The 72,089-nt window shown below is 42.1% G+C and overlaps 1 protein-coding gene across 2 annotated transcripts; it reads left to right on the plus strand.

The window, feature by feature from the left end:
• The first annotated feature begins 1,522 nt into the window (after positions 1-1,522).
• INO80C (INO80 complex subunit C) lies at positions 1,523-35,435 on the plus strand. Of its 2 annotated transcripts, none has more exons than XM_060173727.1 (5): positions 1,523-1,773; positions 15,041-15,151; positions 16,364-16,475; positions 17,442-17,509; positions 35,313-35,435. In XM_060173727.1, the coding sequence occupies exons 1-5, from the start codon at positions 1,618-1,620 to the stop codon at positions 35,388-35,390; spliced, it is 525 nt and encodes a 174-aa protein (XP_060029710.1). In that variant the 5' UTR covers positions 1,523-1,617; the 3' UTR covers positions 35,391-35,435. The 2 variants fall into 2 exon arrangements, with proteins under 2 accessions (XP_060029710.1, XP_007535612.1); XM_007535550.3 differs by lacking the exon at positions 35,313-35,435 and adding an exon at positions 30,851-31,214 and having other exon boundaries at positions 1,527-1,773.
• The last annotated feature ends 36,654 nt before the right edge of the window (positions 35,436-72,089 follow it).

The following is a 72,089-nucleotide window of genomic DNA, read 5'->3' on the forward strand; positions in this document are numbered from 1 at the left end:
GCTGGGAGTATGGATCCATGTTTATGCCCAATGTTCAGCAGAGAAGCAATGCCCATGTTCAGCAGAGAAGCAATTACAGAAGCCATACCTTCCCCCTTCTACACCCCATAATGATCTTGAGTCCATACTCCCAGAGGAATAAAAGATAGGAAAGCTTCCAATGGAGAGGATGGGGTATGAAACTCTGGTGTTGGGAATTGTACCCCTCTTATCCTAGGCCTTGTCTATCATTATTAAATGAATAATATTAATTTTAAAAAGAACACAGTAGTTTCAGCTTGTAGCTGCAGGGGCTTGAGGGTTCATTAGTTATTTCAACATTTTAAATGATTGTAATATACTGTAGTGTGTTAAATGACATATATGATGACTTGCAAGTCCCTGTGACCTGGAGGGATAAGTGAATGTAACAATATCACCCTTATTCACATTAACCAACCAATTATAAACCATGCAGCTTATGTCATGGAGACTGTGAAGAAATAGAGCATAGTAGAAGTTTTCAGAAATGATGAAATTGTCTCCTTTTCCATACCTTTATGGAACTTGAAGTGAGGCAAACAAGAAGGAGAAGGATAAATACAGGACAGTCTCATTTATAGGTAGTACTTAAGAAGCAAGGCAGAAAAAAAAAAAAAAAAAAAAAGCAAGGCAGGGCAGAGGTAGATAGCATAATGGTTATGCAAAGAGACTCTCATGCCTGAGGCTCGAAAGTCCCAGATTCAATCCCCTGCACCACCATAAGCCAGAGCTGAGCAGTGCTCTGGTTAAAGAAAAAAAAAAGGAAGAAGCAGCAGCAAGGCAAAAACAGGGAAACATACGGTGAAGCTTGAACTGGGAGGGATGTATACATACGGTGAAGCTTGAACTGGGAGGGATGTATTTTAACAAAGCAAAGGATTCTAGTCTGGGGGCAGGGAGTGATATTGTGAACCATCTCAATGCACAGCTCATCTGTATTTGGCGGTGGGAGTGACACTTATAAACTCTCAAAGGTGCGACCCGGGAGGTAGCACCAAGAGTAAAGCACTGCACGCTGCTGCAGCATGAGGTCCTGAACTCCATGTATAGGAGTGACACCCGGTTCTCTCGTGAATAAATAAATAAATAAATTTTAAGTATTTAAGAAAATAAAGAGCTCAAAAGGACCTGTGCACCCGTCTACAGACCACTATGGTGAACACTATAATAGACAAACTTCTTCCATGAAGGAGAAACTAGTAGCTTGACAATCTTGCCTTGATGGGTCAGCAGGAATAATCGCACCTTTACTATCACAGACCTTAAAGGTGATCGGTTTTCTGACTTAACATGAGCCAAAGCAGTTTAACAATCCTACTACTACTACTAAAAAAAAAATCGCAAAACACCAGTCATTTTCAGGCAGGTGCCCAAGTTCCCGGTCCCTGAGTAGCAAGACCCCACCCCATCTACACCTCCCGCCCCAGGAAGACAGATACTCCGAGCTCCGCCTTTTCCATTTGGCTGAGATGCGGCGAATGCTCGGAGTCCAGGCCGGATTTTCAAGCGAGAAGACGGAAGTGAGAGCGAGCCGGAAGTTCCAGACCAGCGTCGGAAAAAAGTGAGGGGGTGGGGGGAGAAGGGCACTGGGTCGGCATGGCGGCTCAGATTCCCATAGTGGCTGCCCCTTCCACTCCGGCCATAGCCCGGAATAGCAAGAAGAGGCCAGGCAGTCCTTCCCACAATGGCAACAGCTCCGGGAGCTACACCGCGAGTAAGAAGAAAAAAGTGTCCGGCTCCAGTTTTGCACAGGTATGTCGTCACTCGGCTAATCTGCGCGTGCGCGGGGCAAAGGGGGCGGAGCTAAGGCGAATGTGTGGCCGTGGGGACGGGGCTAGGGCTTTGCGTGTGCCACTTCCCTTCTCGCCGGCAGAAGGCTCCAGGCTGTGTGTAGAGGGAGGCTGAGGACTTTTCTTTTTGTGTGTCAGTCAAGCATAAATTAGCTTGTCTTATTTTTGTCCCGTCTACATACTTATTTTCCCCCAGTGTCTGAGATTGCCAAGCGTCCTAAAACCACCGAGGGATGCAAAGATGCATTAATATGATTTCCCATAGCTTCAGAAAAGTGGCTTTTCGACCTTCAGTTTCCCTGTCCCAAAATGGGTTTGGCGTTAATTTATGGGGTGGTTTTCTTAATTCAGTGAGATCGTGGTCGTAAATCCTTGAACACAGCGCTGGACGCAGACATAACGAGGGTGATCAAGGCCCTGGGATTCCAGCAAGTAATTTTCAACAAAGGAACAGCTTATATTTTCTTTGCCTTCTGGATCTTGTTCAAACCAGTAGGAGGGCAAACATGGGATTGTTACTAAGTACTCTGGCATGGTGTGGCATCCTCCACACAGAACTTTGTTCTAGAGACAGTTGCTTCTTCCTGAAGTTGTTGGTAGTGCTTTTTGTTTTTCCCTCCCTTTCCAAATAACTCTCAGGAGAGATTGACATACACGTATTGCATGAGTTTTCTATGGCTGTCATCACAAATGTAGTGACATAAGTAACACCTATTTATTAGTTCATGGTCCAGCAAGTTGAAAATTTTGGTACTACATTACTGGGTTTAGTACTTTGCCCAGGGCATCATAAAACTGAAATCAGAGTGCTAACTGAGCTGGAGTTTTTGTCTGGAGGTTTTGGGGAAAAATCTCTTTTCAACTTCATTCAATGTTCTTGGCAGAATTCAGTTAATTGCACTGCTAAAACTGAGTTCCTGTTATTACTACCAGTCACTGCTCACATTTCTTGCCACAAGATTTTGTACTTTGGAACCAGCTATAGGGATTGTCTTGCATGCAGTCCATCTCATACTTCAGATATCCCTGAATTCTTTAGTTACTGAAGGCTGAACTCAATTTTAAAAGACTTATGTGGTAAAGGCAAGCCCACCTACATAACCCCTTCTGTCTAAAGTCGACTGGTTTGAGACCTTAATTAATTACATCTGTAAAGCCCCTTCACAGCAGTACCTAGCTTAGTGCTTGTTTGGTTAACTTGAGAAGGTAGAAGATGTCTGTACACCAGAAGCTGGAAATCTAATGGGCAGCATTGGAATTCTACTTGTGTTATATATGAGGCAATTAACAAAATACAGTACTTTGTAGCCATGCGGCCTAAAATATTGATTGAATATTTAGTTCAGCAGAAATTACTATAAAGTGTTTACACATGTTAAATTTATGCAAACTTCATTTGTTCTGTGTATGGATTTACATTTTCAGTTTTCATAACATAGGTAATGTCAAAATTTGGAAACTACTGTCTCATACTGGTTATAATGCTTGAAAATGATTTTTTAAAAGATTTTTAATAATTTTAAAAATTATCTTTATTTATTTGGTAGAAACATCCAGAAATTGAGAGAAAAGGGGAGGTATGGGGGAGAGAGAGACAGAAAGACACCCACAACCCCTGCTTCACCACTTGCATAGCTTTCTCCCTACCGGTGGGGACTGGGGGCTTGAACCAGGGTCCTTGCGCATTGTAACATGTGTGCTCAACCAGGTGTGCCACCACCTGGCCCCTTAAAATATCTTTTACATTCATGACAGTGAGACAAGAATGGGAGGGGGAAGACTGAGACCCAAGTGCTGCTCACCTCTGGCATTTGGTGATGCCTAGGATTAAATTTGGAAACTTGGACCTCAGGCATACAGTTTTGGTGCACTACTGTTTTGTTTCTCCCCAATCCTGAAAATGATCAGTGTTAATTTGAGTTGTAGAACAGATACACCGTTAAAGGAACATAAATTGTGATTAATAATATTTACTGAACCAGTCACCATTCTAAGCACTTTCTAAGTACCTTAGAGCAATGCTCCTTAGGGCCAGGGAGATAGCATAATGGTTATACAGAAAGACTCATGCCTAAGGCTTCAAAGTCCAAGATTCAGTCCCCCCACACCACCATCAGCCAGAGCTGAGCAGTGCTCTGGTTAAAAAAGTAAGGAAAATAATTTTTTTTGAGGGAAAAAAAAAATTTCATGCCTGAGGCACCAAAAGGTTGCAACTCACATGTTTGATGTTCCAAGTGACTCTAGTAACTGCAGTTTTAGACCAGGGTTGACTATTTGATAGTTAGATGGAGCTGGACATTGGATTTTTCAGAGAGAAAACAAAGGGATTTCCCCCCTCTTTTTCTGCTGAGGGAGTCACTCCTTACTTGAGGCATTACTTCTCTCTCTTAAGATTTCATGTTTCCTGGCAGTACCATTTCACCTCAGTCATTAGAGTATGAACAGTGGATCAGTAATCTGGAAACCCTACTTCTTGTTTTCTTTTATTTGAGTGCATCCCAGCCTCACAGACTTAATCCTCCCTTTGACCGAGGGACTCTCCCCTTCATCCTATCACTAGTAGTCACAGACATCTCCGCTTGGCTAAAGCTCAGAGGGAGGGAAAATGAAGGTGCACTGCTGTGAATAGAGGAATAAAGAGGAAGGAAAAGCAGAAACCCCAGTTACAGTCCCAGGGTGGGGTCTTCTTTTGGACTGTGGTCAGACAGGGAAAAGAGCTCAGTGTTTGCAGCCCTGGAATGACATAGGTCAGTTTATGGGACGATGACTTTCCTTTTTTCCTCCTTCCCCCCCCCCACCCCCACCCCACCCCCACTTTTCACTTTTCTTTTTTTGTTTTATTGCACCAGGAGCTATTGCTAGGGCTCAGTGCTTTCATGGCAAACTCACTGCTTTGGTGGCCTTTTGATTTTTTTTTTTTTTTCCTTTTGTTGATAGAAACAGAGGAATTGAAAGGGAAGGGGGGATGAGAGAGAGAGAGAGAAAGAGAGAAAGAGAGAGAGACAGACAGACCTGTAGCACTGCTTCACAAATAATGGTGGGCACTGAGGGCTTGAACCCAGGCCCTTGTGCGTGGTAACAATTGCACTCTGCCAGGTATACCACAGTCCAGCAGCCCCTTCACTTTGACTTTTTTTTTTTAATTACTGATTTAATTATGATCAACAATTCCATTGGATAAGAGGGGTACAAGTCCACACAATTCCCACCACCAGAGTTTCACATTCCATCCCCTCCATTGCAAGCTTTCCTATTCACTATCCCTCTGGAAGCATGGACCCAGGATCATTATGGGGTGCAGAAGGGGGAAGGTCTGGCTTCTGTAATTGCTTCTTTGCTGATACGGTGTTGGCAGGTCAATCTATACACCAGCCTGTTTCTATCTTTCCCTACGGGGGTATCTGAAGAGGTGGGGTCCCAGGGCACATAGTTGAGGTCATCTGCCCAGGTAAGTTAGGTTGGCTTCATGGTAGCATCTGCAACTTGATGGTTGAAAAGCATAAAGATGTAAAGCAGAACCAATAGTTTAATAATGAGGAACCTAAAGGGAAGAATAGAGCAGATGAGATTGGAGTCTCCATTTTGGAAAAAGCTAGTAGGTCTATTTTAGGTCTGTTCCCAAGGGGCCCATGACTTTACTAGTTTTTGCCTGAGCCTGACAGCTAACATGCAGGTGGACCCAAGATATTGTCTGGGGAGATGGTGTCATAGTTGGAAAAAGGACTAGAAAGCTGGGTCAGGGAAGAGAGTATATAAACTCTCTTCTCTCTCAGGGAAAGTATAACACCATCAGTTGTAAACCCCATCAATCTGATCTGGGGCCCAAATTCAGCACAGGAGCCTATGTAACCTCTGCATCCCTGTAGGTGTGAGCTCACATTCCATGGTCATAGCTAGGAATTCTAGGCTGCACTCACTGCAGGACCAGTTTTCCTCAAGTGGCAGAGTACGTTGACCCAGCCTCCCTTTGGAGGGTGAGGCAGTTTCTACCGTTGTGGACCCACATTGAGGGAAACGTCCTGTAGAGGCCCACAAGCGGGTCTACCATGCTGTTCCTGTTGGAGATGTCCAGCGATGGTGGAGAGAGGGATAGAGGTGTACGCCCCATCACTTCTTTGATTTCTTAATGGGTGTCTGGCTCTGCTGAAAAGGGGAAGAGGATGGAGAGATCAAACCAGCAGGAGAGGTCGGTGCTCAAGTGCATTTTGATACCCTCTTAACTCCTTAGTGTGTTCCCCTGAACAGTGACACCCTCCTTGTCCACCCTTCCCTTTCCGCTTAGCAGATGCACCTGTCTGAGGCTGCATCCTCCTCCCTGGCAGAACTCCCAGACCTCCCAGCACACATGGACTTGCTGAGGGACCTATTTTTTCTTAGTGCTCCCAGGGGCAGCACCACCTGCTCCAACCTGGGGGAGTCTTTCTGCCTGCCAGTGTTCTCCTGGGGGACCTGGGGAGAATGGGAGAGGGAGACAGGTAGACCTAGAAACAAACAGCCTCCATCAAAAGGTCACTCCATTTCCCTCCTTGGAATTTCACTGTACAGACAGTGCTTTTGAGCTTCCCCACCAGGCATTAGGAAGGGGCATGGAGAGAAAGGGAGCAAGCGATGCAGTATCTTTGCAGTCCCTGAGTGAAAAAATAACTCAACTCCCCCACGGAGGGTGGTGGTGTAATCTCCACTGGAGGCCCAGAGCCTCTTTTCTCACTTCCCTTCCGTGTCTGCGCCTCTTTGCTTCTTTAATAGCACTTCTGCTTGTTTATTTCCCCCCAGATGGAAACATTATGTAAGTAGTCATTTTCCTTATAAGAAAAAAACCTCTTAACAACAAGATGGAAACTTGAAATGCCTCTGGCCCCAGGAAACCTCTTCTGCCTCCCTCCTGCTTATCCCCCTGAACTCTCCTCTCCCTGGCCTGCCTGGGTTTTTCTGCTATGATGTACTCTTCATGCATAGCTCCTAGGGTTGCTTTTCTGAATCTCCCTTCACTTAGGCCAACCTGTAAGCCCACACCCGTTGGCCTGTTCCTCACTGATGAGTCAGTCCTCTGGGGACAGCCTGGTGAACTGTGGATTCAGTGGTTCTGTCCTTTCTTACACACACATGCGCATCTCAAGGTACTTCCAGCTAGTGAGCCTGGGCTGCCTCTTTCACCCCCAGGTACCACCTATTGAAAGAGGTGGTGACTGTCATAATTCTCTCCATCTCTCTCTCTGTCTCATCTCTGTCTCTTTAATTATTAGTGATTTAATAATGATTAACAAGATTGTAAGATAACAGGGGTACAGTTCTACACAGTTCCCATCACCAGAGTTCTGTGTCTCATCCTCTCCATTGGAAGCTTCCCTATTCTTTTTTTTTTTTTTCCCTGAAAGTCTGCAGGGCTCTCAGGTGGCTGCAGGCATCCTTCACTCTTTACTCCTTGACTTCTGTGGTTTTTAAAAACTTTTTTTGCATTATCTTTATTTATTTATTGGATAGAAACAGCCAGAAATCAAGAGGGAAGTGAGTGATAGGGAGAGAGATAGCGAGATACCTGCAGCACTGCTTTACCACTTGCAAAGCTTTCCCTCTGCAGGTAGGGACCGGGGGCATGAACCTGGGTCCTTGAGCACTGCAACATGTGTGCTCAACCAGGTGTGTCACCACCCAGCCCCAGCTTCTCTATTCTTTATCCCTTTTTGGGAATATGGACCAAAATTCTTTATGAGGTTCAGAAGATGGAAGGTCTGGCTTCCGTAATTGCTGGACATGGACGTTGGCAGGTTGATCCATACTCCCAGCCTATTTCTTTCTTTCCCTAGTGGGGTAGGGCTCTGGGGAGGTGAGGTTCCTGGACACATTGAAGAGGTCCTCTGTCAGGGGAGGTCAGGATGACATCATAGTAGCATCTGCAACTTGATGGCTGAAAGGCAGTAAGATAATAAAGCAAATTGTTCAATAACCAGGAATCCAAAGGTAGGAATAGAGCAAATGAAACTGTGAGTCTTTGTGTGGAAGTCCATTTTAGGTATGTTCCATGGGGCCTGTGGACTTTTTTTTTTTTTTTTTTTTACCAGAGCACTACCCAACTCTGGCTTTTGGTGGTGCAGGGGATTGAACCTGGGACTTTGGAGCTACAGGCACAAGACTGTCATTATTCTTTACCTGTGTGCCAGCTACTGTGTCTGGCCTCAGGTTCTGGGGTCCCTGGCATATCTAGCCGGTTATGTCTTGATGAAGAGATTTTTTACCAGAACAACCTATTTTTTTTTAATCCTCTAAATATTTCAGCGTGTATTTCCTGAAACCAAAAGTATTCTCTTATATAACAACCGTAGAATCATCACACTCAGGGAATTAACTCTGAAGCTGCACTGATAGCTAATATACAAATCTAATTCTTGTCCTAAAAATTTCCAGAATGTAGCCTATACTCTGCCCTAGCATTTAGTTGTCTTATCTCCTTTAATTGGGAACAGGCTCTGTGACTTTGACACATTTGCAGGGTCCTGGTCACTGTTCCATTGAATGTTCTTCAATGTAGAGCTTGTCTGATATTTCCTCACTATTTGATTTAAGGAACCGATTTTTGACAAGAATAGAAGAGTGATATACTTCCTGTGTCAGTGTGTCCTGTCATGGCACACACTTGCGGTGGCCTTTTACCAGTGACACTAACTTTGTTAACTAACGCAGGTGGTGTCTGCCACTAAAGTTGTCTTCCTATTTATTTTGAAACACCCTGTGGGAAGATGCTTTGAGCTCTTGTAAATATGCTAGTTCTCATCCTGCTTTTGACAGCTACTTTTAGTGTCCAATCATAGTACTTGCCTGAAGTAATTATTATTATTATTATTATGATGGTTGCCAAATATTTTAGTGACTTAAATCAAATGGTTCCAATCAAATTGAAAATATTTGTATTCCTTTATTCGTTCTATGCCTGTTAGTTAGAATTCTTCTGTAGGTAAGAATTCTACTGTAGGTAAAAGCTTCCCTTTCATCCACTTACTTAAATTTTTAAATCAATGTTTAGTGGCTCAGGAGATGATACAGTGGTTAAAGCATTGGACTCTGAGGCACGAGGTTCCTAGTTCAATCTCTGGTATTGCATGCATCTGCCAGAAGGATGGATGTCTGGTTCTCCCTCTCACGCTCTCGTAAATACATCTTTTATTTCTTTAAAGATTAGAGCTTATAGGGTTCCAGGTGGTGTGCACCTGGTTAAATTCACATAGTATTATTCACTAGGACCCGAGTTGGAGTCACCCGCTCCCCACCTGCAGCAGGGACACTTCACAAGTGATGAAGCAGGGCTGCAGGTGTCTGTCTTTCTCCCTCTCCTCTCTCAATTTCTCTCTGTCCTAATGAATAAAACTATGGAAACAATTAAATTAAAAAGGAAAAAAAAAAAAAGGCTGCCAGGAGCAGTGGATTCATAGACACTGAGCTCCAGCAACTGGAGGCAAGAAAGAGGGGGCAGGGAGGGAAAGGTCAGAGTTTATAGAGCCGGAGATAGAATTTAGTGGTTAGGTCCTGTGCCTTGCCATCCATATAATCCCAGTTTGAGCCCTGGAACCATCACACAGGAGGTGCTATGGCAACAGAGGAAGCTCTATTGCTGTGGCTTCCTCCCTCTCACTGTCTGTCTGTCTAGAGGTGAAAGTGGCCTGGAGCAGTGAAAACATTGCTTCATTCTATTGGCTAATACTTTTACACATTTATTTGTAACAACTTTATTGAGATATAATTCACATACCATAAAATTGATCTCTTTTTTAATTAATTTATTATTGGATAGAGACCAAGAGAAATTGAGAAGGAAAGAGACAGAGACACCTGCAGCCCTGCTTCACCATTTGTGAAGCTTTCCGCTGCAGGTGGAGAAAATTAATCCCTTTAAAGTAGTTTATATGCCTCTCCAGATCCCTGCTCCACTAGGAAAAGAGAGAGACAGCCTGGGAGTATGGATCGACCTGCCAATGCCCATGTTCAGTGAGGAAGCAATTATAGGAGCCAGACCATCCACCTTCTGCACCCCATAATGATTCTGGGTCCATGCTCCCAGGTGAATAAAGAATAGAAAAGCTTTCAAGCGAGGAAATGGGATACAGAGCTCTGGTGGTAGGAATTGTGTGGAACTGTACCCCTTTTCTCCTATAGTATTGTCAATATTTCCATTTTATAAATAAAAATTTTAAAAAAGAAAGAACAGTATGAATCAATTTCAATACAAATTATATTTAACAAGAAGTCAAATCAATTTTTAATGAGAATTGTTTCAGCAGATTATGGTTTATTATATTGATTGCCATTGTATTTTGGAGAAAAGAATCTTATCATATTTAAAGAGTTTCCTTTAGTTCTAAATTACTTAGAATTTTTATCAGGAAATACTGTTGAATTTTATGATGCTTTTTGGACATCTATTGATATACCCATTGATTTTTGTTTAAAAAAAATAAATAAAGTAGTTTATAGTAGATTGAATAAATTGTCTAACCTTTACCACAACTTAATTTTAGCTTTCATTCTTCCCTCTCCATTCCTGCCAGCCCCTAAGAGCCACTCACTCACTTTCTGTCTCTAAATTTGACTAGTTACCTCATGGAAATAGAAATACACAGCATGTGGCTTTTTATACTTGGCTTCTTTCATTTGGTATATTTTAAGGGTCTGTCCATGCTGTAACATGTATCAATAATTTTTTTCCTTCTTATGATTGAAAAAAATAATCTATATTGTATGGATATGCCACATTTTATTACACATTTATCAGTTGGTAGTTAAATAGTTGCATTTGGGACTATTATTAATTTTCCTATAAATGTGTGCAAGCTTTTGTTTAGATGTGTGTTTTTACTTTTCTGCTATTTCTCTTTTTTTTTAATATTTATTAATAAGAAAGATATAAGAAGAGAAAAAAAAAAACAGATATCACTCTGGTACATGTGCTGCCGGGTATTGAACTCGGAACTTCATGCTTGAGAGTCCAGTACTTTATTCCCTGCACTGCCTCCTGGGCCACCTTATCCATTGGAAGGTTCCCCATTCTTTACCATTCTGGGAGTATGGACCAAAATGGGGTGCAGAAGGTGGGAGTTCTGGTTTCTCCACTGGATTTGGACATTGGCAGGTCGATCTACACCTCCAGCCTATCTTTCCCTAGTAGGGCAGGGCTCTGGGGAAGTGAGGTGAGGTTCCAGGACACATTGGTGAGGTCATCTGCCCCGCAAAGTCAGGATGGAATCATGGTAGCATCTGCAACTTGGTGTCTGGAAGGTGGCAAGACAAAGTGCCAGCTACTATTTTGTAATGAACTGAGTTGTTAAATACAAATGATCAACTATATATTCATTTTAAAGTAGATGTTACTCTCACCAATAGTCAGCATGAAATAACACTGACAGTTGAGTCAAACTTCACGGTGACACTGAATGTTGATCAAATGTGACAGGAGACTCAGAGCTTCCTCATCAAGTGGGGTCTCAGGACACAAATACCTGGCAGAGATGTGGTGACCCTGAAGCAGACACCACAAGGACAGTGCCAACTAGCTATGTATAAAATGTGACGTCTCACCTTTATTGTAAAATTAAAACCGGCATGGACTGGTCCTGATGACAGTAATTTCAGTTAAGCATAAATGAAAGTGGAAAAGTTGGAAGCTACGTAGAAAAAAGACTCTGTGGATTTCATGCCAGAAAATATAAACTGCAAGAAGGAGGAGGAACAACAATTGAGGCAGAGAGGAGGCCAGGATCTGTTCCTAATCCCCAAGGCCGTGGGAACCACTGAGCAGCTGTAACTAGGGAGCGGCATCAAGCCTACCTTCTGCAGAAAGTGGTGCGGACAAGGTGTGCACTGCTGAGTGTCACCGCTGGGTGGGAGCACGGTGAGTGGAGGAAGGAAGGAAGGGGTTCACTTGAGGCTACAGGTGTTTCCAAAGGGAAGAGGAATTTACAGTTGACATGATCTGAGTCTTGGAGGCTAGAAATGTTAGCAAAAGGAGGGTGGGTGGTGGCACACCTGGTAGAGCGTATGTGTTACCATACACAAGGACCCGGGTTCAAGCCCCAGATCCCCACCTGGAGGGGGAAAGCTTCACAAGTGATGAGGCAGTGCTGCAGGAGTCACTTTCTCCCTCTCTTCTCAGTTTCAGTTTCTCCCTGTCTCTACTCAAAAACTAAGGGGAAAAGATGATAGCAGATACCATGAATGGGGAGGATGAGGTGAAGGGCAATCAAGTAGAAGAGGTGGGATGAACAGAGGACAAGGAACTCAAAATCTGGACTCCTTGTTGGAACCCAGGCCTGTGTGGAGAATCTGCAAAGGTGTCTGAGAAGAGACTGTTGAGAGAACTATTGCAGCAAGTCCAGTCCACCCCTCATTCCTCCACCCCCACCCCCACCCCACCACGAATGCCATTTGAAGGAGGAGGTGTAGAATCTACAAATATACACAACCTGAACTTTTACACACTGCTATTCAGAGTGCAAATGATTGCTGCAGGTTCTTACATGGTTAAACACATGCATAGCCTCTAACCCAACCACTCCATTCCAAAGAGAAGTGAAAACTTGTGTCCACACAGAAGCTTGTTCAGAATGTTTACAACAGCTTAAAAAATTTTTTTGGGGGGAGTTGGACGGTAGCGCAACGGGTTAAGCGCAAGGATCCGCATAAGGATCCAGGTTCGAGCCCCTGGCTTCACACCTGCAGGCGAGTCGCTTCGCAGGTGGTAAAGCAGGTCTGCAGGTGTCTATCTTTCTCTTCCCCTCTCTGTCTTCCCCTCCTCTCTCCATTTCTCTCTGTCCTATCCAATAACGACATCAATAACTACAACAATAAAACAACAGGGGCAATGAAAAGGAATAAATAAATATTAATTTTTTTTAATGGGAGAGAGATACAGAGAAGAGGATACACACAGAGAGAAAGAGACCAGAGCACCAAACAGCTCTGGCTTATGGTGATACGGGGGATTGAACTCTGGACCTTAGTGCCTCAGGTATGAATGTCTTTTTGTATATAACCGTTGTGCCATCGCTCTAGCCTAGCAGATTTGCAAAATAGCTAAAGACTGAAAATAACCCGGATGTTTGTCAACAGGCAAATGAGTAAACAAATTTTGGTACATCAGCCCAGTGGAATAATCTGTGCGGAGAATGTACAAGTCCAGTACAAAACACTACTGCCTTAAGCAAACAGTGTGGGTGAATCTCAGACCTCATGCTCAGCTCAAGAAGCTAAACAACAATGCCTGATGGTATTGCACCAAAGTAAAAGACTCTGGGGTGGGCGGGGGTGTGTGTGTGGAGAATGCAGGTCCAAATAGGATGACAGAGGACCTAAAGGGGGTTATACTGCTATATGGAAAACTGAGAAATGTTATGCATGGACAAACTATTGTATTTACTGTCGAATGTAAAACATTAATTCCCCAATAAAGAAATTAAAAAACAAAAACAAACTAACAACAAAAAAAAAAACAATGCATGATGTCAGACACTACTCATAGGAAGTTCTAGCACAGCCCAATGTTGTGTGGTTGGAGTCAGACCATGGTTGTCCAGAAGGCACTGACTAGGTAGGGGCATGAGAGAACTTTCTGAATTGATGGAGATTCTCTAAATTGTGACAGGGGTGTAGGTTACACAGACTTCAACAGTTGAGAAAACTTAAGACTCCCAATTGCTATCTATTGCTATGCATTTCACTATATGTATTAATAAGTTACTTATTAATTTTAAAAGTTTATTGTAGTCTGTAAATATCAGACATTATATTACAAACCAAAAGTGATTTTTTTACTTTGGCTTTCAAATCAAAAAGAGTGGCGTGGGGGCAGCAGAGGGACATTACAGATTAATAGTGATTATTAGCTTGGAAGGTTTCTTTTCTAAAAAATTCAAAATAAATTACTAGCTTTAAAGCATATTAGCCAGAGCACTCTGCAGCCAACCTCTCCTCTGTTTCCCTTTCTTAAATGCCCATGGTCCTTTGTGCCTGTAAGAGCCAGACCTGGTGACCAGAGATATAGCTTAACTGGTAGAGAACATCAGACTTAACATGCCTGAGTCTCCCTGTCAATTCCCCATCCTGCATGTGCCAGAGTGGTGCTCTGGTCTCTCAGTCTTTCTCTCCCCCTCCTCCTCTTTCTCGCTCTCAAACTCTCTGCAATAAGTAAAACAAGTCTTTAAAAATTGAAGTGATGGAGTCAGGCAGTAGCGCAGCGGGTTAAGTGCAGGTGGCACAAAGTGCAAGGACCAGCGTAAGGATCCTGGTTCGAGCCCCTGGCTCCCCACGTGCTAGCTGTGAAGCAGGTCTGCAGATGTCTATCTTTTTCTTCTCCTTTCTGTCTTCCCCTCCTCTCCATTTCTCTCTGTCCTATCCAACAACAACGACATCAATAATAACTACAACAATGAAACAACAAGGGCAACAAAAATGGAAAATAAATAAATATATCTAAATTTTTTTTTTTTAAAAATTGAAGAAGTGTGGTCCAGGAGGTGGCACAGTAGCTAAAGCATTGGACTCTCATGCTTGAGGTCCTGAGCTCAATCCCTGATAGCACATCCCTGATAGCACAGAGTGATATCTGGTTCTTTCTCTCTCTCCTTCTATCTCTCTCACGAATAAAGAAATAAAATCTTTAAAAAAAATTGAAGAAGAAGAAAAGGAAAAAAATACCAGTCTTATCCTGGACTCTCTAACTTGTAAGATCTTTCAGAGGCTTGGCCCTTTTTGTCTTAATGCTTCAAAAGCACAGTGTGAGAGACCAACAGGAATAGAGACTGTGTGGTGTCTTGAAGATAGTGGGAGATTCGGAATTGGCCTCATCTAGGTTTAAATCCAAAAATCTGTCACTGTGTGTCCTGGAACCTGTTCCTTAGAGCCTCAGTTTCCTTCTGTAAACTGGGGGTGATAGAACCTACTTTATGGTGGTTTCAAGAGGTAAATGAGCCAACTTGGGTAAGATACCCATCTCTTTGCTTGACTTGACAGGGGGCAGGGGGGCAAGACAGGGGGCAGGGCAGCTGGAAGTCTGTTTCTCCTGTAGCTTCTGCATCACGGGTACTGACTGCTCCCAGCCTGCCACATCCTCCTGTGTTCCTGGCCCCTCACTGGGCCTCAGACTTTCCTTGTGTGTCCTCTGAGTTCATCGTATATACTGTCAAGAGATGGATTAGGGAAGTTAGCCAAAAGAAACTGACCTCACACTGTTCTTACTCTGCTTAAAGTGCATCAGCATGGAAGCCATGAGTGAGAGTAAGTTGGTGTCTTCCGATTTTGGCACCGGACCTGTGGAAAAAGCTGCCAAGCCTTTGCCATTCAAGGATCCAAACTTTGTGGTAAGTATTGAGAACACATTTTTCCTTTAAAAAAAAAAGTTCTTTAAATAAAAACAAAACAAATAAAAAAACTGAACATCCTTTGGACTCCAGATGCGATGATCCTGTAACCCCTTCCCCATCAACCCAGATGGCTTCTGTGTTGTAGGAGGGATGTGGGGAGGTGAAGGAAGTTGCCTTATGATCTCCCAGGGCCTCTTTTTCCAGAGGATTGGAGTTTCCTTTGTTGAATTTGTTAAAGGAGCCTATTTTGAGGGAAAGTCATTCCCATGGGCTTTCCTAAGTCATAGGTGGGGATCAAAATAACTAAAAGAGGGATTCTTCTTCTGAGTTTTATAAAGTAAATCTAAGCTATTATGTTGTGAAGTGGAAGTAGGCCACTCTTTTGTTCTTCAGGGAAATAGTAAATCATAGTGACTCAGATAATAACATTGAAAGTTAATTTGTTGTAATATGTTTTGAAATACAGTATTACCAGTGCCTGCAGTAGATTCTAGTGGTATTTTCCATTTTATTGGGACATCTTCATGGGGCAAGAAAGAAAGCAAGCACAAAGATTTCCAAAAGACTTGTCATGCCTCATTGAGGTTTATTTGAGTTTTTCAATTGTCAAGACAGAGACTTGCTTTCAAAGAGAACTTAGAGATGGGTTCATAAGTTGAGAACTAGCTTTGTAGTAAATTTATTTCAAAGTCATGGGATTTCATGAATGGGTGAACACTACAAAGTTAGATTCAATAAAGAAGATGATTTCTCTTTAATATTTATTTATTGGATAGAGACAGAGAAAAGTTGAGAGGGAAAAAGAGACCACAGGGACAGAAAGACACCTGCACCACTGCTTCACCACTAGTCAAGCTCCTCCCACCCCAAAGCAGGGACTGGGGGCTTGAACCCAGCTCCTCAAGCATTTATAGCATGTGCTACTGGCCCCCTGCTATTATGATTTTTCATGTACACATAAAAAAAAAAAAAAACCAGCCTTTTATTTTCTGTTCCATCACCAAGTAACTCATGGGTTTTGAAAATCAAAAACTCTGGTTTTGTATGAGTTAAAGTATGTATAATGCTTTTTAAAAAAGTGTTAGGCATACAAATGTCTGCTGACAGAATGAGGGGGTATGTTACAGTTCTTAAGCATGAATGTCAGCTTTTGAAATGGCAGTCTCCACTGATTTTTATTTCTTCCTCTCCACACTTTTTTAATTCAAGCATTCTGGCCACGGTGGTGCAGTAGCTGGCAAGAAGAATAGAACCTGGAAGAACCTGAAGCAAATTCTTGCGTCTGAAAGGGCACTGCCATGGCAACTCAATGATCCTAACTGTGAGCTGTTTGTGTGTTTACAGTGTTCAAGCTAAGAACGTTCTCATAATCGCCCTACATCACTTGATTGTGTTTGCATTACTGTAGGAAAAATATTTCTACCTTGGGAATTTGAGAGTGGCACCAGTGTAGGGAGATAGGTGTGTATTCCTCACGAGGGTGTCAGCTCTGTTTGCTTGTTGTGGATATGTGGTTTAAAGTGCCACTGTTAGCATTTCAGTCTGGAGAAATAGGTCCTGACACAATAGTGTGGGTGTTTCTGTTAGATAAACTTCTTATGTAAAAGTCTGCTCTTGAATGGTGTTTCTAAAATCAAGGTTGTTTAAGATTTAGGAGGGTCCTGCTAACCATCTTGGTCAGCTGTTTCACTCTGAGCTGGTGTTTTTGTTTTCCCCAGAGCATATGCTTTATGCCACAGTTATTTTCAAGTTTCTGTGAAGCCCAGTTATGTATTTCTGTGCAGCCTCACTGGGAAGTGCAGGTCCAGTGTTCCCTCCATCTCCTTTGCCACTGCATCGTGTTGATGGGGTGACTCAGACAGGTGACGAATAAGCTAGTCAGGAGTCTGGGTGTGGGCATTCCAGTATCCGGATGCTGGGATCCAGTTAATGGGCTGTTTGGCATCTCATCACCACCAGGCCAAGCAGCCTGAGCCAGGGAGAGTAGCTTGTGGGCAGATACACTTTCTGGTGGCTCTGCTAGAGTTGAGTGTCCCCAGGGACAGGGCAGAGCCAGATCTGGAGCCTGCACTTGATCTATGACGCATTGTGTTAATTCCCTCAGAGAATTCTGTGAGTACACAATCACTAAGTAAAATTTCAGGAATATGATTAAGGAGTAGTTTAGGGCAGTGGGGCGTGTGTGTATGTGTGTGTGTGTGTGTGTGTGTGTGTGTGTGTGTGTGTGTGTGTGTTTGAGGACATTGAATGTTTTAAAGCCAACTCAGTTCTTTTCTATTCTTTTTAGACTTCAGTATTGATGCTCCCCCATCCTTTAAGCCAGCTAAGAAGTATTCTGATGTTTCAGGTCTTCTTGTGAGTATAAGTATATCTCTGTGTCTCACCAATGAACTGAAAGAAAATTTCACTGTAAATCCTATTTAGCTGGTGTTGAATGTCTGCTGCCCACAGAGCCTGTGAACTGTGACAGGGTGATGGGTTTGTGCTGAAGAGTCATACCAGTGTTGTTTTTGTTTGTTCTTCATACAGAGCCAGATCTCATGAAGTGCTCTACTCGAGTTACCTTCCTAAAGCTGTTTTTTATTTTTCAAATAAGAAAACAAGATAGAATCAGATGAGAGAGAGAGAAGTAATGAGTACAAAGTACTACATGAAGTTCTGATTATTTATTTGTTTATCAGGGTTGCTCACTTCTGGTGCTGGAGATGGAATCCAGGGATGTTCCCTACCCCCTGACGGCCTCCTCAGCCTCTTACCTGTCTCTGGCATGACCGCAACCTGGGTGGCCTGAGAGAGGGTTGTTACTAGAAAGATGCAGATTTGAGTTGTACTTTCCATTCAAATTAGGTCTAAACCATAACATAGAAGAAGCAATGATTTCTCTTTGTCGATGAGAGAGAGAGAGAAAAAAAAACACCAGAGTACCACTCTGGCATATGGATGCCAGGATTGAATTCAGGACCTCACACCTAAGACTGTGTCACCTCCTGGGCCTGCAGTGATTTCTTTTTTACCGATGAGATTTTTTTTTTAAAGTCCTGCATCTAAGAGATGATATATTTAAGAATATTTATTTTAAATTTTCTAAAGAAGCAGTATGTTAAAAATGACTTTCAAATTTAGTTCTTTTTAATTTTGGGGGGTAATAGTTTACAGTATAATTATAGATACATGGGTAAAATTTTTTAAATATATTTATTCCATTTTGTTTGTACTTGTTTTTTATTGTTGTAGTTATTATTGTTATTGTTATTGGATAGGACAGAGAGAAATGGAGAGAGGAGGAGAGAAAGATAGACACCTGCAGACCTGCTTTACCACTTGTGAAGTGACTCCCCTGCAGGTGGAGAGCCAGGGGCTAGAACTGGGATCCTTAATGCTGGTCCTTGCGCTTTGTGCCATGTGCACTTAACCTGCTCTGCACTACCGCCTGACTCCCAATACATGGGTAAAATTTTAAGCATCCAACTTTTTTTTTTTTTTTTTGTAGTGAGGGATACAGAGAAAGAGCAGAGTACTGCTCGGCTCTGGCATATGGTGGGACCTGAAGCTGGGACCTCACAGACTTAGGCATGAAAGCCTTTTTTTTTCCCTCCAGGGTTATTGCTGGGCTCGGTGCCTGCACCATGAATCCACCGCTCCTGGAGGCCATTTTCCCCCCTTTTAGTTGCCCTAGTTGTTGCAGCCTCGTTGAGGTTATTATTGCCATTGTTGATGTTGCTTTGTTGTTGGATAGGACAGAGAGAAATGGAGAGAGGAGGGGAAGACAGAGAGAGGGGAGAGAAAGATAGACACCTGCAGACCTGCTTCACCGCCCGTGAAGCGACTCCCCTGCAGGTGGGGAGCCGGGGGCTGGAGCCGGGATTCTTACGCCGGTCCCTGCGCTTTGCGCGACGTGCGCTTAACCCACTGCGCCACCACCCGACTCCTGGCATGAAAGTCTTTTGCATAACCTTTTTGTTGTCTCCCTTGCCCCAGAACCCACCCCTTTTAAAACACTTTTTTTATATGTTGGATAAATACAGAGAATACAGAGAGAAATCAAGAGGGGAGAAGGAGATAAGGAGAGATAAAGGGAAAGTGCAGCATTGCTTCACTGCTTGTGAAACTTCCACCCTACAGGTGGGGGCTGGAGGCTTGAGCCTGGGTCCTTGCACACTGTAGTTTAGCAGTACAGTGTACATTGTAGTTTAGTAGTACATGTGCTCTCAACCTGGTGCTCCACTGCCCAGCCCCCCAACCCCCCATCCCTCTTTCTAGTGGAATCTTTTATGGAATTCTTTGAAGGCCACCTCCCCACTGTGATTCCCTATGGAATTGATCCTCTGCCTTTTTCCCCACTACCCTCCATTATGGTCTTTGCAGTACTCAGGAAACACAGATTGAAAGCCAGTAAAATAGCTAAATGAGTAGGACTTAGGCAAGTTACTAGACTCAGCACCTGCCTTCAGTTCAGAATGGAGGACCAAGCATAGGGCTTGTACAGAAACCCTCATCCTTCTTCATCACTAGTGAATTGGAAAGACTGCTTTGTCTATAAGCATGAAGATAATGAGACATTCACATGGTTTAAATACTTTGCATTTTTTGCTGACTGTGTGTTTCCCATCTCTTGTCATAAACAGCAAAACTAAGATACAGATTTTACACTGGGATAATTTTGAGTTATTACATATTTGCAACTAATATTTGTTAATACTCTCTGACCTAGTCACATGTTTTTAGCTTTTCCTCTAAGAACACACACTACTTGGAATGACCTACAAGCTTTTTCACACAGACCCCGATGTGTGATACTGAAACACAATAGGCAGAGTAGAAGCAATATAAAATGGTGTGGTTGTGTATCTGTGCATCCACCTTGAGCTCTTTCTGCATCTGTTCGTGCTACCGCTCCTCCTAGAGGATCCCAAGAGGACTTCATCATGGTTTTCTGTCCGGAAGGCTGTCTCTTACAGACAACTAACTTTTTTTTTTTTTAATAATTTTTATTTATAAAAAGGAAACACTGACAAAAACCATAGGATAAGAGGGGTGCAACTCCACACAGTTCCCACCACCAGAACTCCGTATCCCATCCTCTCCCCTGATAGCTTTCCTATTCTTTATCCCTCTGGGAATATGGACCAAGGGACATTATGGGGTACAGAAGGTGGAAGGTCTGGCTTCTGTAATTGCTTCCCCGCTGAACATGGGCGTTGACATGTCGATCCATACTCCCAGCCTGTCTTTCTCTTTCCCTAGTGGGATGGGGCTCTGGGGAAGCGGGGCTCCAGGACATGTTGGTGGGGTCGTCTGCCCTGGTAAGACCAGTTGGCATCACGGTAGCATCTGGAGCCTGGTGGCTGAAAGAAAAGTTAACATACAAAGCCAAACAAATTGTTGACTAATCATGAACCTAAAGCCTGGAATAGTGCAGATGAAGATTTGGGGGTCTGCATTTTGTAGTTAGTTAGACCTATTTTAGTTATATTCCAAAGGGCCCGTGACTATACTAATTTTTTTTTTTTTCCTGAGCCTGACGTCTGATATGCAGGTGGACCCAAGTTATTGTCTGGAGAGATGATGTCATGGCTGGAAAAAAGAACCAGAAAGCTGGATCAGGGAAGAGAGTAGCTCCCAAATATGGGAAAGGCGTATAAATATTGTTGATAGACAACTAACTTTAAGACAATGTCCTCATCTGAGCTACCTCCTTCTAGGAGCTGACTCTTAACTCTTCCAGAGTAAGTGAAGTGCCACTTTCTCTGAGTGAAATCTCAAGCCACCCCAGTCCCTGTGCTGTGTTTTGTATGGCTTAGTCGAGTGCAGCTGGATAACTGGATGCAGGAGAAGGTCTGTTATTACCCCAGTGTCCTGGAACCCTTGTTGTCATTCTTTTATTGCCAGGAACTAGCTAGACAGGGCTGGGTAAGGATAAGCTCCTCCAGTGCCCCTGATCAGACCTGCAGAGACCCAAGCTTGAGGTAGTAGCTTTCTGATATCCTTGGTTAGCTCAGTGGAGGTGCTCTTTAGAACTTTGGGGTTCTGATTGCCTGAGCTCTAGGATCCCGAGTCTACTAAAGAGAACCCCTTTTGACTACTAAGTGTCTTGACTGGCACCTTCCTCTGCTTGCTGTCTTGTCCCAAAATCTGTTTCACTGTGGGCCAGCAAAATTATCTCATTTGGATGGATAGTGCACTGCTTTGCCATCTGTGTGACCCAGTTTCAAGCCTAGTCCCCACTGCATTGAAGGAAGCGATGAGTATTAAGGATACAATGAGTATTAAAGACTTCCTTCAATGAGTAATAACAAATACAGCTCCTTCTCCCCTCCCCCACTCCTTCCTCACCTCCTTCTCCCTTGTCTTACCAAAAAATAAATCCGTTTCATTAATGGGATTTACATGTTACGTAATTCACATATTTTAAGTATTCAGTTTGATAAGTTTTGACAGTTGTATTTTGTTATTTTCAGTGTTCCAGAGAATTCTTTTTGTCTCTTGTGTTGAACTTCCAGCATTCTCCCCTACCCCCAGCAAATAAGAATCTGATTTTTACTACTACTGTAGATTAATTTTGCATGTTCTAAACATTTACATGCATGGAATTCCATCGCATATACTCTTTTTATGCCTGACTATTTTTTGGCTCATGTATCTTTGAGAGTTATCAGTGTTAATATAGGTATCATCATTTTATTATTATTATTATTATTATTATTATTATTATTATTATTACTTTGGAGTTCATTATATGAAGATAATTTGTATGCTCACTGTCCTGTGATGGACAGTGAGGGTAATTCTCATTTGGGGCTCTTGTGACTAAAACTCCTATGAACATTTGTGTGCAAGTCTTTTTGTAGATAGATATTTCAGATCTGTTGGGTAATGCTGAATGATAGAATTGCTGGGGGTGTATGGGAATTGCATGTTTATAATAGTCTGCTCATCAGTTTCCCAAAGTGTTTATATCATGAAACATGTTCACCCACCCATTGTATTTAGCCTAACCTAAGAATTAGTAATTTCTGTAAGGAACCCTGGTTTCTTTTATTGGAAATGTTATTACAAACCAAGATATTTACAGCAGACACTGTTGTTGAGGTGTCACTGTTTCTAAGCCCTGTCAGTAACAGAGCTAGGAAAATGTGTGGACTAGCCTATGGATATGCACATATCTGTATTCATTTGTTAATGTCTAGTGCATAACAACTTTCTTTTTTATTTTTTTTTATTTATAAAATGGAAATATTGACAAGACCATAGGATAAGAGAGGTACATTTCCACACAGTACCCATCCCTAGAGCTCCATATCCAATCTCCTTGATAGCTTTCCTAGTCTTTATCCCTCTGGGCGCATGGACCCAGGATCATTGTGGGGTGCAGAAGATGGAAGGTCTGGCTTCTGTAATTACTTCCCTACTGAACATGGGCATTGACAGGTCGATCCATACTCCCAGCCTCTCTCTTTCCCTAGTAGGGCAGAGATCTGGGGAAGCGGAGCTCCAAGACACATGGTGGGGTCCTCTGCCCAGGGAGGTCGGATTGGCATCATGGTAGCATCTGGCACCTGGTGGCAGAAAAAGAGTTAAGATATAAAGCAGAACAAATTGTTGACTAATCATGAACCTAAAGTCTGTAATATTGCAGATGAAGATTGGGGTCTCTGTTTTGGAAAAAGATATTAGGTCTGTTTTAGGTATATTCCAGAGGGTCCATGACCTTACTAGTTTTTGCCTGAGCCCGACATCTAATATGGTCGTGGACCCAGGTGATTATCTGGGAAGATGATGTCATAGTTGGAAAAAGGACTAGAAAGCTGGATCAGGGAAGAGCATAGCTCCCAAATATTGGAAAACTATATAAATATTGTTAACTATAAACCCCACCAGTTTGATCTGTGGCCCATATTCAGCTTAGGAGCCTGTGTAACCTCTGTATCCCTGTAGGTCTGAGCTCACATTCTGTGGTCACAGCTAGGAACATTCCAGGCTGCACTAATTTTAGGACCCATCTTCCTTAGGTAGTAGGGAGAGTATGTTGTCCAACTTCCCTTCAGATAATGGAGCATTCTCTATCATCATTGATCCACATTAAGGGCAAGGTCCTATAGGGGCCCACAAAGGGGTCCATTATGTTGTTCCTCATGGAGATGACCAGTGGCAGTGGCAAGAGGGATCTGTTAGAGGTCTAGGCCAATCATGTCTGTGGGAACCCCATGGCTCCCTTAGTAGGGCCCCAGGTGATGGGGTGGCCTGGTTGTGACTAAAGAGTCATCATTAAAGTATGCCAGTGTCTTGCCCTTATTCAGCTTTTGTAGTCCTTACTTTGTCTGACATGGTTAGCTTTGGAGTGATTGGGGGACGTGTAATAGGAGGTGGGTGAGGAGAGCAACTTTCATTTTACTGTATCACTGTATCTAACTATACAATTAACACCAGTTCATTACTGCTATCTCTGACTCTGCTCCAGCCTCAGATGGTTTAATCTAGCCATCCTCCTGCTTATTTGGAACTGTTTTTCTGTGACATTGAAAATTGTCTCCTATCCTCTATAATTCATGTATACTGAGATATATCTAGGTTAGGACAGTTTGCTGACCTGTACTGCAGTGAAAAAAAAAATGTTTATCAACTAGAGCACAGAGCTTCTCTACAGTTTCTTTTTTGTTTATGACTGGACAATATACAATCAAAACACCATTTTCAAACACTGAGTTCATGCCATTCTCCCTCGCCTCCTTCAGTGGGGTGGTCTCACACTTTTGTAGCTCAGTTAACTGGATTCTTTTTTTTTTTTAATTTCTTTATTAATGTTTACATTCAGCAGTAAATACAATACATGCATAACATTCCCCAGTTTCCCATATAACAATGCAACCCCCACTAGGTCCTCTGTCATCCTTCCTGGATCTGTATTCTCACCACCCACCCCCAGAGTCTTTTACTTTGGTGCGATATGCCAATTCCATTTCAGGTTCTCCTTGTTTTTTTGTTTTTTTTCTAATCTTGTTTTTCAACTTCTGCCTGAGAGTGAGATCATCCCATATTCATCCTTCTGTTTCTGACTTATTTCACTAGTTAGATTCTTTTGTCACAGTCAGCATTCTGGTATAGAGTCCCTTGACTTGCTAGCTGAGTTTTTCAGTGTTAATAAAGTTCACTCTGTAGTGAACTCTGTGGGTTTTGCAAAATGTCTGGAGTTCTATATCCGTTACCACAACAGTTTGCAGGATCAGTGTATCACCCTAGAAACTCCCTTACATAGTCACTTTGTAGTCAAGCCCTCCCTAAACCCCTAACAATCACAGATCTGGCTTTTTATTTCCATAGTTTTGCTTTTTCCAGAATGTGGTATAATAGAATCATACAATATGTGTCCTCCGGGGGCTTGCACTTAGAAAAACACATTGCAGATTTCTTCATGTTGTGATGAATCAATAATTTGTTCCTGTTTGGTGATTATGACAAAAGATCTGCCATAAAACTCTTCTATAAGATTTTGTTTGAGCAAAAGTCCATCTATTTATTTATTTATTTATTTATTTATTGCCTCCAGGGTTACTGCTGAGGCTCGGTGACAGCACTACGAATCTACTGCTCCTGGTGGACATTTTGTTTTGTTTTGTTATATTGGATAGGACAGAGAAGAATTGTGAGAGGAGGGAAAGATAGAGATGGGGAGAGAAAGATAGACACCTGCAGATCAGCTTCATTGCTTGTGAAGTGACCCCTATGCACACACACAGGTAAGGAGCCAGGGGCTCAAACCGGGATCCTTGTGCTTCTTACTATGTGTGCTTAACCCGGTGTGCCACCGCCCAACCCCTTGAACATAATAAGTTCTTTACTCACTTGTGTAAATACTTGAGTGAAATTATTGCTGGATCACACTCATAGGGTGAGGGTATGTTTAACTGTGAAAAAATTCAAAAGCTGTCTTCTCAGTGTGCTATATAGTAGTTTGCATTCCTACCAGCAACAAATGAAACTTTTCTTGCTTTGCAGCCTTGCCAACCTTTGATATTGTGAGGTTTTCTGTTTGTTTGTTTGTTTCTATTTTAACAGTAGCAATATTTCACTAAATTGCATCCCTGGGGAAAACCCCACTTGACCATGTTATGTTATCATTTTTTTAAAAATATTTTTATTTATTTAGTAATGAGAGGGATAGGAGGAGAAAGAAAGAACCAAACATTACGCTGGTACATGTGATGCCGGGGATTGAACTCAGGACCTCATCCTTGAGAGTCCATTGCCTTATCTACTGTGCCACCTCCCAGACCATATGTTATCCTTTTTTGTTGTTGTTGTTGCTGGATTTGATTTTGTAGTGTTTTGTATACATTTGTTCTCATGAAGGATACTGGTCTTCAGTTTTGTTTGTTTTTTCTATACCCTTTGGTTTTGGCATTTGTAAGGCTACCTTATAAAATGAGTTGGGGTATGTTTCCTATCCTCTTCTTATTGTAAAAGTGGGTGTTATTTCCTCCTCAAGCATTTGCTAGGGTTCTCTAGTACTCCTGGAGTTCTCTTTTTTTTTTTTTTTTGGAAAGTTTAAAATACAGTCCATTTATTTGTTGAGCTAATGAGATTATTCATTTCATGGTCAGTTGTGTTTTTCAAGGAATTTATTTCATTCACACCTGTTGAGTATTTGGCTATAGCGTTAGTAGAGAAACACTATTGGTGGTATTTCTTCAGTGTCTTTGGTGTTTGTTTCACCAGAGCACTGTTTGGCTTTGGCTTATGGTGGTGCTAGGAATTGAACCTGGAGTCTCAGGCATACACACACACACACACACACACACACACTCTCTCTCTCTCTCTCTCTCTCTCTCTCTCTCTCTCTTTCTCTCTCTCTCTCTCTCTGTCTGTCTCTTTCTCTCTCTCCCCCCTGGAATCACCACTGTGCTATCTCCCAGACCCTCCCCAGTATCTGTGGAATTAAGTAGTATGACTTTTACTTCATCTTCATTAGTAATTTGTGGGGTTTTTGTTTTGTTTTTTGTTTTGAAGATGCAGGGAGTGAATTCAGGGTAATTTGCATGTGTAACACCACCAGACTGTCTCCTGGGCTTCATATTTTCATACTTTTTTACTTAGAGGAGGAGAGATGCCTTAGTACCACTCCACCATCCAGGAAGCTTCCATGTGGTGCTGAGGCTGAAACCCAGGGCCTCATGCATCTTAAGGCATATCTCTACCTCCTAACCCCAAATTGTGCCTTTTGTCTCTCAAACTGACTTCAAGTTTATTATTTTATTCCTGCAAAAAAAAAAAAAGGAAGGGGTTATATTTTTTCTACTTTATTTATTTTTGCACTGTTCTGTTATGTTATTCCTTTGCTTGAATTTAATTTACACTCTAGTTTCATGAGGTGGAAAAGCTTAGGTTATTTGAGTTTTTTTTCTTTGTAGAATTAGGACCTTCTACTTCTTAAAATTTATTTAATTTTATTTATGTATTCATGAGAAAGAGGAGGAGAGAGAGAAAGAACCAGACATCACTCTGGTACATGTGCTGCCAAGGACTGAACTCGGGACCTCACACTTGAGAGTTCAGTGCTTTATCCACTGCACCACCTCCCAGACCACATTTAAAATTTTTTTTTATTTTATAAAAAGGAAACATTGACAAAACCATAGGATAGGATGGGTACAACTCCACACAATTCCTACCACCAGAACTCCATATCCCATCCCCTCCCCAGATAGCTTTCCTATTATTTAACCCTCTGGGAGTATGGACCAAAGGTCATTGTGGGATACAGAAGGTGGAAGGTCTGGCTTCTGTAATTGCTTCCCTGCTGAACATGAACACTGGCAGGTCAATCCATACTCCCAGCCTGCCTCTCTCTCTTTTCCCTAGTGGGGTGGGACTCTGGGAAAAGGAGCTCCAGGACACATTGGTGGGGTTGTCTGTCCAGGTAAGTCTGGTTGGCATCATGCTAGCATCTGGAACCTGGTGGCTGAAAAGAGAGTTAACATATAAAGCCAAACAAATTATTGACTAATCATGAACCTAAAGGCTGGAATAGTGCAGATGTAGAGCTGGGGGGGTGCGGTCTCTGTTTTGTAGATAGCTAGTAGGCATATTTTAGTCATATCTCAAAGGGCCTGTGGCTATACTAGTTTTTTTTTTTTTCCTGAGTCTGAAATCTGAAATGCATGTGGATCTAAGTTATTGTCTGGAAAGATGATGTCATGGCTGGAAAAAGGACCAGAAAGCTGGATCAGGGAAGAGAGTAGCTCCCTGGTATGGGAAAGGGGTATAAATATTTTTGACTGTAAACCCCATTGATTTGATGTCATCTGGGGCCAATGTTCAGCTTAGGAGCCTATGTGACCTTTGCATGCCTGTAGATCTGAGCTCACATTCTGTGGTCATGAGTAGAAACATTCCAAGCTGCCCCAATATCAGGACCCATTTTCCTCAAGTGTAGCACAGAGTATGTTGTCCAGTCTCCCTTTGGAGGATGAAACATTCTCTACCGTTGTTGATCCAAGTTGAGGGCAAGGTCCTATAGGGGGCCCACAATGGGGTCTATTTTGTTGTTCCTGATAGAGATGAGCAGTAACAATGGAGAGAGGGATTTATTTGAGGTCTAGGCCCATCAAGTCTGGGAATCTCAGGATTCCAAATAGGGCCCCAGCTGATGGGGTGGCCTGATAGTGACTAAAGAGTCATCGTTAAAGTATGCCAGTTACTCTTATTCGGCTTTTGAAGTCCTTGCTTTGATAGGGTTAGCTTTGGAGTGAGGGAGGGAAGTATAATAGGAAGTAGGTGAGGAGGGTATCTGAGTCTAAGTAGACACTATTTCATTATGAACTTTATACTGACTCACTGCAGACTACTGTGTATTTTTCAGGTATATATTTTGCCCTAATTTATGGATACATGTGAACATATACTCTATCTCACGGGACCTGATCTATATCTAGGTTTTGGGACAGGACCTTGTACTTTTTTGTGCTGACAGAGATGTAGAGGGGGAAAAAAAAGTGGGGGAAAAAGAGAGAGAGAGAGAGAGAGAGAGAAACTGACTATAGCACTGCAGCTTGCTGTATGTCAGATACCTTCCATGTGATGCCAGGATTTGAACCTGGGCCTCAAGCATGACAAGGCATGTGCCCTACCTAGTGAATCACCTCTTCCTTTCAAATGCATTTGGCGCTTACATTCTTTTATTAAGTCTAACTTTTGCTAACTGTCACAAACTTTGACATGTTTGCTTTTATTTTCATTCAGCTTCCTAGATATATGCTCTTTTGCCAGTCGATTATTTCTAAGTATTTAATTGCTAAATATTTGGGACTTCCAAAACATTCTTCAGTTACAGACGATTTACTCAGTCCTGTTGTGGCCTAGCATATATTCTTGTATATCACATTCAAATCTCTTTAAAGATGTATTGTATGGCAGAATGGTGGGCAGAGTAAGGACCCCTTAAATAAGGTGCACAACCCAAACCAAGCAGAAGCTGCACCTGACCTGGCATTCTGAATGGGAGGGTGGATGGCTCAGATACCCAGAGCTGAAGAAATAAGGAAATGCCCTCTTCTGGACTCCCTGCCTGAAAGCCGAATAAAACAAAGGCCACTTTCCTACAGGGCAGGCTGCAAAGAGCCTGAAGGCCCCCTTTTCCTGCTGGAGACAGACAGTTCACTGCTTGCCCTCATCTCCCAGAGCTAAACACAGGTACAAACCCACATGCCTTCTTCCTGTGCCCAGGCATGGACACACCTGGTTTGGGTTGTGCCTTTTATTGTTGTTGTAACTGGTACCATGGAATCTCTGTATTCCCATTATATATTGAGCACCTTTTGTGCCAGTGAGGGCTGAACTTGAGTGGACCAGCTCAGCAGTTTGCTGCTGGGAGTGAGGCAGTTACAGAAATGGAAGCAGGCTGGAACTGGTTCATACATGGTGGCCAGCTGATCAGAGCCAGATGAACAGGCCAGCACCCCAGCTTGGAACTGCAGGACACATCATACACACGCATGCACACCAGTTAGTTCATCTACATGCCTCTTGGCCAGGAGCCATGAAGGAGCCAAAAGGGATTTCTTGCTGAACAACAGTTCAGTTTAAGCCTTCCTTTATGTCACTGTCATGAAAGAGAATGGGGCACAAAAAGGCAATGTCCAGATTAAGCAAACGAGTCCTCATCTTGTTTTATTTAGAGGGTTAGTTCATTTTTAGGAATAATCCCATTTTCAGGACATATGGAGTTAAATTCTTTAGGGAGTTTCCATGGCAGAACTGAAGGCTTTTTAGAGCAGGAGAAACCCATGACTAAGTTCCATCAGCTTGCTGCTCCTTCTCTGAGCTGCCCCACCCTTATTAAATGACAGCACTGCTTCAAGTCTGGGTCCACGCAGATAATCAACACTGAAGTAGACAATCCACACTTGAGTAATTGGACATTATCTGTCTAGACTTTAATAGCATCTTTTATAATTTTTTAGGAGTTTGAAATGACTCATCCTCATGCTTTCTGTCTCAAAATCTGTAGAAACCCTATTCCATGAGGTATATACTTAGTATATTATCTTCTCAATTTTGCATGTAGAGAAGACGAACCAAAAGAAATGTTGGTGGGAAGTGTGTTCTCATTTCTGTAATGGTCCCTGTTGCCTGCCTATCCATTCAGTCATTGATTCATTTGCTCATTCTTTCATTCACTTATTCACTTGTTCATTCAGTGCACAAACTCGGAAGGAGCACTGCAGCTTTGGCACCAGGAGTTAGGATATGGTGATAAGCACACCCCAAAGTTTTTGTTTCACAGAACCCCACAACCTAGACATTAGACAACATCATGCAGATAAGAAGCATTAAAGCAACAGAGATAAGTACTGCACAGACAGACGTATGATGTGAAGGTGAGGGTAGGATCCTGACCTCCTAGGATGGGGCAGTTAAGGCTTCCCTGATGATTTTGCTTTAAGGACTGAGAGAAAGTGTCTCAGGAGGTGTTCTCCCCCCCACACACCCCATTTTGGAAGGGCACGTGGTAGAGGGTGGGGCTTCCAACTAGGGTTGCTGGAACCAGAGAAAGGAGTCATGAGGTAAAGGAAGAAGCTCAGAAGAGAGGCAGGCGGTCTCTGGCCATCTTAGTGACACAGGAGCCAGAGGCAGGCTTCATGCTGAGGAGTGACATGGTCAGAACTGGCAAGTGGCAGAGAGCACCTCGTGCAGCTGGGGATGGCAGTCTCTCCCAGTGGGAGACAGTGTGAGGAGTCAAACTGTAGTGTAGCCTGCTGCTGTGGAGGAGGGGGTGAAGAGCTGGAGGGGGTTGCACTTGCTGTGAGAGGGAAGGGACAGTGTGCCTCACACCCACAAAGGTGTCACCACCCCCCTTTGGGGGGAACAGTTCTGGAACCTTGCTTGAAGGCTAGGAATAATAGTCATCATGAAATCAGTTTTGGCCCTGTTGCTTCTAGCCCTTGAGGCATTGAGCAGAAGTGTCCTAGTGCATAATTTGGTTACTTCCCTTCCTCCCCTTCATTCTCCAGTCTGGGAAGATAAATGACTCGTAGCTAAAGTGAGCAGTTCAGTGTTTCTGGTGACAGAATAAGACATAATAAAGATAGATTTCACTCTCAGCAAAATAGAAAAATGTTTTTAAACTTGATCTTAAAATATCGCCACTACCATCACCACCCCCCAACTCCCCTGCCCTTCCTGTGCCTGTTTCCCGCCCAGGCAAGCTACACGGACCCCCAGAGCAAGCTTCGGTTCAGCACTATTGAAGAGTTCTCCTACATCCGGAGGCTGCCCTCTGATGTCATCACTGGCTACCTGGCCCTGAGAAAAGCCACCAGCATCGTCCCCTGAGCCTTGAAAGACAGAACTGCGGAGGGGAGCTGTTTCAGAGATGGGTTTTGGACTCCGTTTTGTTTCATGGAAACAAATGCATTCTGTCAATCTGGAAATGTCAGCGTTGCGCCTTGGAAGGAATGTTTGGCTCTTATTGAAGGGTTTTTTTTCCCCCTCTTTCTGTGTTTTCCCTCCAAGTGTGATATTTCCTGTTGAATTAAATTATTCTTTGGTTGTTGCCTCAAGTAAAGATGTTTGATTAAATAAATGGATGCTTACTAGAACCCAAGATCACACTGACATTAAACACGGTGAATTAAAAAAAAAAAAAAGTTTGGGGAGAAATATATAAAATTGTGCTTTTAATTGAACCCATGTAGGACCTCCCCCCCAAACTTTCACTTCAAAGTCGTGAACTCTCCTTACATTATGTTTAAAGACTCTACATTGAATCCTAGGGGGCTGGATTATTCCTGAGTCCTGTGACTCTTTGGAGCATGTCAGTCTTTATTGGGAGTGCTTAGAGCCCATCCAAAACTGGAACCGGAAAAGGAAGAGCTGAGTAACTAACTTGCTTTATCAAGCCATGGGCCCCAGGCTCTGAATCAGTCAGTCTTCTTCACCAAGAACCAAGAGATCCATGTCTGTAATTTAAACCTCTCAGTCTATGGGATTCTGTTTTAGTAGCCTGAGTTGCTTAGAACACCTGCCTTGCTGCCCCTGTTTCTGGAAATGTAGGGTAGAAGCAGGACTGCTCCTCCCAAGAAGGGCTTTTGTCTGGGTGCAGGATGCTCTCTGACCAAAGCCTGCTCCAGGTGTTTGCTTCTCCTTATAGAAAAGGAAACACTCGGGAGTCAGGCGATAGCACAGCGGGTTAAGCCACATGGCGCAAAACACAAGGACTGGCGTAAGGATCCCAGTTTGAGTCCCTGGCTCCCCACCTGTAGGGGAGTCACTTCACAGGTGGTGAAGCAGGTCTGCAGGTGTCTATCTTTCTCTCCCCCTCTGTCTTCTTCTCCTCTCTCCATTTCTCTCTCCCCTATCCAACAATGATGACATAAATAACAACAACAATAATAACTACTACAACATTAAAAAAAAAGAAGAAGAAGAAAGAAAAGGAAACACTCTTGGGCCAGGAGAGGGAGACTGTGGAGTAAAACAAAACTGAGTGCCACCCGGGGGACCACCTCAACTTAAACAAAAAGAACGTGGGCAGATTCTTTTCTCATGAAGGCTGGTGTCCTGGCCATCAAGTCTAACGCTGACTGCTGTGTGTACCTTGATCCTACCTTGTCAGTCTCCTGGACCCAGATCTGAGATGAGGGTGGATCCCTGTATCTGCCTGTCTGCCATGGGGGTTAGGGGAGTGACACCACCAGAGACCATTTTTATTCTTTCATAGCCATGAAACTGTCTCATAGGAAATAACCTTAGGGCTGGAGCAATTAGCATAGCAATTTATGCAACACACTTTCATGCCTGAAGCACCAGGGGTCCCAAATTCAGTCCGTAGTACTACCATAAGCCAGACAGCTGAGCAAAGCTCTGGTTAAAAAAAGAAATTAGGGGGCCGGGTGGTGGCTCACCTGGTTGAGCGCACATGTTATAATGAGCAAAGATGCAGGTTCGAGCCTCCAGCTCCCACCTGCAGAAGGAAAGCTTCACAGGTAGTGAAGCAGGGCTGCAGGTATCTCTGTCTTTCAACATCTCTGTCACCCCTCCCTCTCAATTTCTGGCTGTCTATCAAATAAATAAAAATAAATAACTTGATTATGAAAAATTAAAATAATAATACAGATTTCCAGGTCACACCCTAAACCTGACTCTCAGGGAGTGGGGTCCCGGCATCTACATTAGACAAATATCACAGTGTGACAGCCAGCCCCCCATGGACAGAGGAAGCACATGGACCAGACACCTTGCTCCCTTCTCTCCTGGTTCCTTGCCAACTCCTCTGTCAGCCTCTTTCCCCCAGACAGCTGTGGATTCTGAAGGACAGGTCATTTTTCTCACCTCAAGCAACAGGGGTCTAAGCTGAGACAAACTAGGTTTCAAGCTGTGAGCAATTCCAACTGAGTTCTCCCGCTGGTTTGGAAGAAGGAAGTTCAAGTTTGTGTTAAAATAGCCCTTGCTGACCAAGTCTGGTCCATCTGCACATTAGCATCACCTGGAGGAAGTAGGAGACTCTGGGAAGGTGTAAAAATACTAGAGATTCTGAGTCAACACCTGAGCTGGGACCTGGACTCAGTAGAGTATCAAATATCCAGATGATTCTAATGGAACCAGCATTGTGGGGGGCCACTGGCAGTGGGGCACCCAGTTAAACGCACATGATACTAAGTGCATGGACCTATTGCATAAGGATCCTGGTTCTAGCCTTCAGCTCCCCACCTGCAAGGAGGACACTTCACAAGTGGCGAAGCAGGTCTGCAGATGTCTATCTTTCTCTTCCCTTCTCTATTTTCCCCTCCTCTCTCAATTTCTCTCTGTCCAATAAAATGGGAAAAATGTCCACCAGGATCAATGGATTCATAGTGCAGGCACTGAGCCCTAGCGATAACCCTAGAGGCAAAACAAGAAGGGAAGGAAGGAAGGAACGAATGAACAAATGAACGAAGGAAGAGGACAGCATTGTGAACTCTTGCTGTTAAATCTAAAGAGAATATTTCATGTAGGGAAAGTACTCTTCATAGATGGGTGACTGTTTCCACCCCTGGGCCATGGGCAGTTTGGAAGGAAGTATAGTGTGTGTGTGTGTGTGTGTGTGTGTGTGTGTGTGTGTGTGTGTGTGTGTGTAAGATTTTATAAACATTTTAGTACTAATCTCAGAAACATGTCAACTGAAGATTATACCCTCTTCCATATCTCTCTCTCTCTCTCTCTCTCTCTCTCTCACACACACACACACACACACACACACACACACACACACATCTAAGTGCCCCCTCTCAGATCCCATCTTCATCTCTCCAATCCATCTTCTGTTTAACCCAGCTCCTATTAGATTTCCAGAAAAGTCCCCTCCTGTTTGGACATTTTCAGTGTTTTCATAGTTATTCTTTCCAACAGCCTGAAACACCCACCCCTCCAATTTCTGCTCTGCTGTCAGAGGACCTGTCCACAACTCTGGATAAGAACTTTGTTTATTGTGCACTTCCAGTGGTGATTCATTTCCAAATTCTTGTAATTCTGGCTTTGGCCTGTAGGGTCCAAAGGATAAACTCAGTCCTTTATACCAAAACAGTTAAATGAGAAATCTGATTGTTTTTTATAAGACCAAACTGAGGTCCAGTGTGCTCTGAGTGGAGTCTGACTCTTTTGTCTTATCTGCTACTTGACGTCACTTACAGTGTGTGAGAGCAGTCTGTTACTGGGCATAATGCATTGCTACCTGTAGGGCTGCAAACTGCTAAGGGCAGTTCTTGTGGGTATTTGTCCCCTCTCCCAAGTTAAGGTGTGTGTCCATCCAGATCACAAGTGTTTTTTAATAGCTAAGTCTAAGGTCTTTTCCATGTAGAATCTCATTTCTGAATCCATAGCCACTGGAAGGAGACATCAGACACTTGATGCTGTTCCCAGTGGTCTATAACCATGTGTAGTAAAAATAGGGAGTCAGGTGGTAGCGCGGTGGGTTAAGCTCACATGGTGCAAAGCGCAAAGACCAGCGTAAGGATCCCAGTTCAAGCCCCTGGCTCCCGACCTGCAAGGGGGTCGCTTCACAGGTGGTGAAGCAGGTCTGCAGGTGTCTATCTTTCTCTCCCCCTCTCTGTCTTCCCCTCCTCTCTCCATTTCTCTCTGTCCTATCCAACAACAACCACATCAATAACAGCGACAATAACTACAACAGTAAAACAATAAGGGCAACAAAAGGGAATAAATAAATAAATGTTAATTTAAAAAAAAAACAGTTAAAATAAAGGGTAAGGAAACAGACTCACAACCCATACCTTTTTTTAAAAAAAATATTTATTCCCTTTTGTTGCCCTTGTTATATTGTTGTAGCTACTATTGTTGGATAGGACAGAAAGAAATGGAGAGAGAGGGGGAGAGAAAGATACCTGTAGACCTGCTTCACCACCTGTGAAACGACACCCCTGCAGGGGCTCGAACCTGGATCCTAACGTTGGCTCTTGTGCTTTGCGCCACCTGCACTTAACCACTGTACTACCGCCCAACTCTCCAACCCATACCTTTTACCTTGGGAGAACTTCAGATTTTTTTTTTTTTTCTAGAGCACTGATCAGCTCTGGCTTATGGTGGTTTGGGGGACTGAACCTGGGACCTTGGAGCCTCATGTATGAGAGTCTCATTGAATAACCATTATGCTGTCTCCCCCCGCCCCCAGATGTTTCCAGTGGAGGGAATGAGACACACAACTCTGGCGGCTGAAATGGTGTGGTACTATACCCCTGTCATTGCATAGTTTTGTAAATTAATATTAAGTCACTAATAAAATTTTAAGAAAATATTGAAAGAGACTCATGGAGTATGGTACAAAAAAAAAAACGTGACTAAATAGGGTAGGCAGGTCAGACAGTCTAGATACCTTGGGAAGGCATGTCACCTTACTAGTACATAAAATTATTAATGTTACTTAAAATAGTGTTTGATCTCATATACATGTGTTGCCCTTATTTGGATCCCAGTTTAAACAAACAAACAAAAAAATTAGACATTTTTACCACATTTTGAAATTTGGCATTTGATGGTAGGAACTCTTATTCAATTATGATAATGACTTTGTGGTATTAAATGAAAGCGTTCATATCCTTCAGAGGCACATGCTGAAATATTTATGGGTGGAATAATGCATGACCTGGCTTTGCTCCTGGAGAATACAGAAAAAGGAAAAGATTGATGCAGTGTTGAAACAGGATTGGCCATGAGTTAGTAGTTTCTGAAGCTGAGTGGTGGGACACCTCTTTTCATATACATTTGAATTTCTCAGGACAAAAAAAAAACTATAATTTTCATTACTAAAAAAAATTGGCATGATTGATGTATTTATTTTATTAGTGATTTAATAAATTGTGAGATAAAGGGATATAACCCCACAGTGTTCCCACCACCAGGGTTGTGTCCTCATTCCCCCCATTGCAAACTGCAGTAGTTCTTGTAGGATCACAGATAGTTGACTCTCATTTCTATAAGTGTGTGTGTGTGTGTGTGTGTGTGTGTGTGTGTGTGTGTGTGTGTATTTCCTATGGTCCTGCCCACTACTTTTGGGTGTCTTTTTTTATTCTCCTCCATCTTCTTTCTCCAACTCTTGATGGAATTGGTTTTCAGAGCCCTCTGGTTACTTCCTAACATTTAACATTTACTCCTCTGGGCTTATGGACCAAAATTCTTCATGGGATCTTGTGGATACTGAAAGTTTGAGAAAAACTGTCTGAGTGGTATTAGTTCTTGAATCAAGGAAATGCCCAGTTCTTGGTATTTCACAAGGAATGATTGGAAGAAAGGAACCACCAAGTAGGTGAAGTTGTCATGTAAATACTTTAAAAAAAAAAAAACTTCATTGTGAGTGTTGTTGTCTTGAAGAATATTTCCTGTGTAAATGTAGATCAGCATTAAATATGGGGAAACCAAAGACATCAACTTCAAAGTTTGCCCTAAGGTATAAATACATCATACTAGAGTGAGTAGGAGATGCATTATCCAGGAATTTTCCAAGGTTCTATCCTCAGCACTGCCATGAACTAGAGCTGAGCTATTCTCTTCTTTCTCTTCTCTTCCTATTTATTTATTTAGTTAGTTATTTGCTACAGATTTATCGCTGGCATTCGGTGCCTGCACTATGAATCCACTGCTTCTGGGGCCTTTTTTTTTTTTTCCTGTTTTATTGGATAGGAAATTGAGATGGGAGGGGAAGATAGAGTGGGAGAAGGAAATAGAGATACCTACAGACTTGCTTCACCACTTGTGAAGTGACCTCCCTGCAGGTGGGGAGTCAGGGGCTCAAACCAGGATCCTTACATTGGTCCTTGCTTTGGACTATGTGTGCTTAACCTGGTGCACCACCGCTGGCCCCCTTCCTTCCTTCCTTCCATCCTTCCATCCTTTCTTTTCTTTCTCTTTCTTTCTTTCCCTTCCTTTCTTCCTTCCTTCCTTCCTTTCTCCCTCCCTTCCTTTCTTTTTGTATCTCTAATCATTAAAGTAAATACAGAATACAGTTAAAAAAATACATAAGTGCCATTTAATATACTTCCCAGTAGAACTGGAGATACTTATGCATCTGTACAAGAGGGCAGAAAAATCAGTTGTTAAAAAACAAAACATATGAACAAATAGTTTTGGTTCAAGAAATTGCTTTCACTGGATTTCAACTTTGTGCTTTTTTTTTTTTTTTCCTCCAGGGTTATTGCTGGGCTCAGTGCCTGCACCATGAATCCACTGCTCCTGGAGGCCATTTTTCCCCCTTTTTGTTGCCCTAGTTGTTGCAGCCTCGTTGCGGTTATTATTGCCATTGTTGACGTTGTTTTGTTGTTGGATAGGACAGAGAGAAATGGAGAGAGGAGGGGAAGACAGAGAGAGGGGGAGAGAAAGATAGACACCTGCAGACCTGCTTCACCGCCTGTGAAGGGTTGCATTGGATCGACCTTCCCGTGGTGCATCCCGTGAGTACCCATTCATTGGGGAAACTGACGATCCTTCCTAGCCGACTGAATCCACATGGATCCCAGTCACTTTCAAAGCCAGCAACAAGCAGCTCCTGACAGCTTTCAACCTGATGCTGTTGACTGGCTACGGAAGAAGGGCAAACGCTAGAAGAAGAACCGCCCGTGAAGCGACTCCCATGCAGGTGGGGAGCCGGGGGCTCGAACAGGGATCCTTACGCTGGTCCCTGCGCTTTGCGCCACGTGCGCTTAACCCACTGCGCCACCTCCCGACCTCCTGTGCTTTTTTTTTTTTTTTAAATAATCTTTATTCATTGCATAGAGGCAGCCAGAAATCGAGAGGAAATGGGATGATAGGGAGAGAGACAGAGAGACACCTGCACCCCTGCTTCATCACTTGCGAAGCTTTCCTCCTGCAGGTGGGAACTAGGGGCCTTGAACCTAGATCCTTGTGCACTGTAACGTGTACTCAGCCAGGTGCGCCACCACCTGGCCCCGGGTTTATGCTTTTGTGTCTATATTAAGAACTTCTCTGAAAGAAGTGAGGAGATATTGACCCTAGAAAACCTGCCACCACATCTCTTGCACAGTTTGCCCGAGAGTCCCCTTCCCTACTGTCTTGTGGGGAAATGTAGTTTAGCACCAAGACATGGAGCCTGCTCATCCGGGTTCAGTCTCGTTCTTACAGTTAATTATCGCTCTGATCTTGCGCTAGTTATCAGCCTACTCTCAAGTTCCCACTTTCCTTCTCTAAAAAACAAACATGGCAATATCAGCCCTCCTGTGAGTGTCACATCTGGGGAAAGAGAAGCTATGAGAAGAGCATTTGGTACAACCATAGACCCACATGCCTGGTGAGTATAAAGTATGAACACCCACCTCCCTCTGGCCTTTGCAGATTGATTTTTTTTCCTGACTTGCCCATAGGCACTTTCTTTTTTATTTTTAATATTTATTTATTTATTATTTGATAATATGGAGAGAAATTGAGTAGGCAGAAATGGAGAGAGGAACAGAGACACCTGCAGCACTGCTTCGCCACTTGCAAAGCTTTCCCCCTGCAGATAGGGCCTGGGGGGCTTGAACCTGGATCCTTGTGCTTTGTAATGTGCACTCAACCAGATTATTCACCACCACCCAGCCTCCACACTATAGATATTTCCATGTGTTCATCCTACTGTTGACTCTATCCGCCATTTTCCTTGTCTTTTTTTTTTTTTTTTTTTTTTGCCTCCGGGGTGAGGCTTGGTGCCTGCACTATGAATCCACTGCTCCTGGAGGCTGTTTTTTTTTATTTCTTTTTCCATTGGATAGGACAGAGAGAAATTGAGAGAGGGGAAGATAGAGAGGGAGGGAGAACAGACCTGCTTCACCACTTGGGAAGCGACCCCCAGCAGATGGGGAGCCAGAAGCTCCCTTGAACCGGAATCTTTGCAGGGGTCCTTGTGCTTAGTACTATGTGCATTTAACCCGGTGCCTCACCATACAGTCACCAAGGCCTCTGTTGAATTTCTGGAAAAAAAAAAAAAGCATTGCGACGGTCCACATTACAAGACTTCCTTTTCTTCATTGCTTATCTTCCTTTCTCATTCTTCCCTCTATTCTGTGTATTTTTATAAGCTGGCTCAATGTTTTATAGCGCAAGAGGACTAAATAACTGGCTAAGTAAACACTGAGTGTCTCAAGAGACTAGGAGAGTGAGGGTGTGAGGATCATGAATAGGGGTATAGTGGAAGATTCTGAGGAATGGCCTCCTTCAGAGTCAAAGATGGAAAGGAGAGGTGGGTAGAAATAACCTCTGGCCCTCTTCAAAATCAGTACTTTGTTGTATCTTTATTGATATTCATACTGAATATTACCATTGTATGTTGCCCTATAGTAAGAGACCAGAAAACTCTTCAAAACAATTCAGTGCAGGTTGTTGACATGTTTTGGTGACATGTTTGGTTGGGAAAATAAAGCCTCTCATCCTGCAGCAAACATCAAATCTCTGGATCCTGCCTGGTGTTCTTCCATGAGTCAGTGGCCTCAGTCCAGCAATGCTTCTGTCCCAGCTGCGCACAAAGACTTTCCTGGGAAGAGGCAGTGTTTTCCTGGCCAACAGGATGCTGACTGCTGACAGGCACACAGTGTGTACCTAATACACTGCTCTCCATCCACTCAGGGTCAGGAAGATGAGTCACCTCCACCAGCCCAAGTGGTGGAGCCTCAGGTCTTTCCAGTGTGAATGCAGAAGGGCATGTCCTGGGGTCTTGTAATGTGGACTGTCAAAATGGTTGTTTGTTTGTTTGTTTTTTCCAGAAATTCAAATGAGGCCTTGGTGACTGATATCTACCCTAATAACAACTGTGGAGGAAACTGCTAACTAGAGATAAAGAAGGGTTTTTCGTCTTTCTTTCTTTCTTTTTTTTTTAATAATTTATTTCTTTATTGGGGAATTAATGTTTTACATTCAATAGTAAATACAATAGTTTGTACATGCATAACATTCCCCAGATTCCCATTTAACAATACAACCCCCACTATGTCATTCATCATCTTTCATGGACCTGTATTCTCCCCACCCACCCACCCACCCCAGAGTCTTTTACTTTGGTGCAGTACGCCAATTCCATTTCAGGTTCAACTTGTGTTTTCTTTCCTAATGTTGTTTTTCAACTTCGGCCTGAGAGTGAGATCATCCCATATTCATCCTTCTGTTTCTGACTTATTTCACTCAACATGATTTTTTCAAGGTCCATCCAAGATTGGCTGAAAACGGTGAAGTCACCATTTTTTTTTAAAGATTTTATTTATTTATTTATTTATTTATTCCCTTTTGTTGCCTTTGTTGTTTTATTGTTGTCGTTGTTGGATATGACAGAGACAAATGGAGGGAGGAGGGGAAGACAGAGGGGGGAAAGACAGACACCTGCAGACCTGCTTCACTGCCTGTGAAGAGACTCCCCTGCAAGTGGGGAGCCGGGGGCTCGAACCGGGATCTTAATGCCGGTCCTTGCGCTTTGCACCACGTGCGCTTAACCCGCTGCGCTACCGCCCGACTCCCAAGAAGTCACCATTTTTTTACAGCTGAGTAGTATTCCATTGTGTATATATACTACAACTTGCTCAGTCACTCATCTGTTGTTGGACACCTGGGTTGCTTCCAGGTTTTGGCTATTACAAATTGTGCTGCTAAGAACATATGTGTACACAGATCTTTTTGGATGGATGTGTTGGGTTCCTTAGGATATATCCCCAGGAGGGGAATTGCAGGGTTATATGGTATGTCCATTTCTAGCCTTCTGAGAGATCTCCAGACTGTTCTCCACAGAGGCTGGACCAATTTGCATTCCCACCAGCAGTGTAGGAGGGTTCCTTTGACCCCACACCCTCCCCAGCATTCGCTGCTGTTACCTTTTCTGATGTATGACATTCTCACAGGAGTGAAGTGATATCTCATTATTGTCTTGATTTGCATTTCTCTGACAATCAGAGACTTAGAGCATTTTTTCATGTGTTTCTCAGCCTTTTGGATCTCTTCTGTGGTGAATATTCTGTCCAAGTCCTCCCCCCATTTTGGGATGGGGTTATTTGTTGTCTTGTTGTTGAGTCTGGCAAGCTCTTTATATATGTTGGTTATTAAACTCTTATCTGATGCATGGCATGTAAAGATCTTCTTCCATTCTGTGAGGGGTCTCTTGGTTTGGGTAGTGGTTTCTTTTGCTGTGAAGAAGCTTTTTAATTTGATGTAGTCCCATAGGTTTATACTTGCCTTAGTCTTCTTTGTAATTGGATTCTTTTCATTGAAAATGTCTTTAAAATTAATGCAGAAAAAAGTTCTGCCAATATTTTCCTCTAAGTATTTGATAGTTTGTGGTCTAACATCCAAGTCCTTGATCCACTGGAATTTACTTTTGTATTTGGTGAAATACAGTGATTCAGTTTCATTCTTCTACATGTTTCAACCCATTGTTTCCAACACCATTTGTTGAAGAGACTCTGCTTTCCCCATGTAATAGTCTGGGCCCCTTTGTCAAAGATTAGATGTCCATAGGTATGGGGCCTCATTTCTGGGCTCTCAATTCTATTTCACTGGTCAGTGTGTCTATTCATGTTCCAATACCAAGCAGTTTTGATGACAATGGCCCTATAATACAGTTTGAGATCTGGGAGTGTGATGCCTCTGGTTCTGTTCTTTTTTCTCAAGATTGTTTTGGCAATTCTAGGTCTTTTCTGGTTCCAGATAAACATTTGTAGCATTTTTTCTATTCTCCTAAAAAATGTGCTTCGGATCTTGATGGGGGTAGCATTAAATTTGTAGATGGCTCTGGGTAATATATTCATTTTGATAATGTTAATTCCTCCAACCCATGAACATGGAGTATCTGTCCACTTCTTTGTGTCTTTTTCAGTTTCTTTGAGTAGTGACTCATAATTTTCAGTATACAAGTCTTTCACTTCTTTGGCTAGGTTTACTCCTAGATATTTTATTGTTTTTGTTGCTATAATAAAAGGAATTGATTTCTGGATTTCAATTTCTTCTAACTTAGTGTTTGCATAGAGGAATGCCACTGACTTTTGAATGTTAATTTTATAGCCTGACACCTTACTGTATTGCCTGATGATTTCCAAAAGCTTCTTGCTGGATTCCTTAGGTTTTTCCATGTATACTATCATGTCATCTGCAAATAAGGACAGTTTGACTTCTTCTCTTCCAATCTGTATGCCTTTAATTCCTTGATCCTGCCTGATTGCTATGGCAAGAACTTCTAACACTGTGTTGAATAGTAATGGTGATAGTGGGCAGCCCTGTTTAGTACCTGATCTGAGGTGAAATGCTTACAGTTTTTCACCATTGAGTATGATGTTGGTTGTAGGTTTGCTATATATAGCTTCCACGATCTTCAGGAATTTTCCATCTATTCCCATTTTTTGCAGTGTTTTGATCATAAAGGGATGTTGTATTTTGTCAAAGGCTTTCTCTGCATCTATTAATATGACCATGTGGTTTTTGGTCTTGCTTTTGTTGATGTGGTGGATCACATTGATTGATTTACATATATTAAACCAACCTTGCATGCCTGGGATAAACCCCACTTGGTCATGATGAACAATCTTTCTGATATACTGCTGTAACCGGTTGGCTAGAATTTTGTTCAGTATTTTAGCATCTATGATCATCAGAGATATTGGTCTGTAGTTTTCTTTTTTGGTTGTGTACCTGTCTGCTTTTGGTATCAGGGTGATGTTGGCTTCATAGAAGCTGGCAGGGAGTATTCCAGTGTCTTTAATCTTCTGGAAGACTTTTAAAAGTAGAGGTATTAGTTCTTCTTTGAAGGTTTTGTAGAATTCATTTGTAAAACCATCTGGTCCAGGACTTTTATTTTTGGGGAGATTTTTGATGACTGTTTCAATTTCATTAGCTGTGATGGGCCTGTTCATGTTATCCACTTCCTCTTTACTTAGTTTTGGAAGTTGGTAGGTATCTAGGAAACCGTCCATTTCTTCCAGGTTCTCTAGCTTGGTGGCATATAGTTGTTCATAGAAGCCTCGCATGATATGTTGAATTTCTGCAGTGTCTGTTGTGATATCTCCTCTTTCATTTACTATCCGATTTATTTGGGTCTTCTCCCCTTTTTGTTTTGTGAATCTGGATAAAGGTTTGTCGATTTTGTTCACTCTTTCGAAGAACCAACATTTACTTTCATTGATCTTTTGTATGGTTTTCCTATTCTCAATGTTATTTATTTCTGCCCTAACTTTAGTGATTTCTGTCCTTCTGGTTGCTTTAGGATTCCTTTTTTTTCTTCTTCTTCTAGGTCTTTAAGATGTGCAATCAGGCTGTTTATTTGTGCTTTTTCTTGTTTCCTAATGTGTGCTTGTATAGCTATGAACTTCCCTCTTAGGACTGCTTTAGCTGTGTCCCAAATATTTTGATAGCTTGTGTCTTCATTTTCATTGAACTCTCGAAACATTTTGATTTCTTCCTTGATTTCCTCTTTGACCCAGAAGTTGTTAAGAAGTGTACTGTTGAGCTTCCACATTTTGGCACTGTTACTAATCTTTTATTGATTGTTAAGTGTTAGTTTAATTCCACTGTGGTCTGAGAAGATGCTTGGGATGATTTCAATGCTCTTGAATTGGCTGATGCTGTCTTTGTGGCCTAACATATGGTCTGTCCTTGAGAATGACCCATGTGGATTTGAGTAAAATGTGTATTCCAGTTTCTTGGGATGAATGACTCTGAAAATGTCCAATAGTTCTAGTTTATCTATCTCTTCATATAGCTCCCTTATGTCTTTACTGATTTTCTGCCTGGATGATCTGTCAAGTTGAGAGAGTGGGGTGTTGAAGTCCCCTACTATGACTGTGTTACTGTTAATATATAGCTGTAGCTCTTTCAGTAGAAGTTTGACGTATTTAGATGGCTTCTCATTGGGTGCATAGATGTTAATAATTGTTAAGTCCTCTTGATTGACTGATCCTCTGAGCATTAAGTAGTGTCCATTCCTATCTTTTTTAATCTTATCTATTTTAAAGTCTATCATGTCAGATATGAGAATAGCTGTTCCTGCCCTTTTTTGTGGGCCATTGGCTTGTATGATAGTTTTCCATCCTTTCACTTTAAGTCTGTGTTTGTCTTGTTGAGTTAGGTGAGTTTTCTGTAGACAACATATTGTTGGGTTGTGTTTTCTGATCCATCTTCGTACTCTGTGTCTTTTAATAGGTGAATTCAGGCCATTGACATTTATTGATATCAAAGATTGAAGATATTTTAACGCCATTCTTGTAGAGTTTTAGAGTGTTTTGATATATGTCCAATTTGTGGTGGTCTGGTTGTTTATAGGAGACCTTTCAGAACTTCTTTCAGGGCAGGCTTGGTGATGGTTGCTTCCTTCAACTGTTGCTTGTCTGAGAAGGTTTTGATGCTTCCATCTAGTCTGAATGACAGTCTAGCAGGATATAGTATTCTTGGCTGAAAGCCTTTCTCATTGAGTACTCGATAGTTATCTTGCCATTCTCTTCTGGCCTGTAGTGTTTGTATGGAGAAGTCTGCTGCTAATCTTATGGGTTTTCCTTTGTAGGTGACTCTTTGTTTTTCTCTTGCAGCCTTGAGGATCCTTTCTTTATCCTTATCCCTTTCCATTCTAAGTATGACATGTCTTGGTGTCTTTAGGTTTGGGTTAATTCTGTTTGGGACCCTCTGGGCTTATTGAATCTTTATGTCTTTGATGTTGTCTAGACTAGAGAAATTTTTAGCTATTATGGCCTGGAGAATGCTTTCTTCCTCTCCTTCTCTTTCTTCCTCTGGTAAGCCAATAATGCATATATTGTTTCTTTTTTTTTTTTTTCCTCCTCCAGGGTTATTGCTGGGCTCGGTGCCTGCACCATGAATCCACCGCTCCTGGAGGCCATTTTTCCCCCCTTTTGTTGCCCTTGTTGTAGCTTCGTTGTGGTTATTATTATTGCCCTTGTTGACGCAATTCGTTGTTAGATAGGACAGAGAGAAATGGAGAGAGGAGGGGAAGACAGAGAAGGGGAGAGAAAGATATACACCTGCAGACCTGCTTCACCGCCTGTGAAGCGACTCCCCTGCAGGTGGGGAGCCGGGGGCTCGAACCAGGATCCTTGAGCCGGTCCCTGCGCTTTGCGCCACATGCGCTTAACCCACTGCACCACCACCCGACCCCCTGTATATTGTTTCTTTTGAAGTCATCCCATAGGACTCTGTTGTTGTTTTCAGCATCTCTTAATCTCTTTTTGAGATCTCTTACTTCTTTTTTAGTTGTCTCTAATTCATACTCAATCTTGCTAATTCTGTCTTCAGCCTCATTTATTCTATTCTCTCTGCCCTCTACTGCTTTCTGGAGTTCATCTATTTTGTTGCCCTGCTCTGATACTGTTTTAGCTTGTTCAGCTATTTGCCTTCTTAGCTCAGCGATTTCAGCTTTCAGCTCTCTAATAACCATGTGATAATTAGAATTTTCTTGCATATTCTCATTGGTTGTTCCTGCATTTCTGATTACAATTTTTTTCAAATTCTTTACTCACTCCTGTTATTATTTCCTTAGCTAATGTTTGGATGTTGAACTCGTTGTTTTGTGCTTCGCCCTCTGGAGGACTTTTAGCTGGACTCTTGTCCTGGTTCAAGCCTCCAATATTTTTTCTTGTTGTTTTAACCATTTTATATATTATGTTATGAGTTCACTTTATCAGTACTTTTCAAATTATTGATCACTATTGCCTGGATTGTCTAAGTAATTTAATTAAAGGGTTTACCGTGGTGGAAGTTAACAGTTTTTTCTATCCCTGAGTTGGAGCTCAGTGGTTTAAAAGCCTCTTTTTTTTTTCTTCCCTGTAGGCTATGGGAGCCTGAGGGCTTTTAAACTATCAATAGGCTTCTTAGCTTAATCACTGGCTCCTGACCAAGAGATAAACGCTAGAAGAAGAAGAAGAAGCAGGGTGTGGCAGAGATAATCCAGTTGTTATGCAAAGAGACTTTCACAGCCCCTCAGCTATGCCACCAAGGTATAGGTCTTCTCCTGAGTTTCCCAGTTAGATCTCTGTCCCCTGGTGTCCCTCCCTGCCACTGCTCCAAATTCTGAGGGCAGTAGCCATGGAAACTCAGAGTTGCACTTGGTGAGTCTCTGGGGAGTCCTCTCCTCCCTTAAGCTGTCCCCTTGTTGGTGGAGCAGACCGGAGGTGGTGTCTCAACTGATAAACTGCTGAACTGTAGCAGTCACTTAATCTCTCCTTAGGCCCCTCTCTCCTCTCTGTCACCAGCCACACGTGTTTGTACTCACCAGTGATTTACTGGGTTCCTGTGGTCATTCTAGTCCTATCTTGTTTCAGACCCGGGTGGTCTCCTTTGGTATTCCTAGTTGATCCGGAGAGGAGAGGAGAGGAGAGGAGAGGAGAGGAGAGGAGAGGAGAGGAGAGGAGAGGAGAGGAGAGGAGAGGAGAGGAGAGGAGAGGAGAGGAGAGGAGAGGAGAGGAGAGGAGAGAAAGCGATCTGCTGCTCGTAGCTCCGCCTCCGGAAGTCGAATCCTGGTCTTTCTATTTACGTGTGTGTGTGTGTGTGTGTGTGTATGTGTGTGTGTGTCTGTGTGTGTGTGTGTGTGTGTGTGTGTGTGAGTATTATCTTTATTTATTTGATAAAGACAGCCAGAAATCAAGAGGGAAGGGGATGATAGAGAGAGAGATGGGCTGGTTGATGGGAAAGCTTTGTGAGTGGTGAAGCAGTGTTGCAGGTGTCTCTGTGTCTCTCTCCCTTTTCATCACCCCGTTCCCTCTCAAATTTCTTGCTGTCTCTACCCAATAAATAAATAAAGCTGAGAGAGAGAGACCTGTAGCACTGATTTACCACTCATAAAGCTTTCTCCCTACAGGTGGGGACTAGGGGTTTGAACCTGGATCCTTATGCACTGTAGCATGTGCACTCAACCACCCAGCCCCCAAGAATACTCTTAATGGTCTATAGGATGGTGAGTGATTTAAAGAATATTTTCAGTTGACTTTGCCCAGATCCATTAAAGGAATCAGTCTATGGTAGCCATAGCTGTATGAAGTGTGCTTCTTAGTAATAAGACTTGAAACTGCTCCAGGAATTGCAGAATGGATGTTATGTTAACAAGAATGAAAGTAACATTCACCTCCTTGTCCATCTTTATGAGAACTTTCTGGTTGCCCGGTGCATTGTCAAACATGCAGTAATGTTTTTGTTGTTGTTTGTTTGTTTGTTTGTTCTTACCAGGGCACTGCTCAACTCCGGTTTGTGGTGCGGGGGATTGAGCCTGGGACTTTGGAGCCTCAGGCCTGAGAGTCTCTTTGCATAACCACTATGCTATCTACCCCACCTGTAGTAATGTTTTTAAAAGGAAACTTCCAGAGTGTTCTCCACTACTTTGGTGCGATATGCCAATTCCATTTCAGGTTCTACTTGTCTTTTTTTTTTTTTTTTTTTCTGTTCATGGTTTTCAACTTCTGCCTGAGAGTGAGATCATTCCATATTCATCCTTCCGTTTCTGACTTATTTCACTTAACATGAATTTTTCAAGGTCCATCCAAGATCAGCTGAAAATGGTGAAGTCACCATTTTTTACAGTTGAGTAGTATTCTATTGTATATATATACCACAACTTGCTCAGCCACTCATCTATTGTTGGACACCTGGGTTGCTTCCAGGTTTTGGCTATTACAAATTGTGCTGCCAAGAACATATGTGTACACAGATCTTTTTGGATGATATGTTGGGTTCCTTAGGATATATCCCCAGGAGAAGAACTGCAGAATCATAGGGTAGGTCCATTTCTAGCCTTCTAAGAGTTCTCCACAAAGGTTGGACCAATTTACATTCCTACCAGCAGTGTAGGAGGGTTCCTTTGACCCCACACCCTCTCCAGCATTTGTTGCTGTTACCTTTTGTGATCTATGACATTCTCACAGGAGTGAAGTGGTATCTCATTGTTGGCATATCGCACCAAAGTAAAAGACTCTGGGGTGAGTGGGTGGGGAGAATACAGGTCCAAGAAGGATGACAGAGGACCTAATGGGGGTTGTACTGTTATATGGGAAACTGGGGAGTGTTATGCATGTACAAACTATTGTATTTACTGTTGAATGTAAAACATTAATTCCCCAATAAAGAAATTTTTTAAAAAAAGGAAACTTCCTAGCATTGGATCTCAACAATGGAGTTAGAGTATCCAATACAGTGCAAGGAGTTGATAGCATAATGGTTATGCAAAGAGACTTTCATGCCTGAGGCTCCAAAATCCCAGGTTCATTATCCTGTACTACCAAAAGCCAGAGCTGAGCAGTGCTCTGGTAAAAAAAAAAACCAAAAAAAAAACACTATGCAGAACATAACAGAACAGATTTTTTGTTATACTGTTTTTGTTAATCCATTTATAGAGCAAAGGAGAGTAGATTTAGCATCATTCTTAAGAATCCTATGGTTTCCAGAGTGGCAGATAGGCACAGATTTTAGCATAAAATCAATCACACCAATCCCAGTATGAAAATCAGTCAGTCCGTTGACGCTTTGAAGTCAGGCATTAACTTCTCCTTTCTAACTGTAAAAGTCCTAGATGACATCTTTTCCCAGTATAAGGCTGTTGACATAAAACATTGAAAATCTGTTGTTTCATGGTCCGGGAGGTGGTGCAGTGGATAAAGCGCTTGACTCTCAAGCGTGAGGTCCTGAGTTCAAGCCCTGGCAGCACATGTACCAGAGTGATGTCTGGTTCTTTCTCTCGCTCCTCCTATCTTTCTCATCAATAAATAAATAAAATCTTTAAAAAAAATTTTTTAAAAAAAGAAAATCTGTTGTTTGGGGAGTCGGGTGGTAGTGCAGCGGGCTAAACACACATGTCACGAAGTGCAGTGACCGGCTCAAAGATTCCAGTTCGAGCCCCCAGCTCCCCACCTGCAGGGGAGTCGCTTCACAAGCAGTAAAGCAGGTCTGCAAGTGTCCTTATTTTTCTCTCCCCTTCTCTGTCTTCTCCATCTCTCTCCATTTCTCTCTGTCCTATCCAACAACGACATCGACAACAGTAATAACTACAACAACAGCAACAACAACAAAAAACCAACAAAAAATGGCAACAAAAGGGAATAAATAAATTAATTAATTTTAAAAAAGAAAATCTGTTGTTTAATGCAGTCACCTTACCTTCACCAGTCATCTTAGCTACATCTTCTGACTCACTTCCATCAGCTTCCACATCAGCATTTGTTCCTTCACTTTGTACCTCTAAGTTAGGAAGACTTTCCTTTGCTGCTTTTTGGTGCTGCTTGTGTATTCATCTGGTGTGGACCTGGTACCTCTTTTGTGAGTTATCAACCAAAGAGTTTGCCATAGCTAGTGAAAAGCCCAAGGAAGGAGTTAGACTGAGGACAGTGACGATATTAATCAAGGTGGCAGGTCAGTATGGCTCTGGTGCAATTTAAGATTAAGAGGCAAACACTACTTGTAAACTCATGAAAGCCTATTGTGATTGTAGAACTTGTCAGTGAGGCATATTGGAGTTTGATTTGACAGGCAACCAATCAATTCTTCTTCTTCTTCTAGCGTTTGCCCTTCTTCCGTAGCCAGTCAACAGCGTCAGGTTGAGCCTGATGTAAAGTTTCGAGACCTCCTTTGAATCTGGAGAGGTGGCAGTCATTGACTATGTGGGTCATAGTCTGTCTGTAGCTGCAGGGGCAAGTCGGGTCGTCTCTGGCTCCCCAGCGATGGAACATAGCGGCCATGGCCTGTTCGATAGCGATTGAGGAGGGCCCAATCATAACGTGCTAGGTCAAAGCCGGGTTGACGCTTGCAAGGGGTCTGTGATGAGGTGTTTGTTCTTTACCTCAGCTGACTGCCACCTCTGTTTCCAAGAGACTGGAACAGAGAAGTTCAGTGTAGGCGTAGGGGACCAGATTGGGTGACGAGACGTCAAGCGTTGGACAGGGTGGGCGAAGATATCCACATATATTGGCAGGTCTGGTCGAGCCAATCAATGAAATCGATACACAGTTGGAAATGGAGGAGGAAGAACTGGTGTGTTCCAACAGCAGACAGGTGTCTACTAAAAAGGAAGCCTGCTACTTTATTCCAGAACTCTTCTCCAGAGCATGAAGACAATCCTAATTAGAAAATAGCAATTTGATTCCATCACATCCTTACTAATACAGAATAGCTTTCTATTTTCTATTTAAATATTTGTTTATTTACTTATTTATTATTGGATAGAGACAGAGAGAAATTGGAAACTGCCTAGGGAGGGGAGATAGAGAAGGAGAGAAACAGAGACACCTGCAGCCCTACTTCACCACTTGTGAAGCTTTCTCCTTGCAGGTGGGGACCAGGGGCTTGAACTTGGGTCCTTGTACACAGTAATGTTTATGCTTAGCCAGGTTCACTACCACTACCGCCTCTTTTAAATTTTATTAGTGATTTAATATTAATTTACAAAATTTTAAGATAACAAAGATATAATTCTGCATTGTTCCCACCACCAGAGTTCTGTTTCCCCATTCCCTCCATTGGAAACTGCAGTACTCCCAGGCTCACAGATAAGGGTTGACTATTATTTCTCTTTCTATCTTTTTTTTTAATATTTATTAATTTATTGCCTTTTGTTGCCCTTGTTTTATTGTTGTAGTTGTTATTGTTGTTGTTACTGATGTCATCGTTGTTGGACAGGACAGAGAGAAATGGAGAGAGGAGGGGAAGACAGAGAGGAGGAGAGAAAGATAGACACCTGCAGACCTGTTTCACCACTTGTGAAGTGACTCCCCTGCAGGTGGGAAGCCGGAGGCTCAAACCGGGATCATTATGCCGGTCCTTTCGCTTTGCGCAGCTTGCACTTAACCCATGCGCTACTGCCTGACTCCCAATAAGGGTTGACTATTATTTCTTTTTTTTTAATATTTTATTTTATTTATTTATTCCCTTTTGTTGCCCTTGTTGTTTTATTGTTGTAGTTATTATTATTGTTGTCGTCGTCGTTGTTGGATAGGACAGAGAGAAACGGAGAGAGGAGGGGAAGACAGAGAGGGGGAGAGAAAGATAGACACCTGCAGACCTGTTTCACCGCCTGTGAAGTGACTCCCCTGCTGGTGGGGAGCCAGGGTTCGAACCGGGATCCTTATGCCGGTCCTTGTGCTTTGCGCCACCTGCGCTTAACCCGCTGCACTACAGCCTGACTCCCCTTGACTATTATTTCTATAGACTCTGTATACTTGCTCATTTTTTCCCCCTATGAGCCTGCCTTCTCTTCTTTTCTAAGTCACATCTATACCTATTGCTACTCCAAATGTCCTCCCTTTTTCCTCTTCTCTCTCCAGGTCCTGATGGAATTGGAGTTCAGAGCCCTCTGGTCATCTTCCCCTTAATATTCTCCTATGGGAGTATTGACCAAAATTCTTTACAGTATAGCTTTCTCTATTTCATTTTTACCAATTATCACTCCTTGATTGTACATAAAGTATCTGGTACATGTGAATAAGCATACTGCATTAAAAAAAACAAGTAAATGGCTGAGGTCAGGTAGTGGCACACCTGGTTGAGTGCACACTGTAGCGTGCAAAGGACCCCAGTTCAAGCCCTCTGCCCCTGCCGGGATAGCCTAAGGGTACTTCTTCCCGAGCTAGTGCTCTCTGGGTTGGAGAGAACTCAACTGGAGCCAATCTAGGCTGCTGCGTGGGAGAGGGATCAGGAACTCGTGCAGCACTAACTTCGCAGGAGATACACTCTGAAACTCTCGGAGCCGGAAAGCAATTTCCAAGTGTCTTTAATCAGAAGAGCAGCTGTTTTTATACTCTCCAAGTAGGGTGGAAACAGGATGTGATATATAGAGGGTAGAGAGAAAAGTGACTGGTGAAAATCAGAGTGTGACAAGGAGGGGGTGGAACAGGTGAGAATCCTATCACTGAACCATCAATGCCCTGGAGGGAGTGCTTTATGTAAATGTAAAAGTGATTTATGTAAATAGACCAAAGCTTTGAATGGGTTTAAATCTATCCCTATATAGGCATATGGTTAAGCAGAAGCCAGGGGGAGCTGGCATACTATCCAACAGTGGCACACCTGGTTGAGTGCACACTGTAGCGGGCAAAGGACCCCAGTTCAAGCCCTCTGCCCCCACTCGCAGGGTAGTCGCTTCACAAGTGATGAAGCAGTGCTGCAGTTGTCTCTTTCTCTCTCCCTTTATACTTACCTCTCCCCTCTCAATTTCTCTCAGGCCTGTTAAATAAAAGAAAGAAAAAAATGGCTGCCAGAGTGATGGGTTCATCATGCAGACACCAAGTCCCAGTGATAACCCTGGTTGCAAATAAAAAACAAAGAACTTAACTAAATGGCTAATGGTGTGTGTTGATTAACATTAAATAGAGATAGTTTGGGGAAAATACTGGTTCTGTCAAAATTTCCCCTTTCTCCACTAGTGGACTGCTCATTCAGCTCTTTATATTCCTGTAAGTTATTTTGCTCTTGCTGTTTAACAAAAGCAAAAACCATAAAAATTTTTGCATACCAGATCCATCTGCCAATTCCTATGTCCAGTGGAAAAGTAATTCTAGAATCCAGAACTCCCACCTCCTGCACCCCAAAAAGAATTTTGATCCATACTTGGGCGGGGGGTTATGTTAGGGATAGGTAACCAAAGGCTCTGAACTCCAACACGCCATCCCAGAGAGAGAAGAGGAAAAAAGGAAGGCCATTTGGGAGTAGTAACAAGTGTAGATGTGAATTAGAAAGGAAGAGAAGGTAGTACTGAAGGAAAAAAAAAAAAGGGGGGTAAATATACATAATATAGACAGATAGTACAGAAATAATAGTCAAGGGCAACAAAAGGGAATGAATAAATAAATAAATATTAAAAAAAAAAGAAAGAATAGTTAACCCATGTCTGCAACTTTGGGAGAATAAGTGTAGCTTCCAATGGAGGGAATGGGGATACAGAACTCTGGTGGTGGGGACAGTGTGGAATTATATACCTGTTATAATTTTTAAAAAATTTTTATATATATATATATATATATATATTTAATTTTCCCTTTGGTTGCCCTTGTTTTTTGTTGTTGTAGTTATTGATGTTATCGTTGTTAGATAGGACAGAGAGAAATGGAGAGAGGAGGGGAAGACAGAGAGGGGGATAGAAAGACACCTGCAGACCTGCTTCACCACTTATGAAGAGACTCACCTGCAAGTGGGGAACTGAGGCTCAAACTGGGATCCTTAAGCCGGTCCTTGCGCTTTGCACCACGTGTGCTTAACCCACTGCGCTACCGCCCAACTCCCAATTTTGTTGATTTTTTTATAATTTTATTTTATTATTATCATTTTTTATTATTTTTATTTATTGGATAGACACATCCAGAAATCAAGAAGGGAGGGCTGAGAGGGAGAAAGACAGAGAGACACCTACAGCCCTGCTTCACCACTCATGAAGCTTTCCCGCTGCAAATGGGGAGCAGGAGCTTGAACCTAGGTCCTTGTGCATTATAACATGTATGCTCAAACCAGGTGCACCACCATCTGGCCCCTTATCTTATAATTTTGTAAATCAATACTAAATCTATAATAAAATTTTTTTAAAAAGAAAATATTCTTTGCATACCTTGTTCCATTTGAGAGTCTTAATGTTTTTTGATTTACAATTGTAAAGCCACTGTACAAAGCTGTTACCCACAGGGTAATCCAGCTTTAAGCAAGGATAAATTACTCTAAAAAGAAATTAACCTTACAGAGGGTTTCTCTCATACCTCTCTGAAAATTATAAGCTAGAAATGATTAAGCTTAGTGAAGAATGCATGGTTAAAAGCTAGGCCCTTGGGTGTTGGGAATTGTGTGGAGTTGTACCCCTCCTACCTTATGCTTTTGTTCACTAATCCTTTCTTAAATAAAAAATAAAAAATAATAAAAAAAAAGCTAGGCCCTGGGAGTTGGGTGGTAGTACAGTGAGTTAAGCACAGGTGGCGCAAAGGGTAAGGACCAGTGTAAGGATTCCAGTTCCAACACCGGGCTCCCCACCTGCAGGGGAGTCGCTTCGCAAGTGGTGAAGCAGATCTGCAGGTGTCTGTCTTTCCCTCTCTCTGTCTTCCCCTCCTCTCTCCATTTCTCTCTGTCCTGTCCAACAACGACAACATCAATAACTATAGCAATAAATAGTAAGGACAACAAAAGGGAATAAATAAATACTAAAAAAAAAAAAAAAAGCTAGGCCCTGTGGAAAACTTAGAAATGTTATGCATGTACAAACTATTGTATTTGCTGTTGAATATAAAACACTATATAGTGTTTCCCCCAATAAAGAAATTTAAAAAAAAAAAAAGCTAGGCCCAAAGTAAGCTGAGATATGAATATAAAGAAACAGTTCTTCAAGGAAGTCAGAAGTGTCACTCTAGTGAACACCTAAAAGAGATAATGAAAGAGACTTACTGTTCACTCAAAGAAAATTGTAATGGTTTGCATAGAAAATCAAATGAGCTAGGGGGCTGGGCGGTAGCACAGCAGGTTAAGTGCACATGGCATGAAGTGCAAGGACCGGGGTAAGGATCCCAGTTCAAGGCCAGCTCCCCACCTGCAGGAGGGTTGCTTCACAAGTGGTGAAGCAGGTCTGCAGGTATCTGTCTTTCTCTCCCCCTCTCTGTCTTCCCATCCTCTCTCCATTTCTCTCTGTCCTATTCAACAACAATGACAGCAATAACAATAATAATAACAACAACCACAATGATAAACAAGGGCAACAAAAGGGAAAAATGGCCTTCAGGAGCAATGGATTGTAGTGCAGGCACCAAACCCCAGTAATAACCCTGGAGGCAAAAAAAAAAAAAAATTAAATGAGCCAGACAGTTCCCTTAAGCAAAGCCTGATCCAGAGCAGTTCCAACTCTCCTCAATTCTCTGTAGGCTAAGGGAGTTTTAGAAGAAAAGTGTGAAACTAACAGAGGTGAGTTTGTGAGATTTAGCAACTGGCTCCTTGTTTGTTCCTTGTGAGGTCACTGAGCTAAGATATTTAATGTCAGGGAGCCTGAGTCCTAGCAGTTCTGATACATGGTCAAGTTGACTTAATCATGGAGTGCAGTTAACAGCAGTGTTACTGTAGAAATAACCAGCATAGAGAATATTCCTTGTTTATAGGGGAGATTACTGATAATCTTGCATGGCATAGTGGATACTCTTCAAAGAAAAATTCTTGAGAGAGAGGGTTGGTCTCAGAATAATTACCCCATTCTGTAAACATACCTAAGCTATGCTGACAAACAAGGCAATGTCATGGTTATTTCTAGGTCAGATGTCAATGCCCACAAGGAAGGTGTTTTCAATTCTAAATCTTCCTCCCATAAGCGTTTTTAAAACCATCGGAATTCTTTGCTGCTTATCTGGAAGCTAGTAATTAGCACAACAGTTAACCCGCAGTTTATTATTGATTAAAGTTTTTTTGTTTTTTCTAGAGGGGTAAACCTTTGGTTTCTAGTGAGACTGGGGTTTGAACCTGAAGCTCAGCTGCCTAGGGCTTGAGAAGGCCCATGTGCAGAGCCACTACACTAGGTCAGCACTCTTTATTAAACTATTCTCTCTCTCTTTTTTTTTTTTTTTCAAAGGATGGCACCTTGTGCATGTGCTATTTCCCCATTCTGGACAGACAGCACAGTCCAGACTCCCTCTGCTGACATCACACCTCATGGTATTATGATGACCTGGGTGACAAGTGTCACAAGGCAGATACTCCCAAGTGAGCTAATCCTTTGATCCACTATTCTTTTTTTTTTTTTTTTTTTTTGCCTCCAGGTTTTATTGCTGGGGCTCATTGCCAGCACTAGGAATCCACTGTTCCTGGCAGCCATTTATTGTCCTTTTTTAAAATTATTATTTATCAGACAGGACAGAGATAAATTGAGAGGGAAGGGGAAGATAGGGAGAAAGATAGACACCTACAGACCTGCTTTGCTGCTTCTGAAGTGTCCCCCTTGCAGGTGGAGAGGGGGTTCGAACCCAGATCCTTGTGCTTCATATTAAGTGCGCTTAACCAGGTGCACCACCACCTGGCCCCCTGTTACTTTAATCCTGGTATTCAATATGAGGTGATTCCTGAGGTCTGTCAAGTATTTAAGATTAGTGAGCTCCACTTGGTCTCAAAATTTGTGATCCATTCAACAAATTCAAAATGACCAGGTTTTGACATTTGGTATCATCATGTATGAACATTTTTTATACATGCATCTATTCATGTAGGCAATGGGAAGTCTTCAGCCACATGAGGTGGTCAAGACCATGAGACACTGATTAGCATGAATAAGGTCAGAAGTATACCAGTGGACGGACAGAGAGTGCAGGATCCAAAACTAAAAAGCTCGACTTTTGGTCAAAGTAGTGTCAAAGAAAACTCAGTAAGACATTCATGCTTAAGGCTCTGAGATTCCAGGTTCAATCTGCCATAAGTCAGAGCTGAACAGTGCTCAGGAAAGAAAGAAGGGAGAAAGAAAGAAAAAGGGAAAGAGAAAAAAGCAACCAGGTGGTGGTGCATCTGGTTGAGGGCACATGTCAGCATTTGCAAAGATGCAGATTCAAGCCACCAGTCCCCACCTACAGGAGGGGAGCTTCACAAGTGGTGAAGCAGTGCTGCAGGTCTCTGTCTGTCTATCTACCTATGTATTTCTTCCTTCTCATTTTCTCTTTGTCTATATACAACAAATAAATAAAATATAGAAAGAGAGAAGCAGACAGGAAGGAAGGAAAACCAGGCAGCAGCATACAAATAATGTGACTTGGAGTGGAACCCAGCAAGGATAAGATTGGCTAGATTTTGAAACGGGATGTAGATGAGGAACGGGAATTACTTAAGTATGGAATTTTTTCCTTGGAAAAATAAATAGTCACTCCATGTAGGCAATAAAAACAAATGGGTAGTGTTTTTGGAAAATGAAAGAAGAACAACAAGATGGAATGGACAGAGGCCGGTCCCTTGGCCAAGCTGGAGGAAAGGCGCCCAGGGCCTGGGGCGGTGACTCAGGCGGGAGGAATGTGGCTCAGGCTGCCGGCAGCTGCGATAAGGACAGGATGGGGCACTGCAGAGGACATCCTGGAGCAGCCTGGGGACTTTCCATGCTGGAGCACACATGGAAGCCCAGAGCACAGCACAAGTCCATCGTGCCAAGCAGAGTACTCAAGTGCAAGCAGGGAGAGAGTAGATAATGGACCCTCCATCACCGAGACATCTGGAGAACTGAGAAGGAAGGGGGCTGGCATCCAGGACACTGCACAGAGCTCCACAGGATCTAGCTGGCTTCTACTTTCCAGGGACCTGTAACCCTGGGGCTGTGTAGAGTCATTTCTAGGCTAACCTGGGGCGACCCCATGTTTTGTGGCTTCCATCTCATGAGTTAAATCTCAGGCACACTTCTCTCACCAGTCTGCTTTGTTCCATACCTGTAAAATGTTTGCTCCTCAATCAACTTAAAGTGCTCCTTTAAAAGAGTTCGTATTTTCTTTTTTTTTTAAATCAATTAATGAGTTTACTATTGGATAGAGACAAAGAGGAATCGAGAGGGGAGGAGAAGATTGAGAGGGAGAGAGACACCTGCAGCACTGCTTCGATGCTCAAGAAGCTTTCCCCTTGCAGGTGAGGACCAGAGGCTTGAGCCAGCATCCTTGTGCACTATAATGTGAATGCTTAACCAGGTGCACCACCGCCTGGCCCCCAGGAGTTCATCTTCTCAATATAGTCTCTACCTGCTAAGCAAATTTCCATATTCTTCACTTAATCCAACCTAAACTATCACAACGCCCATATGGTATTTGAAGTTGCTCTTAGCAGAGTTTAAAGCCTTTTGGGCATCAGGTAGCACTGGCTGAGAGCAGACGGCAGGGGCCTGCTATACCCTTGGAAGAAATCGCAGCAGTTACTCAGCAGTGTAAGCCACTGAGGTTTCTCAGAAGCTTGTGGGCCAGTCTCAACAGATTCTACCCCCTATCTCTTTAGTTCTGCAATTAAATCTGGAGATTAGGCCCCTCCCCTTATAACTTTGCCACCTCTCCCCCCCCCCAAGTGAGAGCTGGGATGCTATCCAGTTCTTTAGGAGCTCCGTGCTTCTCTGGTGAGGTAAAAAACAAACACAAGGGGACAAGGGGAGTCAGGCAGTAGCACAGCGGGTTAAGCGCACGTGGTGAGAAGCGCAAGCACCAGCTTAAGGATCCCAGTTCAAGTGCCAGCTCCCCACCTGCAGGGGAGTCGCTTCACAGGTGGTGAAACAGGCCTGCAAGTGTCTTTCTCTCCCCCCTCTGTCTTCCCGTCCTCTATTTCTCTCTGCCCTATCTAACAACGACGACAACATTAATAACTACAACAACAAGCAACAAGGGCAACAAAAGGGAAAAATAAATAAACACAACAATAAAAAAATTAAGCAATTTAAAAAAACACCCTAATAATGCCCAGTGTGGCAAGTCATGTTGATACTATGTACCTTTGTTAGGCATCACCTCTGCGAATGACCCAATAAATTATTCCAGAAACCCAATAGATTCAGTTTAATTATTAGAAAAAGCACCAGATAGGTAGCATAATGGTTATGCAAAGAGACTCTCATGACTGAGGCTCCAATGTCCCAGGTTCAGTCCCCAGCACCACCATAAGCCAGAGCTGAGCAGTGCTCTGATTAAGAAAAAAAAAAAGGTGAAGGGAGCGAAGTGTTGTCGCACCTGGTTAATCACACATGGTACAGTGTGCAAGGACCCGGGTTCAAGCCTCTGGTCACCACCTAAAGTGGAAAGCTTTATGAGCTGCAGGTGTCTCTGTCTCTCTCCCTTTCTATCACCCCCTCTCCTCTCAATTTCTTGGTCTCTATCCAATAATGAATAAGTTAAAAAAAAAAAGAAAGAAAGAAAGTAAAAAGCACCAGACAAGTCTCAGTATGGTATCTAGAAAACAACTGTTCAGTGCTTCTTAAAACCACCAGAGTTATCAAAAGTGAAGCCCAGGTAATCATCCCAGCTAAGAGAATTCACAGAATTATGTTGGCTAAATGCAATATGGTTTCTTGAATGGGATCCTGCAAAAATAGAAAGACTTATTTAAGCACAAAGTAAGGAAATATGGATAAAGTATGAACTTTAGTAGTAACATCCACATTTGGTTCATTAATTCTAGTCAATGTGCTGTGCTCATGTAAGATGTTATTAGTGGAGAAACAAGAGTATGGGGTATACAGGAACTCTGTGCTATCTTTAACTTTGTCTACTTTTTGTAAACCTAAAACTACTCTAATATTAAAGGTTTCCTTAATAAATAAAGGCTGGGGAGTCAGGTGGTAGCGCAGTGGGTTAAGCGCAGGTGGTGCAAAGCACAAGGACCAGCATAAGGATCCTGGTTCCAGCCCCCAGTCCCCACCTGCAGGGGAGTCACTTCACAGGCGGTGAAGCAGGTCTGCAGGTGTCTTTCTCTCCCCCTCTCTGTCTTCCCCTCCTCTCTCCATTTCTCTCTGTCCTATCCAACGACATCAATAACAACAATAATAACTACAACAATAATAAAACAACAAGGGCAATAAAAGGGAATAAATAGGGAGTCTAGCGGTAGTTAAGCATGCGTGGCACAAAGCGCAAGGACCTGAGTCAGGATCCTGGTTAGAGCCACTGGCTTCACAACTGCAGTGGAGTCGCTTCACAGGCAGTGAAGCAGGTCTGCAGGTGTCTATCTTTCTCTCCCCCCTCTGTCTTCCCCTCCTCTCTCCATTTCTCTCTGTCCTATCTAACAGCGATGACATCAATAACAGCAACAACAACAAAGACAACAAGGGCAGTAAAAGGGAAAAAAAGTAATTTTTTTTTTTAAAAAGGGGATAAATAAATTTAAAAAAGAATAAAGGCTGACTAACCTGTCTCTAAGATCTTTGGAGAACTATGATGGTTATCCTTAGGAAAATGGGACACAGAACTTTGGTAGTAGATTTGGTATGAAACTATACTTTTAATCTTATAATCTTGTATATCACTATTAAACCACTAATATGTTTTTGTAAAAAGCTGAAAAAAAGAAATAATCTCACAAGCCCCAAGGGAAGAGAAGACTCTAGATCACTTATCACTGAAGAACATTTTACTCTTAAATTTCTTTTTTTTCTTTTTTATTTATAAAAAGGAAACATTGACAAAACCATAGGATAAGAGGGGTACAACTCCACACAATTCCCACCACCAGAACTTCATATCCCATTCCCTCCCCTGATAGCTTTCCTATTCTTTAACCCTCTGGGAGTATGGACCCAAGGTCATTGTGGAATGCAGGAGATGGAAGGTCTGGCTTCTGTAATATTTCCAAAGGTCTGGCTTCTGTAATATTTCCCCGCTGAACATGGACGTTGAAAGGTCAATCCAGCCTGTCTCTCTCTTTTCCTAGTAGGGTGGGGCTCTGGGGAAAGGAGCTCCAGGACACATTGGTGGGGTTGTCTGTCCAGGTAAGTCTGATTAGCATCATGTTAGCATCTGGAACCTGGTGACTGAAAAGAGAGTTAACATACAAAGCCAAACAAGTTGTTGACTAATCATGGACCTAAAGGCTGGAATAGTGCAGATGAAAGTTGGAGGGAGGGGGGTCCTCTATTTTGTAGTTAGCTAATAGGCATATTTTAGTCATATCCCAAAGGGCCTGTGGCTATACTAGTTTTGTTTTTTTTTCCCCTGAGTCTAAAATCTGAAATGCAGGTGGATCCTAGTTATTGTCTGGGAAGATGATGTCATGGCTGGGAAAAGGACCAGAAAGCTGGATCAGGGAAGAGAGTAGCTCCCTAATATGGGAAAGGGGTATAAATATTGTTGACTGTAAACCCCATCAATTTGACATGATCTGGGGCCCATATTCAGCTTAGGAGCCTATGTGACCTCTGCATCCCTGTAGATCTGAGCTCACATTCTGTGGTCACGAGTAGGAACGTTACAAGCTACCCCAATATCAGGACTCTTCCTCAGGTGTAGCATAGAGTATGTTGTCCAGTCTCTCTTCAGAGGCTGGAACATTCTCTACCATTGTTGATCCAAGTTGAGGGCAAGGTCCTATGGGGGGGCCACAAAGGGGTCTATTTTGTTCCTGATAGAGATGAGCAGTAACAATGGAGAGAGGGATTTATTTGAGGTCTAGGCCCATCATGTCTGTTTGGAAATCTCAGGACTCCCCAAATAGGGCCCCAGCTGATGAGGTTACTCTTAAATTTCAAATGTTACTTTTCAAGCTAAAGGCCAAGTAAAATATCACCGAATTACTAAATGAAAGCTCAACCACTGTAGTCTTATCTACTGAGATTTTAAATATTTAATGTATAATACAAAAGAGCTGCTATTACTTAAGAATTCTGATCATTGGGCTAGGCAGTAGTGCACCTGGTTAAGTGCATGTGTTACCAGGCACAAAGTGGTAACACTTGCAGGAGCAGTGAAGCAGTGCTTTGGGTGTCACTATCTCTCCTCCATCTTCCTTCTCTCTCAATTTCTCTCCTATCAAATGAAATAAATAAAAATTTTTAATATTTTAAAATATTTCTTAAAATTCTGATTTGTGTTGCAATACATTTAATGAGGTTTTAAATAAAGAAAAAAATCTAATATGACTTGTTTTAGATTCAAAAAGTCGTGTTACTTGATATGACTTGAAAAGAAGAAATTGTTGTAAAAAATAATTTCTCCTTTCAGAGGCTATCTTATTTGCAGAATTTCTCTTAAAAGCTTTTGTGAAAATGACCCAGAATACTTACTAATTCCACCACATTCTACCTTGTAGGAATTGTGTTAGCAGAGCAATAATTCTCAGTAATAGCTGGGTGAAACAGATCCTAAAAAAGTAAATTCTTGTCCTGGAGCTCAGCTTCCCCAGAGACACACCCTACTAGGGAAAGAGAGAGGCAGACTGGGAGTATGGACCGACCAGTCAACGCCCATGTTCAGCGGGGAAGCAATTACAGAAGCCAGACCTTCTACCTTCTGCAACCCTCAATGACCCTGGGTCCATGCTCCCAGAGGGATAGAGAATGGGAAAGCTACCATGGGAGGGGGTGGGTTATGGGGATTGGGTGGTGGGAATTGTGTGGAGATGTACCCCTCCTACCTTATGCTTTTGTTCACTAATCCTTTCTTAAATAAAAAATTTAAAAATAGAAAAAAAAAAAGTAAATTCTTTTTTTTTAATATTTATTTATTCCCTTTTGTTGTCCTTGTTGTTTTATTGTTGTAGTTATTATTGTTGTTGTCGTTGTTGGATAGGACAGAGAGAAATAGAGAGAGGAGGGGAAGACAGAGAGGAGGAGAGAAAGATAGACACCTGCAGACCTGCTTCACCACCTGTGAAGCAACTCCGCTGCAGGTGGGGAGCCGGGGTTCGAACCGGGATCCTTATGCCAGTCCTTGTGCTTTGCGCCACCTGCACTTAACCCGCTGTGCTACAGCCCGACTCCCAAAAAAGTAAATTCTTTATCTTTTGAACATTTACAAAGTCTGGCTCATCCTTTCTAAGAATAAGTTGTGAGGCTGTAGCTATATGTTACATCTCTGATTTCATCCATCATATGTTTCGTATCCTGTTGTTGCTTTATGGAACATGGGAGGATTTGAGAATAGGAGAGATCAGGGGGCCAGGTGGTGGTGCACCTGGTTGAGTTCACATGTTACAATGCACAAGGACCCAGGTTCAAGCCCCTGGTCCCCACCTGCCTGGGGAAAGTTTTGAGAGTGGTGAAGCAGAGCTGCAGGTGTTTGTCTCTCTCCTTCTATTTCCCCCTCCCTTCTCAATTTCTGACTGTCTCTATCCAATAAATAAATAAAGATCATGAAAATATATATAAATAAATCTTTAAAAAAGAGAATAAGAGATATGTTATGCACCTGAACACTCCTGCTACCCCAGAGTCCTTTACTTTAGTGTAATACACCAAACCCAGTTCAAGTTCTGCTTTGTGTTTTCCCTTCTGTTCTTATTTTTTAAACTTCTGTCTACGAGTGGGATCATCCCAAATTCATCTTTGTCACTTTGGAAGCCATCTTTTTTAATGAGAGTGAGAAACAGAAGGAGAGGGACAGAGAGGCAGAGAGAAGTACAGACAGATACCTGCAACATTGCTCCCTCACTCACCCATGAACATTTCCCCATACAAGTGAGAACTAGAGACATGGACTCAGGTCCTTGAATGTGGTAACATGTGCAGTCTCCTGGGAGAGACTCACTGCCCAGATCCATGTCGATGAACTTTTCTGAGTGCCCCATATGCCCTGATCTTCTGACTAGTGTTTCTCAGTTTGTTGCAATTAATTGGCAACATTTTGGCTTTTCAAAATGAAACCAGAATCAGAACTAGAAAGCCCAGAAGACTTTCAGTCAATTGAGAAGGTTCAGAGAAGTCCTATGACTTCAATATCTTTTTTTTCATTCCCTTTTGTTGACCTTGCTGTTTTATTGTTGTAGTCACCATTGATGTCATTGTTGTTGGATAGGAAAGAGAGAAATGGAGAGAGGAGGGGAAGACAGAGAGGGGGAGAGAAAGATAGACACCTGCAGACCTGCTTCACCGCTTGTGATGCGACTCCCCTGCAGGTGGGGAGCTGGGGGCTTGAACCGGGATCCTTACACCGGTCCTTGCGCTTTGCGCCACCTGGACTTCAATATCTTAACTTTTAAGCCTGAGGACCTGCACTCAGAGCAAAGACCTGATGAGATTCATCTCTTTGGGCATCTTACTCACTTCCCTGAGCTGGTGACAAGTGATCCAAGAATTTCCCCTTTATACTAAATCTGGTCTGTTCCTACTTACTTCCATAAAACTAAAGTAAAGCCTTCAGCACCTTCACATTGGCTCTGTACATACAAGGTCAGACTGGTATAAGCAAAGTAGCCAACACTGTTCTAAATGTTGTAAAAAGCTGCTAGACTGTCACCCACTGTGTCTATACCATTTTCCATTCCTACCAGCAAGGAATGAGAATTTTTTCCAATTGCCCTACATCCTTGCCAGCCTCTCCTGTCATCAGTGTTCTGGATTTACGCCATTCTAATAAGAGGTTTTGTGAATACAGTGGATACTACAAACAAACACTTACTACAAACAAAGCTGCACTTCATCAGTTGAGAGACATTTGGAATTTTTCAACTTCTTGCAAATGTGCTGCTCTGAACACTCATGTGTAACTCATGTGTCTTTTCACTCTCTTGATGGTGTTTTGGATACATAAGGCTTTTAAAGTCTTGATGAAATTCAGTTTATCTATTTTACTTTGGTTCCCTGTGTCATTGATGTCAGATCCAAGATGCTGACAAATTCAATGTCGTGAAGATTTCCCCTCATGTTTTCTTTAATGAATGTTTTAGTTTTATCAAGTACTTTTAGGTCTTTAATCTAGTTTTTTTTTTTAAACTCAGCTTAAATTGTTATATATGACAAGGTAATGACCAAACTTAATTCCCTTTTGTACAGAGATCTAGTTTTTCTATAATCATTTTGTTGAAAAGTCTTTTCCTTTCTATATTAAGTGTTATTGCTGAAATTTTGTTGTTGTTGTTGAAAATCAAATTAGCTGTGTATGTGAGGCTTTATATCTGGGCTTTCTATTTTGCTCCACTGGTGTTTATTTCTATTTATATGCCAACACCATGCTGCTTTGATTACAGTAGTTTTTTTTTTTTTTTAAGTAATTGAAATAGTGTGCTTCCTCCAATTTCATTTTTTTCAAAATTACTTTGTCAATTTGTAGTTCCTTAGGATTCCATCTGAATTTTAGTATAGATTTTCTGTTTCTGGGGGGAAAAAAGTGTTAATGATGGGCGGGGGAGACAGCATAATGGTTATGCAAAAGACTTGCATACCTGAGTTTGCAAGGCTCCAGGTTCAAACCCTAGTCCCACCATAAGCCAGAGCTGAGCAGTGGTCTGGTCTTTCTCTCTGTAAATCTCTCCTCGTCAAAGTAAATAAATAAAAAATAATTGATGGGATTTATAGTTAACAATATTTATATACTTTCCCCATATTTGGGAGCTACTCTTTTCCCTGATCCAGCTTTCTAGTCCTTTTTCCAGCTAGGACATCATCTCCCCAGAAAAGAACCTGGGTCCACCTGAATATTAGATGTTAGGCACAGGCAAAACCTGATAAAGTCATGGGCCCTCTGGAATATACCTAAAATAGACCTAGTAGCTGTTTCCAAAATGGAGACCCCAATCTTCATGTGCAGTATTCTTGCCTTTAGGTTAATGATTAGTCAACAATTTGTTCTGCTTTATATCTTAACTTTTTCAGCCACCAGGTTCCAGATGCTACCATGATGTCAACCAGACCTCCCTAAGCAGACGACCCCACCAAAGTGTCCTAGAGCCCCGCTTCCCCAGAGCCCTACCCCACTAGGGAAAGAGAGAGACAGGCTGGGAGTATGGATCCACCTGGCAATGCTCATGTTCAACGGGGAAGCAATTACAGAAGCCAGACCTTCCACCTTCTGCACCCCACAATGATCCTGGGTCCATACTCCCAGAGGGATAAAGAATAGGGAAGCTATCAAGGGATAGGATTGGATTGGATATAGAGTTCGAGGGGTGGGAATTGTGTGGAAATGTCTCCCTCTTATCCTATAGCCTTGTCAATATTTCCATTTCACAAATAAAAGTTTAAAATATAATAATAAAAGGGGGCTGGGCAGTAGCACACAGGGTTAAGTGCACATGGCACTAAGCACAAGAACAGGCTTAAAGATCCCAGTTGGGGGGGGGGGGGTATCAGGCCCCAGCAATAAGCCTGGAGGCAAAAAAATAAATTAATTAATTAAAAAAAATTCTCCTGAACTTTTGGCCAATTATAATAAATATTTATTTTTTTCATTAAAAAAAAAAGATGGGAGTCCGGCGGTAGCAGCAGGTTAAGCGCACGTGGCACAAAGTGCAAGAGCCGGTGTAAAGATGCCGGTTGGAGCCCGGACTCCCCACCTGCAGGGGAGTCGCTTCACAGGCGGTGAAGCAGGTCTGCAGGTGTCTGTCTTTCTCTCCCCCTCTCTGTCTTCCCCTTCTCTCTCCATTTCTCTCTGTCCTATCCCACAACAATGACATCAATAATAACTACAACAACAAAACAAGGGTAACAAAAGGGAATAAATTAATTAATTAATTAAAAAAAGACAAAGGTGTCATTGGACTTTTGATAGGGTCTACCTCAAACTTATATTTGATTGTTTTTGTTTTTGTTTTTTAAATATTTATTTATTTATTTTGCTTTTTGTTGCCTTTGTTATTTTTATTGTCGTTGCTGGATAGGACAGAGAGAAATGGAGAGAGAAGGGGAAGACAGAGAGGGAGAGAGAAAGATAGACACCTGCAGACCTGCTTCACCAGCTGTGAAGCGACTCCCCTGCTGGAACCGGGATCCTTATGCCGGTCTTCGCACTTTGCGCCACATGCGCTTAACTCCCTGAGCTACCGCCCCACTCCCTGATTGTTTTTCTAGTATTATCATATAACAATATTTAGTCTTCCACTCCATGAAATGGGATGTTTTTTCTTTTTTTTAAATTTTATTTATTAGAGAAAGAGAGAAATTGAGAAGGGAAGATAGAGAGGGAGAGAGACAGAGAGACACCTGCAGCCCTGCTTCACCACTCGTGAAGCTTTCCCCCTGCAGGTGGGGACCAGGGGCTTGAACCCGGGTCATGTGTGCGCTTAACCAGGTGCACCACTACCTGGTCGAAATGGGATGTCTTTTAACTTATTCAAGTCTTCTTTGGTTTCTTTTAGTAATACTTTGTAGTTTTTACTATACAGGATTTTTTTTTTTACTCCCTTGATTAAATTTATTCCTAAGCATATTTTCCTTTTTATGCTATTACAATAGAATTGCTCTTTTTAGTTTTATTGTCAGAATACAGATTACCATAATCTAAAACAGGACTCCCCAAAGCTTGCCCTTAGTCTGACTTTTTTATTAATCAAATAGTTCTTTAAATTTTAATCTTTCAACTGTTAAGTGTCAGTGTATAGAAATATAATTGAAGTTTATATATCCACCTTGTATTTTGAGAGCTTGCTAAATTCACTTGTTAGCTTTAGATAATGTTTTCCTTTCCAGTCTTTGTACCTACTCTTTCTCTATTTTTCTTTTCTATCTGATTGTCCAAGTGAATGATGATCTCCACTTAAAATAAAGTAGCAAGAGTGAAGAGCCATGCCCTGCTCTCAATTCTAAAGTGAAAATTTCAATAACTCATCATGTGTGATGTAATTTTTTTTTTTTTTGCCTCCATGGTTATTGCTGGGGCTTGGTGCCTGCACCATGAATCCACTTTTCCTGGAGGCTATTTTTTCTCCTTTTGTTGCCCTTGTTGTTTATCATTGCTGTTAACATTATTATTGATATTATTGTTGGACAGGATAGAGAGAAATGGAGAGAGGAGGGGAAGACAGAGAGGGGGAGAGAAAGATAGACACCTGCATGCCTGCTTCACCACTTGTGAAGCAACCCCCCTGCAGGTGGAGGGGGGGGGGAGTGGGGTGGGGGGGTCAAATCTGGGTCCTTACACCAGTCCTTGTGCTTCACGCCATGTGTGCTTAACCCACTGCACCAGTGAAACCATCCATGACTAAGGTTTTCTTTGCAATAAACCTTTACTTGCGGGGGGTTGGGCGGTGGCGCAGTGGGTTAAGCGCATGTGGCGCAAAGCCCAGGGACCGGCGTAAGGATCCCGGTTCGAGCCCCCGGCTCCCCACCTGCAGGGGAGTCGCCTCACAGGCGGTGGAGCAGGTCTGCAGGTGTCTATCTTTCTCTCCCCTTCTCTGTCTTCCCCTCCTCTCTCCATTTCTCTCTGTCCTATCCAACAACGAATTGCGTCAACAAGGGCAATAATAATAACCACAACGAAGCTACAACAAGGGCAACAAAAGGGGGAAAAAAAAAAACTTTAATTGCACATTCAATTTTCAGAATTACAAAGGAATTTTCAGATTTTGTTTCTTCCCTTGTCAGTTTTGGTCAGTTGGTTTTCCTGGCGCCCATGTGATGTAATTATTTAAGAATTTCCTCTAGCAAGTAAAAAAAAAAATTCCCTTTATTCCTAGTATACTGTTTTTTTTTTTATCATAAAAAGATGGCACATTTTGTAAAATGTTTTTTCCTATATCTATTTAAATTGCCATATATATTTTTTCTTTTGTTCAGATAGTCTGATGGATTATACTGATTTATTGGTTGTAATTTTAAAAATAAAGTAGCAAGTTTACATTCCTTGGGAAAGTTTTAGGTTTTGGTCATGCTGTATTCCCTTTCTTTCTTTCTCTGTATCTGTCTTTCATGCCGCATTCAGTTTGCTAATATTTTGCTAGGGATGTTTGTGTCTGTGTTCATGAAGAATATTGGTCTGTGGTTTTCTTTTCTTGTAATGTCTTTGTCTGGTTTGGATATTAAGGGAATGCTAGCCAATTTTTTTAAATTGAAAAATAGTTTCCTCCTCTGTTCTTTGAAATATCTATATATGACTGGTATAATTTTTTCCTTACAAGTTTGACGTAATTCACCAGTGAAACCATCCATGACTAAGGTTTCTTTGCAATAAAGCTTTAATTGCACATTCAATTTTCAGAATTACAAAGGAATCTTCAGATTTTGTTTCTTCCCTTGTCAGTTTTGGTCAGTTGGTTTTTCTCAGGAAACTTGCTCATTCTCTCTAACTTAATATCTTTAGCATAAATTGTTCAAAAACTATTAAACTTCATTTATCATTTATGCCAGCAGGGTTAGTATAATGAGTCTTTTTATTCCTAATGTTTGAAATTTGTGTTTTTCTTTTGTTAATTTGCTCAGTTTGATATTTTCTAACACCTTCAAGGACTTTAATATTTCTTGGAGTATGAATCTACTAGAGATTATTCTCAGCTTTTCCTTATCCAGAAAATGCCTTTATTTTGTGTTAATTTTTATAGACTATCTTGGTAGTTTAAGGATTCTAAGATTCAGTATTTTTCTTTCCACAGTTAACAGATCTTTTTTCCACTGACTCTGGAAAGTTTCTGATGAGATGTCAGTTTTAATTTTGTGTGTATATAATTTGTCTTGTTCCCCTTAACATTTATCTTTAATTTTAGCTTTAAGTATTTTGACTACAAAGTGCCTAAGTGTGACTTTGTTTACATTTGTTCCATTCAAACTCTTTTTGGAGTCTGTGAGTTCATGCTTGGCTTCTTTTGTTAATCATAACAACGGAAACCTAGCCAACTAGCATTGCCTTCCTCTGTGGCTGACCTGTTGTTCTGTACCTACCTACCCCAGTGCTTGCTTCAACTGGGGCTTTTGACTCACCCATGAGGAGCTCACGCCCACCTACACTTCAGTTAATAAGGACTTACTTGCACTTACCCATCACTCTCTTTAGTAGAAAAATATGATTCTTGCTCATCTAGATGTATCTTGTTACTGCAATAGCAAAGACCTTTGGCATTCTTCATTTTAACCCTAAAGAATAGTTCAGAGTCAACCAGGGAGATAACAGTGACTTAATGCCTAAGAGACTTAATGCCTAAGGCTTAGAAGTCTCAGGTTCAATCCCAGCCACCACCAGAAGCAGAGCTGAACAGTGTTCTGGTTTTAAAATAAAAGAAAAAAGACAAAGGTATAATAACTCAGGGTAGGTCAACAAGATAGCTTACCTGGATTGTGTACCTGCTTTGTCATAAGCAAGACTCAGGTTTGAGCCTGGTTCCCACTGCAGTGGAAGAAACTTTCTTCTTTGGCATCTTTCCCTCTCTGTCTCTATGTCTGTCTTTATCTCTCTATATCTCAAAAAGTTGATGTGGACAGATGAAGCCCTAGTAACAACAACAAAAAATAATAATCAGGGTATTTGTTCTTAGTCTTCTCATTCTGTATACTTGGAAAGATTGTACTTCTGGCTTCTTGAAAGTGAAGTGACTTGAGGGGAGATAGCATAATGATTATGCAAACGAATTTCATGCCTGAGGCTCTGAGGTCCAATTACCAGCATCACTAGAAGCCATAGCAGAGCTCTAGTAAAACAAACAAATTAATAAATAAACTTAAGTGGCTTGTGTGTGATTTAAGTCTCATATGTGATAGTACACATTTCCTTCTCTCTATGTGAAAAGATAATTAATGCCCCATCATAGAAATGTTCACAGATGTTCATATATTAACTCTTGGTACCTGTGAATTAGTTAACTTACATGATAGGAAAAATGTTGCATATGTGATTAAGGATCTTGAGGTAGGGAGGTTATCCTGCAGTCTCCAAGTAGACCCAAAGTAATAACTAATCACTATGCTATGTAACCAGTCTTCAAAGGTGTTTATTTGTTTTTCTTACTAGAGCAATACTAAACTCTGGCACAAGGTATCACAAGGATCCTCAGAGGTAGACAGAAGATATATCAATAAACAAAATAGTCAAAATTCTTGCCTTTGTGGATTTTGTACATTGCTAGTTTTTTTGTTGTTGTTATTAAATTATACTAATGAGCATTTGTGATCAGCTAATATTTAATCAGATAGGACACATTTCCAAAAAAGCTAGCTTAAGACCCCTGAAAGCTATTTCTATCTTATGATAGGTGTTATTTTATACATGGTGTATTAGAAATCATTGAAACTGACATTTAATATGTGTAAATTACTTAAATACTTGGAGATATCTTTACTCTTAGAAACAAGGCATAGAATGGGTACACACTGTATTATCTAATAGAATGCATGTAGAATGAAATCTCAGGGGTTGATTTTGAGGGATTTTTGTGCCTAACCGTTACAAGGATAGCAATCATGCTTTTAGGATAGTGTTGCATCTGCCTAAAAATTATTTTTATGTAGAAATCATGGCTTCTAGAAAAACACAGAGCTAAAATTTCATTAAGTACAGTACAAACATAATATGGTGGCTGTTTTTGTTCTGTGTGCCAGTGGCTTTTGTCTAGAAAATTGTATTGCATAGCTTTGAAAAGCGATAGAAAGGTCTGAGTGAGAGAAGATGTGGCTGGCTATGGAAGCAGCAGAGACAGAGGTGACACTGCTGACGCAGAAGATGAGAAGGGGCTGTGAGCCAAGGAACACAGGCACCTGCTATAAAGTGAAGGCAGAAAACAGACATTCCTCTGGGGCCTCCATAAGAAAAGCAATTCTCTGAGGGGGCCAGGCGGTGGTGTACATACTATCATGGGTAAGAACCTGGGTTCAAACCCCTGTTCCCTACCTGCGGAATGGAGGGGGGCACAGAAAGGGAGTTTCATGAGCATTAAAGCAAGTCTGTAGGTGTCTTTCTTTCTCTATCCCTCTCTATCTCTCCTCTCCTCTCAATTTCTTTCTGCTCTATCAAGTATGATAGAAGGGGGTGGGGGAATGGCCACCAGGAGCAGTAGATTCGTAGTACTGGCACCAAACCCCAATGATAACCTTGGCTGCAAAAAAGAAAAGAAAGAAAGAAACCAGTCCTGCCAACACCATGATTTTGGCTCAGTGAGACCCATTCTAGATGTTGACATCTATAACTGCAAGATAAATAGGCATTGTTTCAAGTCACTACATTTTATGACAACTGCTCATAGTAGAAATAGGAATATACTGTGTCATGGCCACGTGTGGAGGTGGCATCAAGCAAAGCCCCCAGGTGACTATGGTGGACTAAACAAGAAATAAAATTGTGTCTAAACAAGAAGTAAACAAAATTGTGTCTAAACAATTAAACAAGAAATAAACAAAATCGTGTCTAAACAAGAAATAAAATTGTGTCTCGTTTTCACACACACACACACACACACACACACACACACACACACACACACACAACTAGTGGTGGCCATTTTTCCTCCTTTTAAAAAAGTTTTACTTTAATTTGATAGGACAGAGAGAAATTGAGAGAGGAGGAATAGATAGAGAAATAGAGAGAAAGAGAGGCACCTGTAGCACTATTTCCCCCATCCCCCTTGCAAGTGGTGACCCAGAGACATGAATCTACGTCCTTATACATGTGTGAGCTCGACTAGGTGTGCCACTGCCCAGCCCCCAAAACTCTCTTATTTAAAG

Source organism: Erinaceus europaeus, chromosome 15, assembly GCF_950295315.1.
Source record: "Erinaceus europaeus chromosome 15, mEriEur2.1, whole genome shotgun sequence".
In the NCBI taxonomy this organism is placed as follows: Eukaryota; Metazoa; Chordata; class Mammalia; order Eulipotyphla; family Erinaceidae; genus Erinaceus; species Erinaceus europaeus.

Excerpts from the sequence above, each read along its gene's own strand:
- INO80C (XM_007535550.3), top strand. The coding sequence starts at position 1,618 with ATGGCGGCTCAGATTCCCATAGTGGCTGCCCCTTCCACTCCGGCCATA. Across the intron at positions 1,774-15,040 it reads CCGGCTCCAGTTTTGCACAG|TGCATCAGCATGGAAGCCAT; the intron begins GTATGTCGTCAC and ends CTCTGCTTAAAG. Across the intron at positions 16,476-17,441 it reads GCAACTCAATGATCCTAACT|ACTTCAGTATTGATGCTCCC; the intron begins GTGAGCTGTTTG and ends TATTCTTTTTAG.